This window comes from Leucoraja erinacea, chromosome 11 (assembly GCF_028641065.1).
Source record: "Leucoraja erinacea ecotype New England chromosome 11, Leri_hhj_1, whole genome shotgun sequence".
NCBI classification, from domain to species: Eukaryota; Metazoa; Chordata; class Chondrichthyes; order Rajiformes; family Rajidae; genus Leucoraja; species Leucoraja erinaceus.
The window spans coordinates 50,262,974-50,335,062 of record NC_073387.1 but is presented as its reverse complement, the minus strand read 5'-3'; the positions used below and the strand labels follow the sequence as shown (position 1 = coordinate 50,335,062).

Here is a 72,089-nt window from a genome sequence, read left to right as displayed (position 1 = left end):
ATTGCACTACTTATAACAGTCATAATCATTTTTGAGTGCCAAAATAATGTTGCCTAAGATGATTAGACATGATGGTGACTAGATATACTGGATTGTCCATTTTATGTGTAAATTATGACTCAATTTTTAATGTTTTGCAACCACTGGTAGTGACAATGTTGGTAGTTTATTGTGCTGTCATTTCTCCTGGATTTGTTGATTGGGGAAGTTCTCTATCTTAGAAAATCATTCCAGTCAAGTGTGACGTTAAGTACCCTCTCAAATTTCACTGTTCATTTCAAATCTACATGCGAATGTTGAACTAGTGTAGTGAAACTTCACTGTCATATGCAGTAGGGTGAAATACAGGTACAAGGAAACATCATGCGTTCAGCAGCACCACACTCACGTCGACTCAGACAAGCACACAACACATAGGGTATTCATAAATAACCATATAACCATATAACAATTACAGCACGGAAACAGGCCATCTCGGCCCTACAAGTCCGTGCCGAACAACTTTTTTCCCTTAGTCCCACCTGCCTGCACTCATACCATAACCCTCCATTCTCTTCTCATCCATATGCCTATCCAATTTATTTTTAAATGATACCAATGAACCTGCCGCCACCACTTCCACTGGAAGCTCATTCCACACCGCTACCACTCTCTGAGTAAAAAAGTTCCCCCTCATGTTACCCCTAAACTTCTGTCCCTTAATTCTGAAGTCATGTCCTCTTGTTTGAATCTTCCCTATTCTCAAAGGGAAAAGCTTGTCCACATCTACTCTGTCTATCCCTCTCATCATTTTAAAGACCTCTATCAAGTCCCCCCTTAACCTTCTGCGCTCCAGAGAATAAAAACCTAACTTATTCAACCTATCTCTGTAATCTCTGTAATCATACAAGACAGGGAAAAGAAAAAAGACTGCAGAACAATCATGATATCAGTGCAAAGCACAAAGTGCTGGAGTAACTCAGTGGGTCAGGTTCAGTTCAGTTTCATTATTTGTCACGTGTACTGAGGTATCCAGTCGGCAGAAAGACAATTCATGCATCACTAGTAGAAAATCTCTGGAGGAAATGGATAGGTCATATTTCGAGTCAGCACTTTTCTTCAGACTCCAGCATCTGCAGTTCCTCGTGTCTACATTTGGAGAACAAGGCCATGGTAGTGCATGAGGTGGTCCATGGTGTTCCATTGCTGAGGTACAATTAGGGTTGTGCAGACTGACAGATAGCGTTTTACTTCACCACTGGGATCAGAGCTCAAATCAAATTAATTCCCGACGTAGAAGGATGAATGTTTTCTTTCACTGGTGACTACAAATCAGAGACAGGTGGGATAGTGGTGCGGCGGCAGTAAAACTGTTGCCTCACAGCATCGGAGAACCAGGTTCGATCCTGACCTCTGGTGCTGTCTGTCTGTGTGGAGTTTGCACCTTCTCCCCGTGACCGCGTGGGTTTTCTCCAGGTGCTTCGGTTTCTTCCCACCATCCGAAGACGTGCAGGTTTGTGGATTGGAGAAACAAAGAACTGTAGATATTGGTTAATACACACAAAGTGCTGGATTAACTCAGCAGGTCAGGCAGCATCTCTGGAGAACATCGATAGATTATGTTTCTGGTCAAGATTCTTCTTCAATCTGGAATGTTCTAAATGTTCTCCAGCGATGCTGCCTGACCTGCTGAGATACTCCAGCACTTTGTGGCCTTTCAGGTTTGTAGGCTGATTGGCTTCTATAAATTGCGCCTAGTTTAGAGGATGCAAAAATAGGAAACATTGATACATAGAAACATAGACAATGGGTGCAGGAGTAGGCCATTCGGCCCTTCATAGAAACATAGAAACATAGAAATTAGGTGCAGGAGTAGGCCATTCGGCCCTTCGAGCCTGCACCGCCATTCAATATGATCATGGCTGATCATCCAACTCACTATCCCGTACCTGCCTTCTCTCCATACCCCCTGATCCCCTTAGCCACAAGGGCCACATCTAACTCCCTCTTAAATATAGCCAATGAACTGGCCTCAACTACCCTCTGTGGCAGAGAGTTCCAGAGATTCACCACTCTCTGTGTGAAAAAAGTTCTTCTCATCTCGGTTTTAAAGGATTTTCCCCTTATCCTAAAGCTGTGACACCTTGTCCTGGACTTCCCTAACATCGGGAACAATCTTCCTGCATCTAGCCTGTCCAACCCCTTAGGAATTTTGTAAGTTTCTATAAGATCCCCTCTCAATCTCCTAAATTCTAGAGAGTATAAACCAAGTCTATCCAGTCTTTCTTCATAAGACAGTCCTGACATCCCAGGAATCAGTCTGGTGAACCGTCTCTGCACTCCCTCTATGGCAATAATGTCCTTCCTCAGATTTGGAGCCAGCACTGCCATTCAATGTGATCATGGGTAATCATCCACAATCAATACCCCGTTCCTGCCTTCTCCCCGTATCCCTTGATTCCGCTAGCCCTACGAGCGCTATCCAACTCTCTTTTGAATGCATCCAGTGAATCGGCCTCCACTGAGGCAGAGAATTCCACAAATTCACAACTCTCTGGATGAAAAGATTTTTCCTCATCTCCATTCTAAAAGGCCTGCCCCTTATTCTTAAACTGTGGCCCCTGGTTCTGGACTCCCCCAACATCGGGAATATGTTTCCTGCCTCTAGCGTGTCCAATCCCTGAATAATTTTATATGTTTCTATAAGATCCCCTCTCATCCTTCTAAATTCCCGTGAATACAAGCCCAGTCGACCCATTCTTTCACCATATGACAGGATAACATGGAAGTAGTGAACATGTGATGAATGGTCAGCATGGACAGTGGGCCGAAGGGCCTGTTTCCACGCTGTATCTCTAAACTAAAATACGCTAAAATCGAACACACTACTGAATGGCTTGAGTGAGATTCTTGAGATTAAGAGGAAAGTAAGCAGTGAGTTAAGACTTGAATAAAGGGACTATTATTGACCTTGAAACTAAATCAGGAGTTATAGCCGGGAGCATTAGTGAATGGCAAAAACTGTGCACTAGTCCACATCCAGTCCAGCAAAGGATTTGCTCGTTTTGTGGAATGCAAGAAAAAGGAAATCAAAACTATAAATGTTTATTTTGTAACAGTCACCAAATGCTCTCCAGTTTTAAATCTCCCTTCTACTCCCTTATGAATTACTCATTTAAAATGGTTCCGAATCCAACAGTGTTTCATGAGGGCGGCACGGTGGCGCAGCAGTAGAGCTGCTGCCTCACAGCGCCAGAGTCCCAGGTTCGATCCTGACCACGGGTGCTGTCTGGACGGAGTTTGTACGTTCTCCCCGTGACGTGCGTGGGTTTTCTCCGGGATCTCCGGTTTCCTCCCACACTCCGAAGACGTATAGGTCTGTAGGTTAATTGATTTCTGTAAAATTGTAGATTGTCCCCAGTTGTGTGTGTAGGATAGTGTTAGTGTGCGGGGAGCGCTGGTCGGCGCGGACTCGGTGGGCCGAAAGGCCTGGTTCCGCGCTGTATCTCCAATTTTTAAAGAAATCGCGCCTCTCTGGTGCTCTAAACTGCGTTTGCTCCAGGAGTGAGTGGTCTAATATTAAACCAAGTCCTGGCAGTCACACGAATGTGTTAACAGTTGTAACACTAACATGTAAGAGGAGAACGGTGGGAAGAGACATTTTTCCCTGTTCCTCGCACGGATTCCCAGGCATGGGAATGCCTCGTTAATCCCAGAGGCTCATTCCCTGCCAAAGAAAATCTGAATGGGAAAAATCGGGATGGTAAGTCATCCATCCCTCCCTATGCTTTTAACATCAAAAACCTTAGTTACATCTGACATGGGGTGGCATGGTGGCGCAGCAGGAGAGCTGCTGCCTTACAACACCAGCGACCCCGGTTCAATCCTCGCCTCGGGTGCTGTCTGTAGGGAGCTTGCCCATTCTCCCTGTGACCACGTGGGTTTTCTCCAGGTGCCCTGGTTTCCTCCCACACTCCAAAGACATGCAGGTTTGTAGGCTATTCGGCTTCGGTAAAAATAGTAAATTGCCAGCAAAAATCAGCCATGATCACAATGAATGGCGGTGCAGGCTCGAAGGGCCGAGAATGGCCTCCTCCCGCACCTATTTTCTATGTTTCTATGTCCCTCCTCATGTGTGTTGGATAGTGCTCATGTACGGGGTGATCGCTGGTCGGCGCAGACTAGGTGGGCCGCAGGGACTTGTTTCAGCCCTATATCCCTACGTCTAAATCCAAATCTAATGTGAGACATGGGATCAGAATTAGGCCATTCGGCCCATAGAGTCTGCTTGCCCATTCGATCATGGCTGATCTATTTTTACCTCTCATCCCCATTCTCTTGCCTTCTCCCTGTAACCTTTGATTCCCTCAACATGACTGAAAGCCTGTAATCAGATTTCCTGCCTGTATGCTGTGCAAAGAAACCCCTATCTCTGGAAGGAAACAAACAAGAGGAGACAAGGAGGCAAAATCAAGTTGACCATTCTACCATTGTATTGCCACCCCATGGTGTTTTCAAAGCTTCATTTTTAAATGTTCCAGTTTCCTTACTCATTTTGTCATTATTTTAAGTTCTCAGCCACACTTCTCAGAAGTCCACTGTTGTTATTATTATTGTACCCCGTTCCTTCCCCCTTGACTGGGGCTCAAGGAAGGAAACAGCCCCTCCCCAAATTCCCGTCCGTTTAGTCTGTGTGAACAGGAAGGTCATGGAAATGAAACTGACTAACAAAAGTCCCGCCCGGCTGATGTTAGGAGTGCAACTGCTGGGAAAACTAAGGAAGAACTTGTTTCGTGCCCCTTATTGATGCCCTGTGTGTGCGCGCTGGGTCGTGGCATTTACGTTTCGAGATATCCTCGATGTGAATCCGCACTGTCTCTTACACTTGACTCTTTCTCGTTGTTCACAGGAAGAAAAAGAAATGCGTTCGGTACATGCAAGGTTAAGAAACGTGCATAAGGCCCAGCATCTTAAGATGGACGTATAATGGACAGTCCTTCCTCTCCTCCTCATGCACTTCAGCAGCCTTGAGAAGAAACTTTACCCAAGCTTGCTAATTCTCCCTTACTCCTCCAGCCTCTGTCAGCTCCAGCCTAACACAGACCTCAGCGGACTTCTCTCTACCTTCCTCCTTGGACCCACAACAATACCATAGACCTTCACTCAACGACCGTCAGCAGCAGAAGGTGTTGAGATAATGGCCAACTTCTTCTTTCGATCGCTTTGATTAATGAGTGATACCTTTATGCATAGATGTGGAAGATTCCACCACACCCTTGGCCAGTCCCAGCCAGAGTCGTGTGCATTCGAAGAGCTACTGCTTGTAACTTGCACGTCAACTTTGGTGTGTTCTCAGGAAACAAGACAGCATCCGACCCTCCGCTCTCAAGTCTTGTCTGGTTGTGTGGCATTGAACGGTTCATTGTCAATTAAAGTGTTCCCTGCAGATTTTGTTTCGATTGGCCCCAAGTGGTGGAATTTAAGAGATCAGAAATCCGGTCAGTTTTCCTGCGTTCATTCATCCAAGCTTTTCCCCACTTTTATTCGTACTTTGATTAGTACGGGTGTCAGGGGTTATGGGGAGAAGGCAGGTGAATTGGGGCTGAGAGGGCAAGATAGATCAGCCATGATTGAATGGCGGAGTCGACGATGGGCCGAATGGCCTAATTCTGTTCCTATCGCTCATGAACTTTTATTTAGGACTCGGCCTCTGTTTGTTTTTGCCAGTATGTCAGCACATCTTCCACATTCACACAATTATACAGAAGAGTAAGCCGTCTCTCCCTCAACCTTAAAAAATAGAGGCGGTTCTGAAGTGAAATTTATAGAGTTATCCAAATGTAGCTATATTACAAACACCTTTAGGGCAGCATGGTGGCGCAGCAGCTGAATGGCTGCCTCATCGTGGGTTCGATCCTGACTGTGGGTGCTGCCTGTATGGAGTTTGCATGTTCTCCCTGTGACCGCATGGGTTTCCTCAGTGTGCTCCGGTTTCCTCCCACATTCCAAAGATGTGCAGGTTTGTAGGTTAATTGGCTTCTGTAAATTTGTCCCTAGGGTGTAGGATAGAACTAGTGCACGGGGTGATCGCTGGTCGGCGCAGACTCGGTGGGCTGAAGGGCCTGCTTCCGCGCTGTATCTCTAAACACAAAAGGCTTTCGATTTGTTCTTTTCAGCCACAAATCGTAGTAGGAAGAGCTCCATGATATATTACTACTTTAGACAGACGCAAAAAGTTGAAGTAACTCAGTGGGTCAGGCAGCATTAGAAACATAGAAACATAGAAATTAGGTGCAGGAGTCATTCGGCCCTTCAGCCTGCACCGCCATTCATATGATCATGGCTGTCATCCAACTCAGTATCCCGTACCTGCCTTCTCTCCATACCCCCTGATCCCCTTAGCCACAAGGGCCACATCTAACTCCCTCTTAAATATAGCCAATGAACTGGCCTCAACTACCCTCTGTGCAGAGAGTTCCAGAGATTCACCACTCATTGCGTTGAAAAAGTTCTTCTCATCTCAGTTTTAAAGGATTTCCCACTTATCCTTAAGCTGTGACCCCTTGTCCTGGACTTCCCTAACATCGGGAACAATCTTCCTGCATCTAGCCTGTCCAACCCCTTAAGAATTGCTGGAGTCATCCATTCCTTCTCTCCAGAGATGCTGCCTGTCCCGCTGAGTTACTCCAGCTTTTTGTGTCTGTATTCTAGGAGCCTGCTTCTCTCACAAGCTTTTGAGTTAAGGCAAGAAAAAAGACATGCTTCAGACATTATAGTGCATTAGATTTCTCATTTCTCCTCTTCCATCCCCATTTCATTCCAAGATATCTTAGCAAGGCCTGGGTTAGAGGCAGCTAAAATCAAATCTGCAAACAAACATTTATACACCCTGATTTTAATCACAGTATTGAAATATACAATATGTTGTTCCTAGCAACTTCTTTAATGTTATTTTTTTCAAGAACGGGAGATGGCACCATCATTTCAAACCAGCCTATTAAACAATGTCCATAATTGGACATAACTCTTGGCATTGAGACTCCCTGCTCCACTTTCTGGGTGTAGAACACACATTTAGGCATCAAAAGTGCACCTTATTTTCCAGTGCATGTATTTTAAAGAGTAGCATAATTACTTAGAGCCCACACTTGCGTGTAAACTATTCAGACCTGCCCAGTATTTATCCCCCCTCACCCCCCACTCCTCTCCAAATCTGTTTGGCAATGCTAAGAAAGATTACAAATAAGCTCTCCTCCACTTCTTTTCAGACTGAAGTGTCCAGATGGGGAAATCGGGAGATTGTTAGTGTGGTAAATATTAATGGCCTTTTTTGTGACTATTTTCAGCTGGATGGGCATGGTGGGCGCAGCGGGTAGAGCCTTGCCTCAGGGCGCCAGAGACCCGGGTCCAACCCTGATCTCAGGTGTGCTGTCGGTGTGGAGTTTGCCCGCTCTCCCTGTGACCGCCCTGTGGGTTTCCTCCTGGTGCTCCGGTTTCCTCCCACATCCCAAAGGTGTAGGTTAATATTGACCCCGTGTTTGTTGGGAGTGAATGAGGATAAGATAGTACGAGTGTGAATGGGTGATCGATGGGCAGCATGGACTCAGCGGGGCCTCCCCTGCTTCCATGCTGTTTCTTTCAATTAATCGATCACGTACTTTGAAAAACACCCTGTTGTCACCGCTCACAAGGTTTCTACTACTTTCAGACAGACTGGGCCAAAAATAAATCAAACTGAATGTTATTGATGCCAACAAAGATTCTGAGATGTAAGTTGTAATGGAACAGATGATGTGGAGAGGTAGACCGTAATCTTCTTAAGATAGACACAAAATGCTGGTGTAACTCAGCGGGACAGGGAATGGGTATCGTTTCGGGCCGAGACCCTTCATAATCTTCTTAACTTTGTCTCTGGGTTTGAATTTAATAAATACTAAAGGATCTGGGATCCCTCTGGTAAAAAAACCCGCCAAACTTGACCTGTTCACAATTCAACATGAAACCAAAAATATCAAAGAATATAGCACAGGAACAGGCCCTTCAGCCCACAATGTCCTTACCTAACAGAATGCCGTTAAACCAATATCATCTGCATGCACGTTTTCCATGTTTCATCATTGCCTTCTTACCCATGGGCCTATATCAAAACCTCTTAGATGCCACTGGCATATAGCCCCATCATCACCCCTGGCAACGTGTCTCAGCCCACGCCCAGTCCAAAACAAAACTTGCCCTGCATTTCTCTTTTAAGCTTTACCCCCCCCCCACTGCCCCCTACTTTAAAGCTAAGCCCTCTAGTCTTTGACATTTCCACCCTGGGGGACAAGTTTCTGACTGTCTACCCTATCTATAGCCTCATAGTACCCCGCAAACATCATAAGTTCATAAGTAGACTCAAAATGCCGGAATAACTCAGCGGGACAGGCAGCATCTCTGGAGAGAAGGAATGGGCGACATTTCAGGGCGGGACAGAGATAGAACATTGTCGGAGACAGTAAGACTTGTGGGAGAACTGGGAAGGGGGTGGATGGAGAGGAAAAGCAAGGGCTATTTGAATCTTAGATAAGTCGATGTTCATACCGCTGGGGTGTAGGCTACCCAAGTGAAATATGAGGTGCTGTTCTGCCAATTTGCGCTGGGCCTCACTCTGACAATGGGGGAGGCCCAGGACAGAAAGGTCAGATTGGGAATGGGAGGGGGAGTGCTGGGCCACCGGGAGATCAGCTAGGTTAAGACGGACTGAGCGGAGGTGTTCAGCGAAACGATCGCCGAGCCTGCGCATGGTCTCACCAATGTAGAGAAATTGACACCTGGAACAGCGGATACAGTAGATGAGGTTGGAGGAGGTGCAAGTGAACCTCTGCCTCACCTGGAAAGACTGTTTGGGTCCTTGGATGGAATCGAGGGGGGAGCTAAAGGGACAGTAATGTTCATAAGTCATGAGTGCAGAATTAGGCCATTCGGCCCATCGAGTCTACTCCGCCAGTCAATCATGGTTGATCTATCTTCCCCACTCTCCTGCCTTCTCCCCATAGCCATTGACACCCTTACCAATCAATAACCTGCCAGTCTCCACTTTAAAGATACCCAATGATAATAAACAACACCAAAAAAAAAAGTTTCCATTATATTTAAAAAACAATATTAGTGCAAAGACAGATACAATGTCTCCAAGTCTATGTAGTTCCTAGTTTGAGGTTGTGGTGTTTATTAGCCTGGTGGTTGTTGGGAAGAAGCTGCTCGTGGGAACAGTTTGATGAGATAAATGAATCAAAGATATTTTTCAGTTCAGTTTAGTTTATTGTCACGTGTACCGAGGTACAGTGAATCGCTTTTGTTGCGTGCTAACCAGTCAGCGGAAAGACAACACATGATTACAATCGAGCCATTTACGGTGTATAGAGATACATGATAAGGGAATAACGTTTAGTGCAAGGTAAAGCCAGCCAAGTCCAATCAAGGATAGTCTGAGGGTCACCAAAGAGGTAGATAGATAGTAGCTCAGGACTGCATCCCTCGGATGATTCAGTTGCCCCCTGAATCTGGGGGTGTGGATTTTCACACTTCAGTTTTTTTTTGCATCTGAAAACATTTATTTTAAACAGGAATATTTTCTCTCCATGTGTAATTACATTGGTTATTGGGTCTTTTTGTTGCTACAGTAGGTCTACTGTTCATGTAGTTTAAAATGAGCATTTACACTGTCGGAGAGGTCAATATTTGACTTGGATGTTCCCTTTATGAATCCCTGAAATGGTCAAACAGCCACTTTGTTTTGTGGTTATTACTTAATTTTCTTGCCTATTTGTATAAAAAAAAGTGAGGGAAAAAAAAAATCAAAAAAATATATAAATATAAGACTTGATGCTTTTGCTTTTCTCTGTGCGTGTGCGTGTGCGTGTGTGCGTGTGCGTGTGTGTTTTTTTCAGGCTGATGTAATATTTTTACGAGTTATATTTTTAGGAAATTGAAAAGAAAAGTAGAAATAGACAAGGATTTTATAATAGCTATATAATTTAGTATTTTCCACTAAGTTTCATCTTCCACAAGAAATCAATAAAATGTCTTCTCCTTCCTACACACAAGATTTGTTTGCATTTGTGTAGAATATGAGCTTTCAAGGATGTAGTTGTCTCATGGCCTTTGTCCATTGCAGTGTGACGGTTTCATACAATCAACACCCATGTTGATAGAAAACCAAAAACTTTAAGTAATCGTAAGGGATCATATTATCGAAAACTGTATTATTTGTTGAAATAAAAAAAATTTTTAAAGGTATTTTGATTGAACAAAAATATGCAGCGTGGGTTGATCTCTTGTTTCATTTCTGCATTTTCACCTTGCACACAGTTCCCATCTTTGTCAGACGGCGTTCAGCAAATGATTGAGGAGAATAAAGAATTCTTTCAGGCTTACACAGTGTGATAGCACTCTGCCAATTCACACAGAACAGCTCCAAAGCTGAGTGTCTGAAGAGCGGTTTTGTTTATTTTACGTTTTGCACTCTTGTTCCTTTACTGTGAAAGCTCGCTGGAGTTTAGAGGGATGAGGGGGAGGGGGGAGATCATTGAAACTTACCGAATAGTGAAAGGCCTGGATAGATTGGATTTGGAGAGGATGTTTCCACTAATGGGAGAGTCTAGGACCAGAGGTCATTCATAGCCTCAGAATTAAAGGGCGTTCCTTTTGGAAGGAGATGAGCAGGAATTCAAGTGTTCGAGTTCGAGTGAGTTTATTGTCATGTGTCCCTGATGGGACAATGAAATTCCATTAGTCAGAGGGTGGTGAATCCGTGGAACTCATTACTACAGATGGCTGTGGAAGCCAAATCAATGGATATTTTTAAGGCAGAGATGGATAGATATTTGATTAGTATGTATGTCAGGGGTTATGGGGAGAAGGTTGGAGAATGGGGCTAAGAGGAGGAGATGGATCAGCCATGATAGAATGGTGAAGTAGACTCGATGGGCCGAATGGCCTATTTCTGTTCCTATCACTTCTGAATTTATAAATCTAATTTCTCTCCAACTTCCAACTGGAATTTTGCTCGTCTGCTGATTTAATTCTGCACACACAGACAGGCGGTGTGACGTCATGCTAAACACTAGCTGACCCCTGAAATGACTGAAGGAACCACTCTGTTCAAGAGCAATGAGAGAAAGCAAGCACCTGACAGCCTTGCAGGGCTGTTGCCTTTTTGGAAAGCCTTGTTTAGTCCATATCGTGGGCAAAACTGCCCCAGTTGCAGATTCAAATTGGTACCAAAATGGAAGGAACTGCAGATTTTGGTTTGCATCGAAGATAGACACAAAATGCTGGAGTAACTCAGCGATGAGATAGCATCTCTGGAGAAAAGGAATGGGTGACAATTCGGGTTGGGAGTTGTGACCTGAAACAGCACATATTCTTTTTTCTCGAGAGATGTTGCCTGACCCGGCGAGTTACTCCAGCATTCTGTGTCAATCTTGGTACAAAAATGGCTGGGAAATGCTGTGATTGCAAGCTCCATTTAAAACCATTTCTGACTTGTATCTCAAAAATGTCCAACCCTTTCTCTAGTGCTGCCTTCTTTCCATCTCATGAGAAGGTTTGAGATAAGAACTCATGATCTATTTTCCAATATTGAGCTAACCAAAGCATAGACTTCCCTATTGCATTGTCAACGTGGAGATCAGCGGCCTTTTAGTCATTAGAAGAGTCAGCGGATACTGAGACATGATAGGATAGTGGTCATAGAAACATAGAAAATAAGTGCAGGAGTAGGCCATTCAGCCCTTCAAGCCAGTATCGCCATTCAATATGATCATGGCTGATCATCCAAAATCAGTACCCTGTTCCTGCTTTCTCTTCATATCCCTTGATTCCTTTAGCCCGAAAAGCTATGTCTAACTCTCTCTGGAATACATCCAGTGAATTGACCTCCACTGCCTTCTGTGGCAGAGAATTTCACAGATTCACAACTTTCTGGGTGAAAAAGTTTTTCCTCATCTCAGTCCTAAATGGCCTACCCCTTATTCTTAAACTGTGATCCCTGGTTCTGGATTCCCCCAACATCGGGAGCATTTTTCCTGCATCCAGCTTGTTCAATCCTTTAAGAATTATATATGTTTCTATAAGATTCCCTCTCATCCTTCTAAATTCCAGTGAATACAAGCCCAGTCGACCCATTCTTTCATCATATGACAGTCCCGCCATCCCGGGATTTAACCTGGTGAACCTACGCTGCACTCCCTCAATGGCAAGAGTGTCCTTCCTCAAATTAGGAGATCAAAACTACGCACAATATTCCAGGTGTGGCCTCACCTGGGCCCTGTACAACTGCAGTAGGACCTCCTTGCACCTAAACTCAAATCCTCTCACAATGAAGGCCAACATGCCATTAGCTTTCTTCACTGCCTGGTGTACCTGCATGCTTACTTTCAGCAAAATCACAGATGCCATTATAGGTGCATCAGGTCAGAAGGGCCACATGGATTGCCCCTGCTACCATTCCTTCAATAAAGGTCATATCAATAAATTTATACACAGCTTTGTTCCGAAGATTTGGCAGGAAAATACATTGTCCACCTGCGATGAGCCTCGAGTCCAGCTGGGCCAACTACACAAAGGAACCTGAGACTATTTCCAAAACCTGTGACTATTGCCAGATTCTGCACGCTGAATAGGTGTGCTGGGTGAGTTTACTCAGTACCCCGTGAAATCCCTTGAGTCTCAGAAACTTTCACCGAATAACCTGAAACTCATCATCATCATCATCATCGTTGAAAACATCAATGCCTTACAATGTTATGTAAGATAGTGATCGCAACTTCTACTGAAACTCAGGTCAAACCCAAACAAGTCTAAAATGAATGTGGCTGATTAGGAAAAGGGGAGATGCAACGAGACCTGGGTGTCATGGTACACCAGTCATTGAAAGTAGGCATGCAGGTGCAGCAGGCAGTGAAGAAAGCGAATGGTATGTTAGCATTCATAGCAAAAGGATTTGAGTATAGGAGCAGGGAGGTTCTACTGCAGTTGTACAGGGTCTTGGTGAGACCACACCTGGAGCATTGCGTACAGTTTTGGTCTCCTAATCTGAGGAAAGGCATTCTTACCATAGAGGGAGTACAGAGAAGGTTCACCAGACTGATTCCTGGGATGTCAGGACTTTCATATGAAGAAAGACTGTATAGACTCGGCTTGTACTCGCTAGAATTTAGAAGATTGAGTGGGGATCTTATAGAAACTTACAAAATTCTTAAGGGGTTGGACAGGCTAGATGCAGGAAGATTGTTCCCGATGTTGGGGAAGTCCAGAACAAGGAGTCACAGTTTAAGGATAAGGGGGAAATCTTTTAGGACCGAGATGAGGAAAACATTTTTCACACAGAGAGTGGTGAATCTCTGGAATTCTCTGCCACAGAAGATAGTTGAGGCCAGTTCATTGGCTATATTTAAGAGGGAGTTAGATGTAGCCCCTGTGGCTAAAGGAATCAGGGGGTATGGAGAGAAGGCAGGTATGGGATACTGAGTTGGATGATCAGCCATGATCATATTGAATGGCGGTGCAGGCTCGAAGGGCCGAATGGCCTACTCCTGCACCTATTTTCTATGTTTCTATGAATGTTGTGCATTTTTCAGGATATTGTTCACTGCAGTAACCCAGCCAACGTGGGGCTAAAAGGCTTGTCCCACTTAGGAGATTTTTTGGGCAACTACAGGCGACTGCCACAAATCTTTCAACACGTTGAATAGATTTTGGCGACAGTGGCGACAATTTTTGCTGTCGTAGGTTTCGGTAGGTGCTGTCGTAGGTGAATTCCATTAAAACTAGTCCCTAGCAGTCGCCTAAAGAGTCGCCTAAGTGGGACAGGCCCTTGTGTCTGCTGGTGATCATACTTATGGCCTTCTGTCCAAAACATCCGTCTCTCAAACCGCACTCAAAAGAAATATCAATTATTAATAATTATTCATTGAGGACCTAAGACATGAGAGGTTTTGGTAGGGTCAATGCACAAGGTATTTAACACAGGGGAATGTAGGGGAATCAAGAACCAGAGGACATGTTTGAAATACAAAAGGACACAAAGTGCTGGAGTAACTCAGCAGGTCAGTCTGCGTCTCTGGAGAACATGGATAGGCAACGTTTCGGGTTAAGACGTTGCCTCTGAAAGGTTTAAGGTGAGAGGAGAGATTTATCGGAACCTGAGGGTTCAATATATTTCTATGGCCCAAACGCAGGCAGGTGGGACTAGCGTAGATGGGACATGTCGGTCGTAGTGAGCACGTTGGGCCGAAGGGCCTGTTTGCATGCTGTACGAGTCTATGACTCTTTGACTGATGTATTCTCCAGATGAGTGTGGGGTCTGTGCAGTACAGTGGTTGTGAGGTAAAAGGTTAAAACATGACCTTTTTGAACGGCAGCATTACAGCCAAATGACCCACTTCTTATATTTTAATGTGATGTTTTGTTGGCTATCAGCACTTTTCAATCGATAAACTGGCCATCCAACCTTCTCAATCTCTGTCACTGGCAAATGTTGACAACAAAGTCAAATCAGAATTAGAATCAAGGAACTCTTGCACATTTGAGTTTAGCTTATCGTCATGTGTACTGATGGGACAGTGAAAAGCTTTTGTTGCGTCAATAGTCAATAGTCAATTTAATTGTCATTTAATTGTCATTTGGACCCCTTGAGGTCCAAACGAATTGCCGTTTCTACCGTGCTAACCAGTCAGCGGAAAGACAATACATGATTACAATCGAGCCGTCCACAATGTACAGATACATGATAAAGGGAATAGCGTTTAGTGCAAGATTAAGTCCAGTAAGGTCCAAAGATCATAGAGCGGAGCAAGATATTCCACTCGACGAAAAAGCCGTAGTAGGTTATGGGTAATCTTCAGCGCCATTTCCGTAACCGGCTTCCGACTCCGCTCAAGTATCTTTGCTTTGGTCATGGCGTCTTCATATTGCTATTATTTTACCAAATACCACACAAATCGTCTTTTTTTCGGTCCCCCCTCTCGGCCTCTAGTGTAAAACCCCACATCGTTCCCTCTCTCTCACGCTCGCTACTTTATCTCTCCCTGTTTCATTTCAGTCTCTCCGTCTGCCCACCTCTCCCCGACCCACTCGCCCCCTCTCTCTCCCCTCTCACAGCCTCACGTTCTGACCAGCTTGTCCCCGCAGTTCTCTCTCTCCTCCCCCGATCTCTCCCTCTACCCTCCCTCTTGCTGTCTCTCGTTCTGACCACGTCCTTTCTCTCGCTTTTCCCTCCTTCTCCTCCCCACTCTTTCCTTCCGTGACCTCTCTCCACTCCCCTCCGTCTCGCAGTGTCCACCTTCGCCTCTTCCCTCCCTCTCCCTTCACTCCTCTCCCTCCCCTTCTCACTCCTCTCTCCTTCCCCGTCTCTGTCCCCCTCTCTCTTTTCCACCCTTTCCCCCCTTCCTCTCTCCCTCATCTCTCTCTCTCCCTCCCTCCCTCCTTCTCTCCCTGCCTGCTCCCTCTCCCTTCCCTCCCACTCTCTCTCCACTCTCTGTGACAAAGATCATAGATGTTCTGTGAGTTACCTCACGCTCCCCAGTGAGATGATTCCTCGTGTTTGTTTACCCCTCTCTGCGCACATCCTGTCCCGGAGCTACGAATGCAAAGCGTGGGTGGAGAGGCAGAGAGGGGTCGCCTTTATAGTGAGGACAGTTTCTCTCCGCTGGGAACAGCGTCTTGGGCAGGGAGCGCCAGGATCGGTGTCACTGCCGCGGGTGTCGTTTCCATTGGAAACGTTGTTACCGGCAGAGAGAGGTGGAAGGTGTTAGCGCTGGGGCTGGTATCCCCACTGTGGGAATCTGGTAGCAGAGTTCCGTGTACTGAAACTCCATCCTGACTCAATAACTTGTCTTCTGGTTAGCAGTCTGTGTAGTGACAGTGACAGTGTTAAAGCCCTGTCCCACTGTACGAGTTCATTCCAAGAGCTCTCCCAAGTTTGCCCCGATTCGAACTCGGAGATTTACGTTAATGGCCACTCGTTGGTACTCGGGGCTCTCGTGGACATTTTTCAACATGTTGAAAAATCTTCACATGTCTTCCCGTGCTTACCTGCCATTAGCGAGTCTTCCCGAGTACCTGCCGTTAGCGTTACGAGCCGCTAAGAGACATCCCCGAGCACCGACGTACCCACTACGTCCATTCTCTGTGCTTACCACGAGTTCGATTTTTTAAAAACTCGGGACAGCTCTCGGAATGAACTCGTACCGTGGGACAGGGAAACTCCAGATTGATTTAATAGTCTGCCTTCTGGTAGCAGAGTCTGTGAGTGTTGCACCGGGGGACTGGGTATGCAGTCTGTGTTGCAGGACTCCAAGCAAAGATACTATAAACATAGTATTATAAGTGTATTACAATAAACATAATATTACATAGTGTCCAAGCAAAGATACTATAAACATATTATAAACATAGTAAACACAAACTGTTCCCCTGCAACGCTGATTACACTGCGAGAGACATAACTGAAGTTGGGTCGGGGTTACTGAAATGGCGGAAGTTACGCTCCGTTGCGTACTACACGTCAGTCCATTGGTTTTGCAGGAGTGGTCCATCTTGCTCTGCTCTATGATCTTTGGTAAAGTCTGATCAAAGATAGTCCGAGCGTCACCAATGAGGCGGATAGTAGCTCAAGACTGCTCTCTAGTTGTCGGTAGGATGATTCAGTTGCCTGATAACAGCTGGGAATAAACTATCCCTGTATCTGGAAGTGTGTGTTTTCACACTTATATGCCCTTAACTTGATGGGAGAGTGGCCAGGGTGTGACTCGTCCTTGATTATGCGGCGGGCCTTGCTGAGGCAGAGTGAGGTGTGTAGATGAAGTCAATGGAAGAGATTCTAACCAATCATTTCCTTCAAGTAATATTTTGCTTCACAAAACATACGAGATCTGAGCTAATATTTTGATCACCATCAGATGGCGGCATTTGAACAAAAATTATTTAAACGTCGATTTGTAATGTTTTTCAAAGCAACAGCACCCTCTAGCCTTTGCATAGTTTGCTATTCAACCAGAAACAAATGTTCTTCTAATCAAGTTTAAACATGTACTAGAGCATCAGGTTAACCAAACTCATCAATCTTTGGTGTCAGGTTCAAATGTGGTAAATATTATGTGAACTCACAAGGAACTGCAGATGCTGGTTTACTAAATAAGACACAAAGTGCTGGAGTTACTCAGCGGGCCAGGCAGCATCCCTGGAGAACGTGGGTAGGTGGCGTTTTGTGTCGCGACCCTTCTTCGGACTGATTGTAGTGAGGGGGGGAGTGAGAAAGCTGGGAGAGAGGAGGGACAGGACAAATCCCACCACCACCCCCACACCCTCTAGATATGGATACCATGTCCTCCAGAGATGTTGCCTGGTCTACAGAGTCACTCCAGCAATTTGAGTCTTGTTTTGTAAACCACCAGGCGGCAAGGTGGCATGTCGGTACCGTTCCTGCCTCACAGTGCCAGATACCTGGGTTCGGTACTGACCACGGGTTCGGTCTGTTCAGAGTTTGTACTTTCTCCTCATGACCGCACGGGTTTTCCCCGAGATCTCCGGTTTCCTCCCACACTCTAAAGATGTACATGTTTGTAGATTAGTTGGCTTCGGTAAAAATGGTAAAATTGGCCCTGATGTGCAGGATAGTGCTAGTGTACGGGGTGATCACTGGTCGGTGTGGACTCAGTGGGCTGAAGGGCCTGTTTACACATGTATCTCTAAACTAAGCTAAAAAGCACCTGCAATTCCTATCATCTTATGATACGATACGATAGAATGATAGTGTACATGGGGCATCTAGATGGGTCAGCGAGAACAAGTTCAAGTCATCCAGAGATTTTATTGTCATGTGTCCCAGATAGGACAGTGAAATTATTTTCCGCTCCTGGACGCTCAAGTTGCCGAACCAAGCCACGATGCAACCAGTCAGCATGCTCTCTACTGTGCACCTGGAGAAGTTCGAGAGAGTCCTCTTTAACATACCGACTCTCCGTAATCTTCTCAGGAAGTAGAGGCGCTGATGTGCTTTCTATATAATTGCATCAGTGTGCTGGGACCAGGAAAGATCTTCAGAAATATGCACGCCCAGGAATTTGAAGTTCTGTTGACATAAACGGGACTGTGGGACCCCATCCTACCCCTTCCAAAGTCCACAATCAGTTCCTTGGTTTTGCTGGTGTTGAGGGCCAGGATATTGTGCTGGCACCATTTGGTCAGTCGGGTGATCTCGCTTCTATACTCTGACTCGTCCCCATCAGTGATACGTCCCACAACAGTGGTGTTGTCGGCGAACTTGATGATGGAGTTCGCACTATGACCGTCATGAGTATAGAGTGAGTACAGCAGGGGGCTGAGCACACTACACAGTTATGAGTATAGAGTGAGTACAGCAGGGGGCTGAGCACACAGCCTTGAGGTGCTGCCGTGCTGATTGTTATCGAGGCTGACACATTTCCACCAATAGGCTTGATGTGGTCTGTGTATGAGGAAGTCGAGGATCCAATTGCAGATCCCACACAATTCGTTATGAAGTCTGTAACAACTGTGGCGTATTCATTCATGTCCTTTGTGGAGTCCCTGAACATTGCCCAGTCTACAGTCCTCTGCCCCCCGCCCCCCCAAACCAGCTCTGTAGAGTCCTCACCTCTGTACAATCCTGACCAAGTTGAACCGAAGGACATGTTTCCACGCAAAGTGAATAACATAACAATTCTTCATTGGGCAGAGGAGGGATAAAGTATAAGTGAAACTATCCTCTTAAATAATAGCAGCAAGATCTTCAATGCATCAACACCACAATTTTGAAACATTCAACGGGATAACAATGAAATAAACAAAACCGACAGAAAGTAATTTGTGGGCCTATTTTATTTGATAACAAGATGGAATCAGACAATAATTACAGAAAAACAGGAACATCTCAGAGATTGGCACAAAATGCTGGAGTAACTCAGCAAGACAGGCATCATCTCTGGGTGACGTTTTGGGTCGAGACCCTTCTTCGTAGCTGAAACATCAACCATTCCTTCTCTCCAGAGATGCTGCCTGTCCCGCTGAGTTACTGCAGCATTTTGCGTCTATCTTTGGTGTAATCCAGCATCTGCTGTTCCTTCCTACACATCTTAGAGATTTCAAGTTGTAGTCATGCACAGCAAGGCTAATAAATCCAAATAATTGAAGGATCCCATTAAAGTTGTAGCATTTATCTAGCCTGAAGTGTTGGTCTTGGTTAAACTAAACCGGTGAAGGCTGAAAGTTCCAATCAAGATGCCACTAGGGTTCTTGCAATAACATCCAAGGCTAACATACCCATACATACCATACTCTTATTACAGACATCCAAGCCACTTGCAGGATAATACAGAGAAGGTGGGAAAGCCAGTCAAAAAGAAAATAAAACAGCTTAGTGAATTGGACAGAGTGGATATGGGGAGGATGTTTCCATTAGTGGGAGAGTCTAGGTCCAGAGGTCACAGCCTCAGAATTAAAGGACGTTCCTTTAGGATGGAGATGAGGAAGATTTTTTCAGTCAACGGTGCTGAACCTGTGGAATACATTGCCACAGAACGCTGTGGAGGCCAAGTCAATGGATATTTTTAAGACAGCGATAGATAGATTCTATATTAAAATGGGTGTTAGGGGTTATGGGAAGAGAGCAGGAGAATGGGGTTAAGAGGGAAAGATAGATCAGCCATGTTTGAATGGCAGAGTAGACTAATTCTGCTCCTATCAGGTATGAACATGGAGAATATAATTGTAAAGGCTCAGGAGCAATAATGCTTGCATCACATTGGCAAGAGGTTTTACAGTGATCACTGGGGTGGAAGATTGCAACCTTCATGTGGTCCACCCCGTGTCGACTAATGCAATCAAGCCGACGAGCACAAACAAAAAGATCAAATAGAACAAGCTGACCTACAACTTTAGGCAGTGCACGCCATACGCAAGAAGAAGAAGAAGTGATCACTGATTATAAAGACCGCACTACAGTCCAGTCACGCATGCAAACTGCTCATTGGGAACCTGGAAACACAAGTACGTTGCTAAATGTTGCAGTATTGTGGATGACTAACCCTGCATCATAAATCGAGGCATGAGAGAGGGAAGGAAGATCAATTTAAAAAAACATACCACAGCAAGCTCTTCACACTGTAACCATTTCATTTATATTACAGCTTATCTCAGTTCGAGAATTAAATGCTGCTTTAATTTAAATACGTTCAGCCTTTTTTACCATCTATTTATGAAGAATACCCCCTCACTGCATAGCCTGCTGATTGTATTTGCCTTTGTATTTGACGAGATGATATGATAATCAAACGTCCACAGTATTAAAGAATTCCTGTCTAGTCCGCACTCTTTAAATTTTATTAACACATGCATCCTAATCCTCTTGAAGTCACTCTACTGTAATGGATTCGGCGGCGCAAGACCGGATATCACTTCCAATCCTATGGCAAGATAAAGGCTAGAACACAGAGCTCTGAACAAGAGAGGAACCATCGTGCAATCAAAAATGCTAAGTGTGTTTTTCTCCCCCCCTTTCCTGCATTTCCCAAATAATTATCATGTACAAAACAGTGCAATAGGATTTGGAAGAATTATCTCAGTGTATTCGAGAACAGTTATGAAGCAATTTTTTTTTTCACTTTTCTTCACACCACTGATTCTCCTTGCGTACCTGGAAATAAAAGGAGTAAATCAGTCATGTACTCAGTGAAAGGTCAATTAAACGTGTGGTTAAATGGCCTTACTGGATACCAGGGCATAATTCCATCCATCCTTTCTCCCCGTGGCCCGCGTGGGTTTTCTCCGGGTGCTCTGATCTCCTCCCATACTCCAAAGATGTACAGGCTTGTATGTTACGTGTAGGAAAGAACTGCAGGTGCTGGTTTACATCAAAGATAGGCACAAAATGGTCGAGTAACTCAGCGGGACTGGCAGCATCTCTGGAGAGAAGGAATGCGTGACATTTCGGGTCGAGAGCTTCTGAAGAAGGGATCCATTCCTTCCATCCAGAGATGCTGCCTGTCCCGCTGCGTTACTCCAAATTTTGTGTGTGCGCGCGCGAGTGCCTCGGTCTTAGCGGGCCGAAGTGCTGGTTTTCCGCGCTGTATCTCTAAAACTAAAACTATGATTTTCACGAAGTGGAGAAATGAATAACATCCACAGCATAATGAGATTATATTAACTAAGCAGACTTCATGCACCGAGAAGTGCTATCTGAAGGGTTCCGATCCGAAACGTCACCCATCCTTTTTCTCCAGAGATGCTACCTGATCTGCTGAGTTAATGTGTCTATCTTTGGTGTAAACCAGCATCTGCAGTTCCTTCCTGTACGTCTATGTGCTATCATTAGTTTAGTTTATTGTCACGTGGACAGAGGTACAGTGGAAAGCTTTTTGTTGTGTGCTCTCCAGTCAGCAGAAAGACTATACATTATTACAATCGAGCCGTCCACAGGGTGTGCTCTTCCCCAATCGCTAGTCAAGGACTTAAGTGGGAAAGACCATAAATTGAGAACAATGACTTCTCCAATTTCCGGTAGCCCTTGCTGTCTCCTCCTCTTCTCAGCCCTCTGGCTCCTCCTCTCCCTTTCTTCTTACTGACCTCCCCCCCCCCCCCACCACCCTACATCAGTCTGAAGAAGGGTTTTGGCTCGAAACGTTGCCTATTTCCTTTGCTCCATAGATGTTGCCGCACCCGCTGAGCTTCTCCAGTACTTTTGTCTACCGTCGATTTTCCAGCATCTGCAGTTCCTTCTTGAACACCATAAATTCATAAGTGATTGGAGCAGAACTAGGCCATTTGGCACATCGTCTACTCCGCCATTCAATCACGGCCGATCTATCTCTCCCTCCTAACCCCATTCTCCTGCCTTCTCCCAATAACCCCTTACACCTGAACTGATCAAGAATCTATCTATCTCTGCCTTAACTAATTCAATCTCATCCTTAACACTAAACAAAATAATAATTTAATTGCATTGATAACCACTGATCTATATTTTGTGGTATATTACAGGCATACACAGTTTAAACTTAAAAGGGGCTGCATTAATAAAGTATTTTATGAAAAGTGTACCAATGCTTCAGTTGAGCCCTTTGATTAAGTTTAGACGGAAACACTCTACCGAACACATCTGAATCAGAAAAGCTAATCGTTAAGTGTTTTCAACAATTATGAAGACAATAGCGGTATTACCTGTGCTTCCTCTTCCTCAGTAAAGTCATTTTTGATGTTGAAAGTCTTGCGAATCTCTTCTGGAGTTTTACCTTTGATCATGTTCGCTACAGTTTTGCACGTCACATCAAGCAGGCCTTTGATGTCTAAATAGTTCGCAGCCTAAATAAAAGATGTAAATATTCATGTTTGAAATGCGAAGAGCCAAACTAATCTTAGAAGAACATCACATCAAAAAAGGATTTCCACTGGAGATTTCTATACAAGTACAAAACTACTTCAAATCTTTCTACGTCTCTTACAGACATTAACTTTGTGCCACTGATCACGATCACACATACGCGCACACACACACACACGCACACACACACACACACACACACACACACACACACACACACACACACACACACACACACACACACACACACACACACACACACACACACACACACACACACACACACACACAGTGGCACAGCGGTAGAGTTGCTGCCTTACAGCAAAAATACAGCACCGGAGACCCGGGTTCGATCCCGAATATGCATGCTGTCTGTACGGAGTTCGTACATTCTCCCCGTGACCTGTGTGGGTTTTCTCCGAGATCTTTGGTTTCTTCCCACATTCCAAAGACGTACAGGTTTGTAGGTTAATTGGCTTGATAAAATGTAAATGTACAAATTGCCCATTGTAAAATTGTCCAACTTCCAGTATAATCCCTGGCGAACTCTTCGGAAGGTACACGGTACACACACGTGTACTTGATTTAGGCTTGATTGTTTAGGTTAGTTTAGTTCAGAGATACAGCAAGGAAACAGGCCCTTCAGCCCACCGAGTGCACACCAACCAGAGATCCCCGCACATTAACACTATCCTACCCACACTTAGGACAATTTACACTTACACCAAGCCAATTTACCTACAAACCCGTACGTCTTTGGAGTGTGGGAGGAAACCAAAGATCTCAGAGCAACCCCACGCGGTCACGGGGAGAACGTACAATCTCCGTACAGACAGCACCCGTAGTCGGGATCGAACCCAGGTCTCAGGCACTGCAAGTATTGTAAGGCAGTAACTCTACCGCTGCGCCACCGTGCCGCCCTGTACTTAGTTCAGTCCAGTTTAGTTTAGTTTATTGCCACATGTACCAATGTACAATGAAAAGCTTTTGTTTTGTGCTATCCAGTCAGCAGAAAGACAGCAGAAAGACAAAGACGTAGGGGGCGCTGTCCTGTACATGGCTGCCCAGCCAGCAGCTGTCTGTCTCTTCATCTTTTATTTTTTTTATTTTAGTTAGTTTAAGTGTTTTGGAGGTCTAGACTTTTTTATGGGGGGGGGGGGGGGGGGGGGGGGGGGGGGGGGGGGGGGGGGGGGGGGGGGGGGGGGGGGGGGGGGGAAACTATCTTTCAGGGTCCCTACCTGGTCGGGAGAGGCAGCTTTTCTCCAGGCTGCAGCTTCGACCCGTCCTCGCGGCCTACCAGCGGGCCTGCGAGCGGCGTTTCCTGTCGGGGACCGCACAGAACCTCGGCTTCGACGGCGGCACAGCGCTGGAGCGCTATCGCAGAGCGGGCGATGCCTTGCCCAGGTCGCCGCGCTGGAGCTCCGGTGAGCTGAAGATCACTGAGGAAAACATCGCGGAGCTGCGGGACCAGCTGCGGGCGGCGGCGCTGAACTTTACACCGGGAGCCTGGGATCTCTAGATGAGATCGCCAGTTGTGGAGCTCCAACCGGCGCGGCCTTGTTGGCTCGGAAGCCGCGGCCTCCAGTGCGGAAGCGGCCGTTCCAGGGTTCCCAGGCCGCTGAGAGGACTCTCCCGAAGCCGGAGCAACATCACCCAGCGAGAACGGCCTGGAACTTCGGGCCTCCGTGGAGGTAACTGTGGAGGCCTCAATAGGCCCGACTATGGGTGAACTGGGGTTGGGGATTGGACTTTGTGTCTTCCCTCATAATGGGAACCATTGTGGGGGGATGTTCTTTATGTTTAAAACTCTTATTAATGTTATGGCTGTATTCTTTTTTTTATGTGCTGCAAAATGGCAAGAAGCATTTCACTTCACTACACCTAGGTGTATGTGAATGTGACTAATAAAATACCTTTGATACTTTGATACTTGATTGCAATTGAGCCATTTACAGTGTATGGATGATAAGGGAATAACGTTTTTGATTGCATTTACATATTATCTAATTTGATTGGAAAGCATTCAAAACAAAGCATCTCGTTTTACCTCAATACACACAACAATAATAAACTTGAATAACTCTCTTATAGCCATCTTAAAAACTGCTAATTAAATAAATCAAATGTAACGTTGTGCATTATTGCTCAACGTTATACTTCCTATCATTCCAGTCTTGAGCTTCTGTGAAAGATAGACACAAAGTCCTGGAGTAACTCAGAGAGGGTCAGGCAGCATCTCTGGAGAAAAAGGACGGGTGCGTTTCGTGATAGGACCTTTCTACAGATTGCAATCTGAGTTGAGTTACTCCAGCACTTTGTATCTTTGGTATAAACCAGTATTTGCATTTCTGTGTTTCTCTCAGCGATGACCAATATAAGTACAGCCATCAAGTCTTCTGTTATCCCAGAGCACCAACTGCCATGAAACAAGACAAAATAACGGTCCCTACATCATCCACTTACTAAATTGCGATAAACTTTGCTACCAATATTCCCTTTAGCCAAGGACGATAAGGGAATGGAATATGTTACCACCCAACACACGTACTGCTCCCGATGTTAAGTCATTTGAGGAGGGACATTCTTGCTATTGAGGGAGTACAGCGTAGGTTTACAAGGTTAATTCCCGGGATGGCGGGACTGTCATATGCTGAGAGAATGGAGCGGCTGGGCTTGTACACTCTGGAGTTTAGAAGGGTGAGAGGGGATCTTATTGAAACATATAAGATTGTTAAGGGTTTGGACACGCTAGAGGCAGGAAACATGTTCCCGATGTTGGGGGAGTCCAAAACCAGGGGCCACAGTTTAAGAATAAGGGGTAAGCCATTTAGAATGGAGACGAGGAAACACTTTTTCTCACAGAGAGTTGTGAGTCTGTGGAATTCTCTGCCTCAGAGGACGGTGGAGGCAGGTTCTCTGGATGCTTTCAAGAGAGAGCTAGATAGGGCTCTTAAAGATAGCGGAGTCAGAGGATATGGGGAGAAGGCAGGAACGGGGTACTGATTGGGGATGATCAGCCATGATCATATTGAATGGCTCGAAGGGCCGAATGGCCTACTCCTACTCCTGCACCTATTGTCTATTGTCTATTTAAAAAGGGGATTGAGCAACTAGATTGCCTCAACATGGTTAAAAAGGCCCATTTCAAAATGTAATTGCGACTCTACTCACTCCGACCTGCGCGGGATAACCACTTATGAGGTGTTTGCGCAGTGATCAACCAGAACCAGAACAGCCCTGAGGGCGTGAAGGATAACACCAAGGCTGCCCAAACTGTTCAAACTGGTTTTAACTCGGACATAATTGGAGGGGTGCAGCTGAAAGCAGCAAGGGAATTTGGCATCTAATCAGCATTTCATCAAGACTCTATCGTTCAAGACTGGATCAAACTAAACACAGGTGACCTATTGAAATTTTTTTTTTTCTTTTTTTTTTTTTAATTTATTTTTATTAGAAGTGCAGTAAATTACAATAATACACATCAGATATATCTTATTACATTTGTTGTACAGAGAGTAATGGCCCTACAGAGAGTGGTGAGGACAGCGGAGAAGATCACCAGATCACCCCAACCAGCAATCCAGAACCTATACCCTTCTCGCTGTCGCAAGAGAGCAAGCAATATTATCAAAGACACCACCCACCCAGCACACAAACTGTTCACCCTCCTACCTTCCGGTAAGCGCTAGAGCATGCGGAAGCAAAAAAGAAAGATTTAAAAACAGCTTAAGACCCTAGCCAAAGACTAAACACAAAAAAAATGGAAAAACAATCGCTCTATTGTAACACAGTAAAATTTCCACAAAATAGGATACATTGTTTGCACCCTTTTTAAAAACTCGTTTTTGCTTTATTGGCATACTGTTTATTTAATATTTTAAATAATATTTTATACCCTATTTTTTACCAGATCTGATACCATTTAATATTTTACATTACTATATGGGCAAACGTATTTGCTGTGTAATAGTTGCATAATGAATTGACAACAAGTTTCTTTTTTGACTACCACTTCGTTTTTCGAGCTTTAAAAAAGATAGAAATAAAATAAGTAAGGAAAGTGAGTAAGAATCGTGAAGGTGCAGGAAAGTGTTGGGGAAAGAAAGCCCCTTAGGGAAGAAGTTAGAGAAGGAAGTAAAGAAAGGAAATAAGACCCTAGAAAGAAAAGAAAAAAAAAATAAATAAATTGAGCATTTTTCCAAAATTTGAGGATAAGCTTTTTTCCCATTATTAGCCCGTAATTAAGTAAGTTCTTTTGAAACACGTTTAATTCGGGGTTACCTTTCGATATTCCAAAAATGATCCATTCTGCTTTTGGTACAAGTTTTATTTTAAATAATTTTGTGAAGATTTCAAATATTTAGTTCCAGAATTTTTGGATTTTTATACAAAAAACAAAAGAGTGCACTATGGTAGCTTCTTGTGACTGACATTTATCACAAATGGGTGAGACATTGGGGAAAAGTTTATTTATTTTACTTTTTGAATAATATAGTCTATGTAATGTTTTATATTGAATTAGAGTATGTCGTACGTTGATCGAGCATTTATGCACATATAGTAGGTATGTTGCAAAGCCTACCTGAAGTGTCGCTGAAAATCTGTCGCTGCGGGTGTGCACGATTTTGGCGCCGTTTAGGGGGGGGCGGGTTTAAAACGCGATTTTCCCTAGGCTGTTCCAATCGAGGATGTTCAGCCTAGTTAATTATTAATGGGAAATCGCTGGAATATTCCGTCGCTTTAGCTATTATTAGTTTTAAAGGCTTTATATAATTGTTGTAGTAGTTTAAAATTTAACCTCTAAACCTGCGACCACCAGCAACCGGCAGGGTCTCATACAGCAGACAACAGAAGGTAGGCTGTTTATTTTTACATTAAAAAGGGCTTCTTAAGATCCCATTATACAAAGTTATATTGCGAGTAGCTAATTTGGGCCCATTATATCCCGCAGTATTTTTCTGGGCATTTGGGGGCACAAATCTAGCGCAATGTGAACATTCTAAACCAGTGAGTTCACAGGATCCCACTAGAAAGCTGATTTAAATTGACTTTAATTTACAGCAATTGAACACTAAATTCCTTCCATTTGGCCTATAAATTAATGTAAATGAGATTTAAAAATCATGTTTTATTGTGAATTATTTGTGAATATTATTTGGACACTTAGGCTATTTAAAATGATAATCATTTATTAAGAAATAGATAGATGTTTAGATCTAGTAATTGAAGTTTGAAATTAGCTCCAATTAGAAACATAGAAACATAGAAATTAGGTGCAGGAGTAGGCCATTCGGCCCTTCGAGCCTGCACTGCCATTCAATATGATCATGGCTGATCATGCAACTCAGTATCCCGTACCTGCCTTCTCTCCATACCCTCTGATCCCCTTAGCCACAAGGGCCACATCTAACTCCCTCTTAAATATAGCCAATGAACTGGCCTCAACTACCCTCTGTGGCAGAGAGTTCCAGAGATTCACACTCTCTGTGTGAAAAAAGTTCTCCTCATCTCGGTTTTAAAGGATTTCCCCCTTATCCTTAAGCTGTGACCCCTTGTCCTGGACTTCCCCAACATCGGGAACAATCTTCCTGCATCTAGCCTGTCCAACCCCTTAAGAATTTTGTAAGTTTCTATAAGATCCCCTCTCAATCTCCTAAATCCTAGAGAGTATAAACCAAGTCTATCCAGTCTTTCTTCATAAGACAGTCCTGACATCCCAGGAATCAGTCTGGTGAACCTTATCTGCACTCCCTCTATGGCAATAATGTCCTTCCTCAGATTTGGAGACCAAAACTGCACGCAATACTCCAGGTGTGGTCTCACCAAGACCCTGTACAACTGCAGTAGAACCTCCCTGCTCCTATACTCAAATCCTCTTGCTATGAAAGCCAACATACCATTCGCTTTCTTTACAGCCTGCTGCACCTGCATGCCTACCTTCAATGACTGGTGTACCATGACACCCAGGTCTCGCTGCATCTCCCCCTTTCCCAATCGGCCACCATTTAGATAATAGTCTGCTTTCCCGTTTTTGCCACCAAAATGGATAACCTCACATTTATCCACATTATACTGCATCTGCCAAACATTTGCCCACTCACCCAGCCTATATAATTGGGTAACTAACTAATTATATGCTTTAGTTTCAGGTCATCCAAGTAAGATTGATTTCTATTTGTTTCATAATGCTTCAATCTATGATAACTGAAAATTTAATTCAGTTCTCTTAATTTTTAAGAAAGTTATGGGCTTTTGACTGTCCACGATCACAGCTTTTTTGTTATGTCCATAGAAAATCAATAGGGAACAAGATGCTAATTTCCGAGTATGCAAATGGCCATAACTTTTTAAATACTTGAGATATGAAAGTGAATTAAGTGTCAAATTTAACTTCTTTTTATGCTTTATCTGATGGGATAAATTGCAGACTTGATATTTAAAATCTCAAAATTTTGTAACATTGCTACATATAGTAAGTGTTTATCCCAGCTCTCTTTTGAAATGTTTATAGCTAGTTCTTGTTCCCAGTCTCTTCTAATACCATCGGTTGTAGGTATTTCTATATTTAAAATAATGTTGTATAAGTATGATATTAGATTTGCTGATTCAGCCTTTGTCTTCATGGCTTCATCCAATAAGTCTGGGTACCTATCGAAATGTTGACAGCAGAAAGGCCATGTAATCCAGCTGAAGTGAATCTTGTCATGTTTAAAGTTTCATTGATAGGATAACAGCCAGGCAAATATATTAAATGCTGGCGATCCAAACTAAACACAAAAAACACTCTGCAAGTCAAGTCAAGTTAACTTTATTTGTCACATACACATACAAGATGTACAGTGAAATAAAAGTGGCAATGCTTGCGGGAATGTGCAAAACATCAGAACAGAACTGAACCAGTGTTTACATTCAAAAAAGACACAACAGTATTTACACCCTGGTGAGAACAGGCAGCATTTGTGCAAAGAGAAACAGACTTCACATTTTCAAGAGTCAAGAGGGTCGAGAGTGTTTTATTGTCACATGTTCCAGATAAAACAATTAAATTCTTACTTGCAGCAGCACCACAGAACATGTAAACATAGAACACTGAAAGATTATCAGAATTTAAAAAAGTGGGGGCGGGGGGCGAAAGGATGACTTTAAAGTTGCAGAAAGGATAGGAAGAGTAAACAGACACGGTGAGATTTGCCGTGGTGATACACTATTTATGAAGTCACGTGATTAATAGATTAATAAGGGAGTTAAAGAGAAAGGAGAAAACAAAGTGACATACATGTTCAGTTTGAAGAAGGGTCTCGACCCGGAACGTCGCCCATTCCTTCTCCCCAGAGATGCTGCCTCACCCGCTGAGTTACTCCAGCATTTTGTGTCTACATACATGTTCATAAGTTGTACGAGCAGAATTAGGCCATTCGGCACATCAAGTCTACTCCACCATTCAATCATGGCTGATCAATCTTTCCCTCTCAGCCCCATTCTCCTTCCTTCTCTACATTACCCTGACTCTAGAATCTATCAATCTCTACGTTTACATCCATTGATTTGGTCTCCACAGCCGTCTGTGGCAATGAACTCCTCAGATTCACCACCCTCTGACTAAAGAAGTGGTTTGTATGTTAGTTGGCTTCTGTGAATTGCCCATAGTGTGTAAGATGCAAAAGTGGGCTAACATAGAACTAGTGTATGGGTGATCGATGGTCAGCGTGGACTTGGTGGGCCAAAGGACCTGTTTCCACGTTGTATCTATCTTTAAAAAATCTCTCGGATGGTTGTTTTGTGAGACCCTCCCTCACTGCTCCCCTCCATGACTCCTTAAGCTATCCATGTTCTCTAGATTCAAAGTTGAAATTCACTTGTCACATGCACCATAAGGTCAGTGAAATATGCACGTTCCCCAGAGACGCTGCTGACCCTGTGAGTTAGTCCAGCATTTTGTCCTTAACTCATTCCTGCATCTGCAGCCCTCTCTCCCCTGTCTTGTTCGTCTGTTGTATTGAACCTTTTGCTGTGTCCATCAAGAAGGACGCAAGCATAAGAGTGACATTGCCAGGCAGTGGGGGCATTCAAGTCAAAACCTCCCTGTACATGGATGATGTTGCCGTCTTCCGCTCGGATCCAGGGTCGGTCCGCAGATTGATCAGCATCTGCGACCAGTTTGAGTCGGCCACGGGAGCCAGGGTGAACCGCAGGAAGAGCGAGGCCATGCTCTTTGGCAACTGGCCCGACCGATCTTCCATCCCCTTCACCATCAAGTCTGATTTCATGAAGGTGCTGGGGATCAGGTGGGGGGGGGGGGGGGGGGGGGGGGGGGGGCTGAGGTGTGTGACAAGAATTGGCTGGAGCGGATAGCCAAGGTTGGGGAAGAAGCTGGAGCTGTGGAGGCAACGCTCCCTCTCCATAACGGGGAAAAATTTGGTCATCAGGTGTGAGGTGCTCTCGGGGCTGCTGTACTTGGCGCAAGTGTGGCCTGTCCCTCCCTCCTACGCCACGGGGAACACCCAGGCCGTCTTCCAGTTCATCTGGGGGTCGAGGATAGACCGGGTGAGATGGGCCACAATGCACATGTCGGCAGACAACGGGGGTAAAAGTGTGCCAAACGTCGCCCTCACCCTGATGGCCACCTTTGTGTGTGGCTGCATCAGCCGGAGTGTAGAGCCAAGGCACGTGGGCACCAAGTGTCACTACCTGCTGAGGTTCTACCTGTCCCCGGTGTTGCGAAGGATGGGCCTGGCGCAGATGCCACGTAATGTGCCAGTAAGCTGGGCTTTGCCGCACTGTCTGTCGTTCGTGGAAAGGTTCTTCTGAACCAACACCTTTGACCACAATTCCATCAGGCAGTGGTCGGCACGGAACGTCCTGCAGGCACTGCAGGAAAATGACTCCATGGATCCTGTGGTGTGGTTCCCAGAGCAGTCTGGCAAAATGCCTCATCGCCAGAACTCGCCAACAAGCACCAGGACCTGGCTTGGCTTGGCTGGCGGTGAGGGGAGCCCTCCCAGTCAGGTCCTTCCTGCACCGTCGGTACCTCACTACCAGCGCGCGCTGCCCTCGGGACGGCTGCTGTGGAGAGGAGACGGTTGCCCACCTCTTTGCAGAGTGTGGATTCGCAAAGAGCATCTGGAGAGGTTTGCAAGGATCCCTGTCACGTTTTTTTCCGAACAGCTCCGTCACAGAGGACTCTGTGGATCTACGGACTGTTCCCAGGGACGCATTCAGAGACTGACATCGTGTGCTGCTGGAGGGTCATCAACTCGGTGAAAGACGCTCTTTGGTCTGCCCGAGCATTGTTCACCACCCAGCGGAGCGAGATGTCCATCGGGGAATGTTGCCGACTGGCCCGCTGCAAACTGCAGGAGTACGTGCTGAGGGACGCACTGAAGCTCGGTGCAGCCAACGCCAAGGATCGGTGGGGGAGGACCACAGTCTAGGGTCCTTCCGCTGCTGGACATGGGGGGCAGAGTGTGGTGCGGTCTATAAATTCCTCGGAGTACATATCTCGGAGGATTTGTCCTGGTCCCACAACACCTCCAAGCTGATCAAAAAGGCACAGCAGCGCCTTTACTTCCTGAGGAGGCTCAAGAAAGCCCACCTGTCCCCCCGGATCCTGACCAACTTTTACCGCTGTACCATAGAGAGTATCCTCACCACCTGCTTCACGGTATGGTACAGCAGCTGCACTGCTGCGGACAGGAAGGCACTACAACGGGTGGTGAAAACCGCACAGCACATCATCGGTGCCCCGCTCCCTGCCATGGATGCCCTCCACCGAAAACGGTGTCTGAGACGGGCTGGGAAGATCATCAAATACCCCTCACACCACAGCCATGGACTGTTTGCCCTCCTCCCATCAGGGAGGCGGTACAGGAGTCTCAGGTCACGTACTAGTAGGATGAGGAACAGCTTCTACAACAATACAATCACATTGCTGAACTCGGAGTCCCGCCGATAGATTTCTCCGGTCCCTCCGTCCCCATTGTTTAATTATTCTGGTTTTTTTTTATTATTCTGTATCTTCTCTCTTTCTATTCTTTTTATTTCTTTATGCACAACTACTACGGACTGACGCAAAACTGCATTTCGTTGTACTCATACTTGTATTTGTGCGATGACATTAACGTTGAATTGAATTGAAAAAAAATGGATACACCCCTCAAAATAAGGGAAGGGATTCCATTCCAGTGGGCCACATGAGTGGCAAGGGTGTGGGGTAAAATTGTGATTTGGGGAAACTGTATTGAATGTATGTATAGCCTCCGAGAATGTCGGATGGAGTTTTGTATGGATCTTGTATTGTATATAATTATTTCTCGAATAAAGTATATTTTGAAGTTTTTTGTTTTTTAATCTGCAGTTCTTTGTGTTTCCGGGAAAATAAATAACATTGCAATTTGGAAATTCCATATTGGAAAATTTATAGTCAGTAGAATTGCTCCCTTACAGTGCCACAGTGCCAGAGCCCTGGGTTCAATCCAGACTACGGGTGCTGTCTGTACGGAGTTTGTACGTTCTCCCCGTGACTGCGTGGGTTTTCGTGGCTGCTCCCATTTCCTCCCACACTCCAAGACGTGCAGGTTAGGAGGTTAATTGGCTTCTGTAAATTGTAAATTGTCCCTCGTAAGTTAAGAGTGCGGGGACTCGGTGGGCCGAAGGGGCTGTTTCAGCATGGTATCTCCAAACTAAACTAAATCGCTGTTAATTCGCCTAATATTTAGTAGCGTCACTTAAACTGTTTGGGAATTGAAAATGCAGTAGCTGTTAGTTCTTCTGTTTAAGGAATAATGTTTTGGCATGAGGACGTTCTATTCCCTGTGCCTATTCCATATCACGAGAGACTAGAAATATATCAACAATTATTTCAGAACCTTTACATAGATCTCATATACGTCTCACAGGAATTCGCAAGCAATAAATTATCTTGAGAGCGAGATCTAGGCAAGAAGGAGAACATGGCAAACATTTTTCAGAGCAAGTAATCATAAAATGGAATGAGGTGAATGGCCATTGATCTATTCATAGTGGAGTTTCAGTATGGGAAAAATGCTGGGATCGAGGAATGACTAGTGGGGCAGATGGGGCCTCCATTAAGCATCTCATCCAAAGGTCAGTACTGACATCGCACTAGTCCTTCAGTCCTAACACTATACTGTCAGTCTATATATTATGTATCAATTTTCAGAGTTGATCATAAACCCATAATGTTCTGTTCTCACAGTCAACGTCATACATTGCTGGTCACCATTTGTTGTGGTGGAAGTGCATTAAAATAAAAGTTTAATTCTGAAGCACAGTTCTGAACGCACCTGTCTACTGGGTTAGTTGGTTGGCTGCACGAGCAAGATTAGAATGAATGTAGAAAGAAAGAAAGTGTTAGTTTTGTTTATTGTCACGTGTACCGAGTTACCATGAAAAATGTTAAAGCACAGAGTCGTTTATCCAGTGAACGGGGGGGAATCAAGAACCAGAGGACGTTAGGTTAAGATGAGAGGGGAAAAATGTAATAGGCACCTGAAGGGCAACTTTTTCCACAAGATGGGTATATGGTACAAACTACCAGTGGAGGTACGACAACAACATTTCAAAGACAAGGTTTAGAGGGATGTGGGGCAGGTGGGACTTAATAATAATAAATTTTATTTTTGGGCGCCTTTCAGACATCTCAAGGATACCTTACAGAGATTAACAGGAATAAAAAACATATAATCAGAATAAAATAAATAATAAAGACATCACAGAAACACAAATTAAAAACAGAATTCAGTCCAAAAGCAAAAAATCAAAAACACAATGTGAAGAGAGAGCAGCGGCAGTTAAAGCGCGCCAGCGTCCACTCTCTCTTCACGGCAGCCATCTTGGACAAGACTAACAAGATTACGTACAGACAAAAAAATCATTCCCCCACAATGGATACCACTGTGGGGGAAGGCACAATGTCCAGTCCCCAACCCCAAGTTCACCCAAAGTCAGGCCTATTGAGGCCACTGCAGTTGCCTCTACGGAGGCCCGATGTTCCTGGCCGTTCTCACCGGGTGGTCTTGCCCCGGCGTCGGGAGAGTCCTCTCAGCGGCTGGCCCACCTGGAACGGCCGCTTCCTAGCTGGGGACCGCGGCTTCCGAAGCCGACAAGACCGCGCCGGTTTGGAGCTCCTGATGTTGAAATCGGCGCCACCCGCACGGCTCCGCAGCCCGGAGGTGTTGAACTCGGCGGTCTCAGCTCACCGGAGCTCCAGCGCGTCGATCCAGCGCGGCGACCCAGGCAAGGCATCGTCCGCTCCGCTCCACAATAGCGCTCCAGCGCTGTGCCGCCACCGAGGCCGAGGTGCTGGGCGGTACCCGTCAGGAAACGGCGCTCCAGGCCCGCTGGTAGGCCGCGAGGACGGGTAGCCCGGAGAAAAAGCTGCCTCACCGACCAGGTAGGGACCTAGAAATAAAATTGCCACCTACCCCCCACATTAAAAAGTCAATTTCTCCAAACGGACGAGACTCAGGACTAACTAAAAACTATAAAAAAAGCGAATTAAACGGACGGCTGCTGGTTAGCAGCCATTCCCCAAAATGGCTCCTCCTCCTCAACTTGCGTAGAAGGGGCATCTTGCTCTGCTTGGGCAGGTTGGGCCCAAAAGGCCTGTATCTGTGCTGTACGACTCTATGAGGTGAAAAAAAAATATTGCTTACCAGAATTAGTTCAAAGAGTGTTCCTTGGTCTACTTTGAGGAACTCTTGATCCCATACAGGGATGTCATCGGTTCTCTTTTCCTTGTTTTCATCATCTTCAGGAGGAGGTGGATCATCTTTGTGGTGAGTGCACCACTGAATCACCTGGCGACAGTGCAGACATAGGTACAGATTGGAGAATTACTTGGAACTAACAAACAGAAATAAAAGGCTTAAATAGCCAGGTTATATCCCTTCATTCCTGCAAAGTATTGTTAATAGTTGCGACTTATATTGTGACGTATTCATTTTCTGCTTTGTAAAGCATTATGGTGAATTCTGTAGAAACAAGGAACTGCAGATGATGGTTTACATAAAATGGCACAAAGTGCTGGAGTAACTCAGCGAGTCAGGCACATCGGTGGTGAAGATGGATAGGTGACGTTTCGCATCACAAATCTACAATCAGACTGAAGAAGAGTTCTCCAGAGATGCTGCCTGACCCACTGATTTACTCCAGCACTTTGTATCGATGGTGAATTTTATACTCATTTTCTAAAGAGTGTTCAGCCCTAGGTAATTAAATATTTTTTCTACATTATTGTCACGGTACTTTTTGTTAAGTGGGGATCCATGGTTAGAATTTAGGAGATGCCATAGGAGGGTGGAGAATGGTGTCTCAGTCAAGCCATACGCTTTATCCAGGATGCTGTAGAGTTTATTTCGTGCATTTGAAGCTTACCTTTTTAAGGATTGCAGCATTAACATTTGGAAGTGGCACTGGGTCTTCATCACTTTCATCATCCATCCCCAAATCTATTTACATTGAAAATTACAAAATATATAATTATTCATCAAACTTTCCCCAAAACCTGTCACTGTAACTAAATGCACAAAACAAAAATAAATCTAAACCTAAGTTAATAAACAGAAAAGGCATGTAGTGTCTTCAATATTAAGTACTCCCTGTCTTTGGTTTTACTTTCAGAGATATAGCGTGGAAACAGGCCCTTCGGCCCACTGTGTGCAAGAAAGAACTGCGGGTGCTGGTTTAAATCGAAGGTAGACACAAAGCATCCCTGGAGAGAAGGGAATGGGCGATGTTACACACCCACGTATCTCTGGCTTCTTAAAAGTTGTCTCCAGTTTCCCCCCTCCCCCCTCCCCCCCCCCCCCCCCCCCCCCCCCCATAAAATCAAAAACTCTCTTTAAAAAAAGGACTGCTAGGTGATCCTTCCTGTACACTGTGCTTTCACCGTCTTAATTACAGCGCCAACCTTCCTGTTCATCACGGTGTGTGTCTGTATCACATTGGCTTTGCACCGAATGAATTTCAATCAGACAGCGCTCCCCCCGCTTGCCCTGTCCCCCCCGCCTGCATAACTGGCTGGTGAAGGAAGCGATGTGTGTCTGCGTGTACCACTCTGACAGTCGCCGTTCCAGTCGCCAGTTTTTCGCCTGAAAAAAATCTCCTAAGTGGGACAGGCCCATAACGCTGTGACCAACCAGCAGAGGCAAAATACCAGGACAACTTGGAACTCTTCACGTCATTACATCCAACTATTCTATGGCAGTGGGAAGAGCTTGGAGAAAGGTGCTTGTCTTCACAACTCAAAAATGGCTGAAAAGCAGAGGAAAAAAAAAGATTTTTCCTGAAAGATTTTAACACTTCATTCTACTTTCTGTTGAATTTTCAGTTTCTTCAATAATGTTCGACTTTTATTGAGCAATTATAATGGGGGGCTCGATTTATTAAAAAAAGACACAAAATGGTGGAGCAACTTAGCAGGTCAGGCAGCATCACTGGAGAATATGAATAGGTGACGTTTTAGGTCGGGACCCTTCTTCAGACTCACCTTCTGAAGAAGAGTCCCATCACCTATCCATGTTCTCCGAGGATGCTGCCTGACTCTGCTGAGTCACTCCTGGATTTTGTGTCTTTTTGTGTCTGAACGGCATCTGCAGTTCCTTGTTTCTACAGCTCCACCTATTAAAGGTCAATATTACAATGAATAAATGGTTACCATAAACTAGCAACAAAACGAAAAGTACATTCAACAACCCTTCAGAATCCTTTTCAGAAAATTATAAAGAAACGTATTAACTATAATTTGAAATAAATTATATTTAAGTAAGAAGATGACTTCCAAAGTGACACACTGACCTTCCAACATAGTTTTGATTGTTACAGACTGCTTTGCTATCTCCACATCAACTTCAAATATTTCTCCATCAGAGCTCTGGAGCTTAATGGAAGGCATCTGAAAATGTAACAGAACTATTTCAGAAATTCTGTACTTCAGCATTAGCTCATTTCAACAACTGTCCCCCACTCAAAATATGGATGCATATTTCCACTGGGCTTTTGTTATTAGTGGAGAGGAAATTTGAGACAAAATAGAAATATGAGCTTCACATATGAGCTTTAGTTTAATTTACTTTAGACTTAGCGTGGAAACAGGCCCGAGTCCGCTACGACCAGTGACCCCTGCATACTAACACTATCCTACACATGGGTCGGACAGGTTTGGAGGGATATAGACCAAGTACAGGCTGGTGGGACTAGTGTAGTTGGGACATGTTGGTCGGTGTAGGCAAGTTGGACCAAAGGGCCTGTTTCCACACTGTATCACTCTATGACTCTCCGACACACAAGGAACAGTTTACAATTTTTACTAAAGCCAATTAACCTACAAACCTGTAGGTCTTTGGAGCGTGGGAAGAAAACGGAGCACCCGGAGAAAACCCACCCCAGTCACGGGGAGAACGTACAAACTCCGTACATACAGCACCCCCAGTCAGGATCGAACCCGGGTCTCTGCGATGTGCTGCTGCTACCACCATGCCACAACTGTGCAGGTTTCCATGGATGGTCACTTGGTATTAATGCGAACAAGTCCAAATCTTGTGGTTTGAGGTTCAAGTCTCATTCCAAACACTCAGGTCACCAATAAAAGTTGCTTGAGGAATCGTTACCCTGCCTGAGCCATGATCTTTCAGAAATAATATTTAAAGCAGCACTACTGTCTGCTTGCTTGTGTTGCTCAAGTCAAGTTTATTCGTCACATACACATACGAGATGTGCAGTGTAATGAAAAGTGGCAATGCTCGCGGACTTTGTGCAAAAAGACAAACAAACAAACAACCAAACAAACTACAACAGACTTTGCTGTGCAAAGGCAGGGGAATTTATCTTCTAAACAAACTTTATCCACTTGGTAATCTTCTGCTATGATGCACTTTGGTGACAGGTTGTGAATGATGAGGCCTGGTCTACAGAGCCAACTAACAGTAATTAGGGCCTCAGTGCTCACGATGGTGGTCTAGGAGGGATGACTGATGCTGGTTTGCTTGTATCATCTGTGGATGTGGATAGAGATATTTGATGGAATTTCTCCGGTGCTTTCCGATGTTAGCTACTAATAACTCACAATTTAGATGCTCACCAGAGGTTAGGGTTCACTGCTGCCCGATAGGCTTTAGAAATTTAGAGATACAGCACGGAAACAGGTCCTTTGGCCCACCTAGCCACGCCGACCAGCAATCAACCCTAGCAGTGTAGGACGAGCACTATCCTACACACTAGGGACAACTTACAATTTACAAAAGCCAATTAAAACCTACAAACCTGTACGTCTTTGGAGTGTTGGAGTAAATCAGTGCACCCAGAGAAAACCCACACGGTCACAGGGTGAACTGGCAAGAACAGATAAAAGTGCGCCCAAATTAAGATTTGATCTCTTTGCGCAAAACTCAAGTCAATAGCACACATACAAGCAGCCGGTAAGAAAAGGACAGCAAGCTAAATGTAGAAATAGGAAATGTACCCGAACAGGACAACACCAATCACAAGATAATGGCCTAGGGAGTTTGTGGCGAAATAAACAGCAACACAAATAGTATTTACTGTCAGTGATGTAGGATTCTCCAACAGAACAGAGAAATAGACAAACAGCACAGGTAAAAAGGCCCTTCAAGCCAGCCAAGATGCCCTGTCTCAGCTATACTGTATGATTGTAATCCATTACTTTAAATATTACAGATTTTAAAGAACTTAAGATTTATATATTGAGTCGTTTCCCCCACTTTCTCCTTTCCACCCCCCTCTCCCTTACCCCTCTCAGCCAAAGATCTTATAGACTTTGCTCTCAGCCCTCTACCCCACACCCTCCTGCCACCTTATCTCCCTCCCAATTCCCTCTCCCCTCCTGCGGTGTCTCCACAACACACCCAGGGCGGGCCTACATCCGTGCTGCGCCAGGCCCGTCTCTCTGCTGCCCGGGCCCGTGGTAGCAACAGCCCCCGGGCCCCCGCCCACACTGCGGCCGAGCGGCCACTCCTCCACCCCGGACTCACGCTGAGGCTCCGGCCGCCGGTGAAGCTCCCGCTCCCGCCGCCGCCGCTGCCACCACCGCCTGTCTCTGCAGCTGCCCAACCCCCCCAGCTCGCCTGCAGACAAACAACCTCCCACTTGCTTTAGTTTTACTTTCCATCTCTCTATTGCTTGTTATATATATATGTGTGTGTGTGATATATATATATATATATATATATACACACACACATATCTCAAGTTCAAGCAGCACAAGATAAATACATTTATATATAATATATATACACATACACACACACACAATTGGGTGCACCTTTAAGTGTTGGAGTTGTCCAAGTTATTGGAGCAAAATGATACATATTATTAACACCTCCCCCACCCCAACACACACACACACACACATTTGGAATATATTTGTTTGTGTGTTTGTGTGTGTGTATGTGGGTTTGTGTGTTTGTAGGAAAGAACCAAAGAAGAACTGCAGATCCTGGTTTAAACTGAAAATAGAAAGAAAAAGCTGGAGTGACTCCAGTCTGAAGGGTCTCAACATGAAACGTCACCCATTTCTTCTCTCCAGAGATGCTGCCTGTCCCGCTGAGTTACTCCAGCTTTTTGTTTCTATCTATATAGTGTGTGTCTGGTTGATGTGGTGCACAAGGGGAATGAATATTTTCCTTATAGCTTTCATTTCCAAATCAAAATGCATAGGAATAACCTCCAATCCAATAAATCATGCTGCCTCATTCCAATAATTGTTCGGGAATATGGGCCTATTCAGTCTATTCCTCACATGAATCAAGCTGATTAACGTCGAGTCTGAAGAAGGGTCCCAACCTAAAAAAGTCACCTATCCATGCACTTCAGGGATGGTACCTGCCCCACTGAGTTACTCCAGCACTTTAACTGGTGAACCGTTGCTGTATGCCTCGAACATAATCCATCCTTCTTGAGATAGAAAGACCATACCTTATTTCAAGATCTTTCATCTAAGCTATTACTGCTACATGCCTTGATTTAAATTCTTAATAGCTTGCTATACCGGCTCATTAATTTTCAGTGATTCATATATAGAATCCCCCAGGTCCCTCTGAAAATCAACTTTTCAATTTCTCAATACTTGAAAAATACTTGGTACTTTCTATTATACAAAAGTGCATGACCTCACATTTTTCACGTTAACTTGCATCTGCATGTCCTCACCCATTCAGCTAACCCTTTATTCATCTTTGTCATAACACTGACCACCATCCTGTTTGTATCATTGGCAAATGTTTACTTACTACCTTTAGTCTGCTCTTCCTAATCATTGCTATAATGTACATCTGGAACACGAGTATCCATTAATCCCCGATTCCCAACCAGAAACTATGTGTTTACTCCCATGTAAAACACAAAGTGCTGGAGTTACTCAGAGGGTCAGACAACATCTGTGAAGGAGATGGATAGCCAATGTTTCATGGCAGCATCCTTCTTCAGACTGACTGGTGCTGAAGTGGGGAGGAAAGAGTTCTGGAAAAGAGGTGAGCAAGTGATAGGTGGATGCAGGCGAGGTCGTCTCTCCATTTTCTGTCCATTAACCAATCTGCACTCTACATCAGAATTTTGTTTAACAATTTCCTGTTTAACATCTTATTGAAAGCCTTCAAAATCCAAATACACGGCAACAGTAGTTCACATTTATCTAGTCTGTTCGTTATGTGCTAAAAAAAAGTAAAACACCAATTAAATTTGAAAATAATAGGAGAGTTGGGCTGGATCAATATGTACTTATGAAAGGGAAATAATATTGTATTGCTTTTAATCAACAGCATGTTAACATTTTGCCGGGAGAGGAATTAGAAGAAAAATCAGTAAATTAAATTAAAGAGGTTAGAAGTAATGAAGGACAAGGGCAGAACTTCAGAATAGGCAACTGCTACTTTGAATTATAGATTTAGTTGACTGTGCACATAAATGATATGGATACAGAGCTCGAGGGAAAAGTATAAAAAATTACTTTTGACACTCACATAGGTGACATTGCAAATAATTGAAAATCAGAGGAAGAGGACCTTTAAGAAATAATGGAATAAGCATAAATGTACAAACTAAGCAAAAATTAGATCAAATTTAAATGACACTAAAGATGTCATAGTGGCCTAGCCCATACTAAAGGGGAAATAAATTATGAATGAAGCTTTGCATTTAGAGGTCCAAGGCACTTTAGATTCATGAGGCACTAAATGCAGCAGCATGAGTGGTTAAGATCACAATAAAAGCTAATGGAGTACTATATTTTACTGCAAGTAAAGAATATAAAAGTCAAATAATAATGGCGAGGCTATAATGTCTTAGAAATACAGGTACCTGACATATTGCAAGCAAATTTTGTCTGCACATTTTAGAAAGTTAAAACTATTCTGGATGATTAAAATATTAGAAATGTTGTAATTAATTTTTTTTTAAATCCTTGCAACCCAGGAAGTCATTAAGTCCATCAAATCCTTGTCAGGAAATCATTTTGTTTCCCATAATATGCATATTATTTTCCTTCAAGCACTTACCAATGGATTTAAACCTATAACAGAATCTACTTTCACCTCACTAATAGGTCATGAATTACACCTCACCTGGTTCCAACTGTCACAGATTTTAGAACACTTTCCACAGATTGATGAAAAGTAACCCCACCAGGCAGAAGGGATAGAAAGTGAAAATAGGAAATAGTAAACTATTTAATTTGGCATCAACCATAGGTAAAACGCTGTAATCTATTATTTAAGGAAGTGGTGACAGAGCATTCAATAAAGGATACTTAAGCAGAATCAATTTGATTGGTTGATACAGCATGCACACAGGCCCTTCGGCCCATTGAGTCCACACTGACCATCGATCACCTGTTCATATTAGTTCTATGCCGCTGAGGTAAAAGTTCAGCTATAATCGTATTTACTGTGTAGCAGATTGAGGGACCAAAACTAAGGTGCTTTTACAATAAGGAAATTGAAAAATATTATTTTGAGGAAATAGGAAATAAAAACTATGACTTGAATACCAAATAAGAGTTTAAGGTTCCCACAATTTCAAAGCCTCAGATTTTATAATTTCCTCCTCTCTAATCTCAACCTACCAAACTAAGATATTACTCTCCATTTGTAGTCTTGTATATTCCCAAATCACTTGTTAATTGACTGATAGCGATAGTTTCATTGGCCAATGTTTTCAGCTCTAGAATTTTCACCCCAAATACCTCTACCATCACACACCCTTCATTTTAAAATGATTTTAAAATCCACATCCAGTCTTTTACCATAATATATCCCAAAGTGCAGTTACCAAATGTCTTTGATGATTCTCCTTTAAACAGATTATGCTAGTGTTGTTACGAGTGAAGGCTTTGCTTAGAGCTTGCATCACAATTAACAAGTGGCCATTGAAATAAAACAGGATAGGCCAATGGAAATTAGATTCACCATTCTATAATACAAATTAATCAGACAAGATGGGCTGAATGTTGGTGGTATTTCTGTACTGACAAAGAGTGCGAGAAAATAATTGAATCTTAACTCTTGCAGTTGTATGCACAAACTTCAATCAACATTATAATATTCAGATATCACATCAGGAGAATATAACAGCAGGAGAATCAGGAGAATATCCTCCTCGTCATGTATTCTGCAATAAATAAGTTCAAGCCAGTCTATAGAAAAATGTTCTTTCAAGAAAATGTTTATCTCAGCTAAAAATAATATTTGACCGTGAAAGGAATTAAGATCTTTTATAAATAAAGTCATAGCTAAAGATGCAGGGTATATTTAGATGCAGCTACAAATATAGATGCATATGTAATAACGATGACTAAAAATATAAACAGAGATTATAAAATACAAAAATAAAGATGCTTCAATTCAGCCTTAGATTTGGGTTCAAGTGGCAACAAGAGAGGAGTAGCAGGGCACGTCTAAGCGTTATTCACCAATTCAACAAATATCTTCACTTTATTAAAGGATTAGTTATTGGATATGTGGACAACATCAGTATTGAACCGGGCACTGAGGCAGCAGCTATACCAGCTGCACCATTCCTATTGTATGTGCTTTCATTTTTGGACACCATATTCCAGCATTTTTACTGAAGCTTAAACCTAGTTTAACCTGCCCAGGCCCACAGCTTCCACTCTTATCGTTGTGGGATATGCTAAATTGAGAGTATACTGATGAACAGCCCAAGATTAAGATAATCAATGCATACCTCGGGTGGATCATTACAAGTGATTGAAGTTACATGCAGTATATACACAATGAAATTGGCTAAATGTCTTCTCAACAGTTTGACAAATCCTCCAATGTGCTTTGCTCTGCTAAAGATAAGTTTATAGATAATGCTACCCAAAGTGTCCACATTTAAGGGTTAGGATTTTCAATTCGACAGGCTATTATAAACTGATACACCAGAAAAGATGTTGCTAGTTGTTTCAAGCTTGTGATACTAAATATTAGTTTGGTGAAATGCTTCATCAAAATCATTTGAAAGTAAGCTGTAGGTATGTGCTGTCAAATGTGATTTTTGTCTGCATTGAAATTTTTTTTTTCCCCCATCATGAATGCATTTTCCAAAATCATTGTTATCTGAATGTCTTATTATGTGAAAAATTGAATGACAAACTTCTTCACTATAGGTAGATTTAGGAGGGCATTCGTTATATCAAGCTGATTTTATGTCAAATAGTTTTCAGAACAAAACATCGTCATTTTTCAAAGATTCTAAGGCGAGACCTACAGGACACCTTTGTCATCAATTCCTCAAAATATCAATACTTAACTAATTCAAATCATGATACGCGTGTACTTGGAAGTACATATACCCCATATGTACTTGGAAGTAGACAATGGCCAACATAATGGTCACAATCATTATTTTGCATTTAGTTGAATACAATTCAAATTAACTTTAAAAAAATGATACATCCTTAATGATTGTTTACAATTGTTTTGTTGCAATTAGTCTGGTTTGGTGAATATTCTGCAAGAACCTAACAGAATTGGTGCAAGTTCACCCGCCCTACCTGTAGAGTCTAAAGTTGATTTAATTCTAACTTAAAGCAAAACACTCATCATACTCCAAAGTGTAATGGATCCTTTAGGGTTATCTCCCATCCAATGTAGCCAACTTCCTTGCAGCTGAACATTTCACATGCAGCAAGTACATGTGCAACTGTTTGTAAACTAATTCAGGATTTTATTCAGATGACATCCATGTGACATCATAAATCCTGGCGTTGAATTTTATAGTTCAACATTTTCATCCTTTAAATACTTTAGGGAATTGGTATTTTAGGAGATAATCTGATCAATTTGCTCTGTTCAATTATTCTTGGAAAATAAACCAGATCTCTCATTTGACCTGTACACATTCTTTGACAATACCAGTAGTATCTCTCTCGTGTCAGGTCGCTGAACCTCATACTAAGATGCAGTAACTAGCCAACCACTAATTAGTACGAGTGCCATGGGTTATGGGGAGGGCAGGAGAATGGGGTTGGGAGGGATAGATCAGCCAAGATGAAACGGCTGAGTAGACTTGATGGGCCGAATGGCCTAATTCAGCTCCTATCATTTATGAACCAAATTAGAATGAACACACAAGAACGTTAGTCTATTTTTATTGATTCAACAAATTTCAGATATATCGTCCCACAAAAAATGAAAACTGTAAATTATCACTATCAAATGCTGTAAAAGGGATGGCCACTATATTGAAAAGCAACTTAGACTTGCTATTCTGGTAAAGCTGATAAAAAAAATTCATGATAATACACAACTCCAAGTGAAATGGTATTTTATACGAATGCATTTTTATAGCCGAGATTACATGGAGGTTATCGATTTTAATACACACTTTATAACTGGAATGTATCTCCCGTAGAGTTGCGCAAGCTTCTAGAACCCACATTCATAGGTACATCATTCGGTTAGAAGAACGTACCAATAAAGTGGACTGATCAAAATGAGGGTGGTTTCAGTTTACGTTCAACCAGTGACAGTAACTGAACCAGCCAGGTCCAGAGTTGCACAAGAAAGCTAAAGTTAACAAAGTTCATAATCCTAGGATACAATGCACAGAGTTCTATAAGATCATAACTTCCCTTGTCCACCCTGGGACCAATATTTTCTGTCCAGTGTTTGCCCTCAAAAAGTTCTGGTTCTGCACATCTCAAACTATTTTGTTTCCAATATAGTTTGGATTCCAAACACTGCTCCCCACAAAGAGCAAGTGTGGATATCCAATTCTTTGGATTGACAAAATGTTCAAGCTGTTCCCTCAACTGCAGTGCGATAATGTGGATAAACTTTACCATGGAGAAAGTGAGGTTAAAGTCAACACACTGGTCTGGTCCAATTTTGTATCTTCAGAACACTTCTGACTATAGAACATTTCAGAAGTTCTGTTGCCATTATATAAAGTATAGTAAATAAAAAAGGACATGAATTTTGAAGAGCACCAAGACAGCAAAGATTTCAATGTGGATTACTTCTCTTCAACTATCAGTGGCAATGTCAGCAATCCTGTTATCCGATCACACAATTCTCTCGAAAATATTATTTTCCCCCTTCCTTGCTATTTTTAAGATTAATTGATGAAACACAGAATCCTTGCTAGATCACTTCTTCATGCATTAATGTAGAAAGAACTAAGTTAGTTTATCAGAAGTGACTCCAGATATCTGTAATCAAGAAGGACTTGGTGTGGATCGGCTAATTTCAACTTTTCAACATTGAAAGCTTCTGCTTCTGTTAGTGTAACAGAACAAATTAGGAAACAGATTCTGAGCGACTTCACAAAGCAGTTACTTACATCTATGAAATAAGCCATGGCCAACCAACGCTCCACACAAACCCCCACCCATGAAGGTATTTATTAAACCTAATCATATAATGGATACTTTCTTCTCCTTACGTTGCCTAGCTCTCCCTTATATTTGTTAGCCAGAATTCACACACACAAGCACCCCATGTCCAGAGAATGACTAAGGTGCATGTTGAAGCAAATATTACCGCATCCATTTATAAAATTGCAAGACAGTACCAAACCAATATGACACCTCATCGGTCCCAACAATTGGATTTTCAAGCAAAACCAGCAGGGGCTCAGAAAAAGTAAACCCAGAGCACAGCTACGAAAACAAAGACAAATATTTTAATTGGGTCAAGATTAGGCTTTTTTTTTTTAATTGGATGGCATAGGACTTGGGTAAATTGAAATGTAAATATTGTCTTCTTGAAAGAAAAGACAAAGATTTTAATAAATTACTGCCAGGAAAAACTGACGGATTTGGTTTTAGAAATCCATGAGGAATTAGATAATACTGACTACGGTCTTGGTGCTTCAAAACTAATTACAAGACATGCAAGAGTAGTTACAGTGTCAATGAGCAATGAATTCATGTTACTTTTTGCTAGATATTGTTATGCCAGGTTAGCATTTTCCCCCAATTCTAATCACATTTCATCGGGATATTTAATAAATCAAATTAGCCATTAGGCTCCTCTCAAATGTAAAAACATATCCTGTAAGAGTATTTTCAGTCTTTATTATTTTAACCTGGAGCCTTTGATACACAAACTCAAATGTTAGTGTAACCATTTTACATAAAGGCATCATTAAGTCTTCCATCCTGATACAATTAAAATCTGAAATATTTCAATTCTTAGTTCATAATTTTATGGAAAACAACATCACAGACGCCTGCCATGATTCTTTAAAAGGAAAATTTTGTTCCATACAACTTATTTGAATTGGACATTGTGAAAAATACATGGGAAACAGTAGACAAATTAAATTAAACATTATTCCCTGAAACAAGATTTCAGTACACACAAATGGAGGCCGTTGTATTTTAAAATGCTCCTTTAAGCTCCATTGATTGTTTACTGCTATTGTTTATCTACAGATCATGCTTGATATGCTATAGCTAAATGAATTATCACGAGGTGCAGGTTTTAATGTTTACATCTTTATCTCTGAAAAAGCAAAAGTAACTACAAACTAGGCTCAAACCACGGTTCTCGACCCATAATTTTGACACATCAGCATGCATTGATGAACAGGTGCTCAAGTAGAACAATGTGATGTTTGCAGACTGAGGTTTGCATTTATTATGGCACGTCATTTGGTCCGTGAAGACAGAAAGTTTCCGAATGTTTGAGATTCGTGCTAGTAATTTGGAGTTACAGTTGCTCTTCCAATTCTGCCAGGCCACCTTTTAATTCATGGCAATACTGTACATAAGATGTTACAGGAAATAATCTGGGGTGCGACGAGTCACATGTGGTTCACCTCTGCGAGGAGCTGGATCAAACTGCAGGCTGTGGAAGGAGGAAAATAACAGTTTTATCATTTCAGTACATAGCCTGTGAGCATATCTTACATCTAACACAAGGATAATAAAGTACCAGTTAATTGGCCACAAAAGACAATAAGCTGGAGGCACATACTATTTTTAAAGTCAGCAAACAAGCCATCTTAGAAATGCAATTCTCGTATCACTTTCCACCCATACAGTTGCACACACATTTAAAGCAATCCACTCTTAAAACCATTCATATGATTAAACGTCACTAATACAAATTGAGAGAATCTAATCTATAAATGGAAGCTCGGGGCTATAAAGAAATGGAAAATTAAGAATAGCCGAGAAAGAAAATGTTTTTAACAAAATGGACAGTAGGATTCTGAGGGGCTTTACCTTTATTTAGAGTAAATAATAAAATGTTCCAACAGATTCACAACTTATGTCTCCACGTAACATATCTGGACTTTTGCTTCTGTGCATGCCATTTAACAAAAATTACAGCAGCAAAATTCAAGGTAACACTGAAGCAGTGCTGGGTTAACTTGGGGTAGCTCATTGGAAAACATTCCTGCATTTGAATTAACAATTATATATCAAAAAAAAAAAATCACTGGTACACTTTGTGAATAGCTTGTCCCAATTTGAAAGTAGTAAAATGGCATGTTTGTTCAGCTCCCATCTTGGGCTTACAATACCTCACCTACAATATGCAATTATGTCACAACATACTAATTAGAAGAAACATTTACAACAAAAAGCATTTTTTCTAATTACACAGCAATATGCATCACTTACAAAGAATATTTAAGAGTGTCATCAAGTTCCATTATTGCAGCTTGATTACCACAACGATAACAGTAGTTTGGAGCACTGAAAATTGTTACTACGTTGCGATCATGGCACCAATTGTAACCCTATAAACAAAAAATGAAATTAGATTCGGATTTAAAAAAAACAATTAGTTATTACACTAGAATGCTTACTAAACAACAGCCCAAGAACTGCACCTACACCAGGAGATCCCAGGGAGTGGATTTCGGAAAGGTTCAAACAACTAAAACAATAGCTGTTATTGAGTTAGGCAAATTCCTCTAGAACAGCAAGGGCCCAAGGTAACTGTGACGGTAAAATGAATAATTATGCATCATGTCCTTTTACAGGCAACTTACTCTTGCTGGATCGGGATGGACTATACCAGGGGTGGGGAACCTGCGGCCTTCTAGGCCATTAAGTGCAGCCTTTTGAATGAATCCAAATTTTGTAGAACAAATCTTTATTATTATTATTAATGTTTTTGTTCATCTTTTATTATTTTTTATTTTAATCTTAAAATGAACGTATTTAAAATACCAAAGAGTAAAAGAAGATTCAACGAAATAATCCTCCCCGACTGACGGCCACAATTAAAACATTAGTAAGTCATGAGGGATATTTTAACAAAATAATGTACATTTTGAAGTATATCTAATTGAAGTTTCTTGGATGTGGCCTTATTAGATTACAGCTAACTTAATGCGGCCTTCCACCATGAAAATGTTCCCCATCCCTGGACTAAAGAAATGTTGGAATGGTCGTGATCTAAAGACAGTTCTTCATTCAGAAAGTAGAGCGCCTCAAAAACGTGCAGTCAGCAGAGAGCTCCCACATGATGGATAGGGAAGCTGTATTTGCTTTCCAGTTACTGATTTCCACTTATGTTCCCATTTCTTCTGAGATTTACTTTATACAGAAGCATAGACATCTCCTCCCCCCACCGCCAAAATAACCTGCAACTCTGACCTTAAATCTTAAAGAATGAATACCAACAAACTTACTAAGTATTATTTTATAAATAAATACATCCAGACTAGTTAATAGAGCTAACATTACTCCGGTCATTCAAAATTGCTTCTCTTTTAGATAGCATGCATTTTAACACTCCTGGCTATTTGGATATTTGCGTATGGTTATCAATAAAGTCAAATTGGATTTCAAATCATGAGCACGATCTGCTAAAACAAAATAAATTATTAGGGGTCTTCGGGGGAGTACACTCAATAGAATTTTACCTCCATGACCAGCTGATGTGCTCTGGAGACCAACGTAAGGCCATTTGCATGGTTAAAAGTCTCAGAAATATCCTGACCAAAGGTGTAACCAGCACCCCTGGGAGATATACCCCAACCTCCACGGTCATCTGGATCTGACCATAGTAGGTCACACATTGGTCCCTAAAAACATAAGAGGAAAACAAACCCATCATAACCAAATATTTCATTATCTGTTTAGGCAGTAAACACTGATGGCAATTCTGAAAGCATACCTCATGTGGAACCTCCTGAAGGCGATCAAGCGCTCGGATGTGATCCAGTGTATCTATGGATGGAGAAAGACCTCCATGGAGACAGAAGATCTAAAGAAGTTTAAAAAAAACACAGCAAAATTAAAGTATGTCACCTTGAAAGTTTATTTCAAGCTTTCTGAAATTAGTACAATAGGATTGTTATTATATAAGCATATACATTCAAATATGATGGCAACTAATATTTGTCCTTAGCAAACAGTGACACAGTTGGAACCCATGCATCATTGCACAATCTCTTTTGCAAACCGAAAACACTGACATTCTTAATCATTGTTCTTTCACATGCGGTTATTTAATCACTAAGCATTTATGTTTAACCTATAAATTACCATTCAACAAAGAGTTCGGGGTTACATAATTAAAAAAAAAAAACACTCACCTGGCCATCTACCAAGGCAGTGAGCGGAAGATAATCAAAGAGATCTGTGAAATATTTCCACACATTGGCATTTCCATATTTTCTTAAACATTCATCATAAAAGCCATACACTTGTGTGATTTGTCTGCTTTCATGATTCCCGCGAAGTATTGTGATACGTTCACGATAACGTACCTGAAACAGAATCATTTTTATATTAGCAAACAGACAATGCCCCCTTTTCTTCAATAAGAGATTTTAATTTGTGCAGTTTAATAAGCCAAATCAGTGCACTGATTATTATAATTTTAACCATTAACTGATTATTATAATTTTAACCATTAAATGGTTGATTCCTTAAAAAGCAATAACCACTAAAATCGCTAACTCCCAACTGAAACCAGAGCTATATTTTACACTAAAATAACCCTACACTTTATCATCTGCACCTCTATTTAGTGATATGTCTTTTTTTTTTTAAATGACAGTTTAACCTTGTTTAGAACATTCTAGCTGATGGATTAAGTGGACAATCTTATTTTCTGGGAACAGTTGGTATTGCAGAGAATCCCTTTTTATTCAGCTTTTCAGGGAGATCCTAGGCAAATAACTCTCCCCCTCCCATCTTTCCTGGTAGGCAATGAGATATAAGAACCGTGAAGAGTGCAGCTGAGCCACACATCCCCTTGTCAGGCCATCTTTTGACCCAATGCAGTAAAATGTTGCTGGACAGTATTGTACTGGAGTATTCATTTGTAGGGACTGAATTAGCTCATTGCTGGAATGTACAGGGTGCATATACTATCGTCTCCACTTCACTGAAATTAGAACACTGGAATTCTACTTCATAATTTAAATTAAAGGAAATAGCGTTCTCTAAATACTGCAAAATGAAAAAAAAAAATCACAATACGAATTGGATAATTACGTTTTTTTTGTTGTTTTTTTTTTTAAAGTGAACAATTTCCTGCACATTTTACAATAAAAGTAAATATCAGAATTTTCCAGAAAATGTTAAAATGTAATATTTTGTAAATAAAAATGAATACCTTAAGAGCTACTAGGAGTGTGACTGTTTCAACTGAATAATAACCTCGATCGACATAATCTCCCATAAAAAGATAATTTGTGTCTGGTGATTTGCCTCCAATTCTAAAAAGTTCCATGAGGTCATGAAATTGCCCATGGACATCGCCACAAACTGTTACAGGGCATCGCACCTCCTGCACATTTGATTCCTTTGTCAAGATTTCTTTCGACTAAACAAAAACAAAAATGAAGAAATTAGTTCAATAGTTATTGCTGCTGCGAGATGGGACAATGTAGATACCAATTTTAAAACAATCAGCACCGGGAAAGAACCAAAATGAGAAGGAAAAATATTAATTTAAATATCTGGAGCTACTTTTTATTTTGTTTTTATTCCCCAAGTTCTATTGTTAACGGCAAAAAAACAAAGGATCAAATGTGTATCACTAGAGGAAATGCAGAGATGCAAATATAATATTAATCAACAGATATTTGACCAAGTTCAATCGAATATGCATAAATCTACCTTAACATAATCCACAAAAATAAGTTAAATAGATATTAGCTGTAAAGAAAAATTCAGCTGATGGTCTACACTACTATTTATTGCCAATCGGTAAGGGAGTAACTGAGACATACTGCTACATCACTGACTGAAACAGTAACGCCTGCTGCCCCTAAAAATAAAGACCTTTTACAAGAGGCAGGAATATTAGCAGCAGTTACTGAAGCCATGGGAAAGGCCAGTCAAGCAACCATTAAGGAGACTCAACCGTTAATAGAGTTCCAATATGGAAAAGTAAAATACTACGGATGTTCAAATCTGAAACAGAAGCATTAGAAATAATCTGAGAGAAAAAACTGCCAATATCTTGGGTCAACCACTTTGCTGAGAGCTCTTTCTAAGTGAATTTAATGAAGTACACAAGATTATAAGGATAATTCTACAAGATTCAGATCAGCCAACTGTTATCCAACCTGAATATTTCCAGTATTTATTTTTGTCAAAACTAAACTACATAATTCTCCCGCACAAGTATTTGACTAACAATTGTCAGCACTTAGCTGGGATAACAGAATTCAAACTCTAAATATTAAACTTCAATGCTGGTTAAAATGAATAACAAAAATCACAATAGACATTTTTAATTTTCATAATGAAATTACTTAAAGGAGAGGCGATTTGATTTCAAAGTAAAATTAATTTGTCATCTTTTTAGACCCCGAACTTCATGCGCACTTTTTAAAATCAACGGTGATATCCTGTACTAGAAAATTAGTCCTGGGAAATCCTGCTCTTTCTTGGTTTATGCAAAATAATGAGATACCGTTTTCTCAATAGGCCAGGCAGCATCTGTGGAGGTCCTGTGCCATCCTGGACCCACTCCCATCTACATTCCTGCCTCCAGCTTCACAATCCGTAACTCAACAATCCTTGTCTTTTCATCTCCTGCCTTTGTCCAACCAACAGCATATCAACCCCCACCCTCCCCCTCACACGGTGTCCACCCATTACTTGCTAGGCTTAAACTGCCCCACCTCACTTCCAGTTTTCTGCACGCACTGCTCCCCATCAATCAATCTGAGGGGTCACGACCCAAAACATCACCTATCCATGTTCTCCAGAGATGCTATCTGACTCACTAAGCTACTCCAACGACTTTTCAGAAAATCTACACCCGCTACAATTTGACCTTAACAGCCACACTCTTCCCCTAAATGATTCACGTGAGTCTGCATTTCTGACTAGAGTTTAAACACGCTGTATCTCTCTATATTTTATAAGGAAACAGTCCCTTATTACATTTGGCTCTCAGGAATTTCACTTTTCAACTTCTAGCTTGTTTTCAGAAATCAAGTGAATAATATATTTCCAGAACACCCATGATAATGCCAGATAGCTGCAAGGTGAAAGATATCCGATGAAAGGTTGTGGATGTAGAATGTATCTTTTTTTTTTTAATACGCTGGCAAGTAACCTACAGGAAATAACAGGAGTTGTTACAGGCTAGCAAAGGAAAACTTGTTGGAACTGAGAAATTGTAGAACTACGGGTAGCTGCATTACATGTAACGTACATGTAAGCAGGAGATAAATTATTATGAAGTTAGTAAATTAAAGTTCAAGGATAAAAAGAAACATCAGCATTGATCAAAGATTTGCGTTTAATCAGTGGAGGAGGTTTAATCAATGGGGGAGGACAATAGACAATAGGTGCAGGAGTAGGCTATTCAGCCCTTCTAGCCAGCACCGCCATTCAATGTGATCATGGCTGATCTTCCCCAATCAGTACCCCGTTCCTGCCTTCTCCCCATATCCCCCGACTCCACTATCTTTAAGAGCCCTATCTAGTCTATTGAAAGTATCCAGAGAACCCGTCTCCACCGCCCGCTGAGTCAGAGAATTCCACAGTCTCACAACTCTCTGTGAGAAAAAGTGTTTCCTCATCTCAGTTCTAAACGGCTCACCCCTTATTCTTAAACTGTGGGCCCTGGTTCTAGACTCCACCAACATCATGTTTCCTGCCTCTAGCCTGTCCAAAACCTTAATAATGTTATATGTTCCAATTAGATCCCTTCTCATCCTTCTAAACTCCAGAATGAGGGAGTTAGATGTGGCCCTTGTGGCTAAACTATGGAGAGAAGGCAGTACGGGATATGAAAGCAGCATATGACAATCCCACCATTAATATTATAGCTTGCATGCCATCACAAAGCAAACATAAGATTGTGACAGACTTCCAAAGTGAAATTCAGGAGGGTCTTATTCTTAAGCAGTCTTTTGGGAACTTAGTTCCTAAATGGTTATATCAAAGACTTGGACGAGATTGAACAGCCAAGGATGGAGCTTTCACCGACCCGTCTCATGAAGCAAGCCCTTCCAAGTTAGCACCACACAATCAACAAAACTGCCCCCCATCTGCAAACTGTCCACAGTTTATGGGCTGCCCCAACAGCAATTGGAATCTGTGAAGAGATTATTGGATTCTGTAACTGGAACACTTGATTACTCCACAGATTAAAGAGTGAACTAACTGCAAATTAAGGCATTTCATTGGATTGCATGCAAAAAAAAAGATTTTTACTGCGCCTTGGTACGCGTGACAATCATTCATCAATACAAGACCTATGAATTTTATAGGCACCTGAAGGTAGAGGTACAGTGGCAGACCTGGCTGAAAGACAGACACTAGATGGAGAGATTATAACAGGCATAGCTACTCACCAAAACCCCAAATGAAAAAGTCATCAACAACCCTGACATTCAAGATCCTACCAAACTGAGAAATTAACGTCATCAGGCATCAGAAAGGCAGTCATCTCACAATGGAAGGAACATTAAGACCTCCCTAACCACGACATTACTTTGTGAGCACCATCTCACAAGCAAAAAATCGAGCATCACCAGGCTCCAGTCATTTTGATGCAGACAGGTTTTGACAATATTGTGCAATATGAAATGTATTTATTTTCTCAGAAGACATAAACGTAAATTAATCCAATAGCAGGCAGCACCAATTCAGATATAAAGAGTGCTTCTGGTGAATGACCCAAAATGTGTTAATTTTACCATTCACTTTTGCTGGTTAACTTCTTTAAAAAAAAAGGCTTAGTGTCTGCAGTTTGTTTTTCAAATTTATCTCACAATTTGGCATAGGAGACTGCAAAAACGTTGAAACTTATTTTCTTTGCAGTCAAATACAAGTAACAACTATGCTTTAATCTCTATTGACCTAAACAAGAAAATCTTCAACAGCCTCAACATATCGATTAGGACAAAAGACACGTTAGATTGCTGTTTTAGAAAACTTCAAATGGTCTAGAAAAATAGAAATCATAAGAGAAAGAGCGCATAACTAAATGTATTTATCCATTAGTTAGCTTTGTGATACAGATGCTGCTGCACCCGCTGAGTTTCTCCAGCATTTTTGTGTACCTTGTATTTATCCATTTCTGCCTTTAAGATTAATTTTTGGATCAGGCATGAAATGAAATACATCTGTTCCACAAGCAAAAGCTTAAAGGACAAGACATTTTATCACTGCCACTCAATTTTGATTGGTCCCTAGCAAATCATATGCTCATCCAAAGCAGTTCATTACAGCAGTTCTGATGTCATACGCATGCAGTTATCTAAATTTATTACAACCCCACAGTACTGAATCTGTATTATGGTATTTTGATATCAATGCATTCCAACATTTAACTTCATTTGTTCTGTCATTAATAGGAGATGAATGGAGGACACACAAACAGGTCTAAATCAAGCCTCTCATGATACCACAAAGCAATTTCCATTTGATGGATTACCTCTTATCCAATTTCACATAGATGAAAACAGCCACACCCACATAAGGGATTGCCTTATTTTACCCAGAAAATGCTGCATCCAAATATTCTACTGAACTATCAAGCCTTAACATTAGAGTAAAAAAATACAGCTTAAACCCATAACCCACTAATTTATCCAAAGTAATGATATAAAGCCTAAAATAACACCCCTATTTCATTCTGAAACAATTGGCAGACTTTGGGTGGATATGTGGTTTACTAAAAACCTGTACTAATAGTAAGCATTTAACATCTGCTTAATATTATCCATAAAAGACGCTCCCCAGCTCTACTTTCTCATTCACCCTTCTGTTCAAGTCAGTTAATAACCATTCAATTTAATTCTGGAGATATTAGTAATGACAAATCTGTGACAAAGAATGAAGAATCATTAAATACTCATTCTTTAAACATGCAAAATGTACTGTTACTCCAGCTCTCTAGCAATCACTGCCTTAAAGGTTTCAAAACCCGATCAGATAAATCATTTCCAAAATCAAATAACCCCCCCCCCCCCCCCCGAAAAGTTGTCAAATGACTTAGTTTCCTTTTAAACAATGAGTTCAATTGAAATCTTAAGTGTTCAGATACACTTTGTAGATTGTTAACAAATTTGTGTTCCAATTTCAAGAACACAAACTTTTATATATATATAGAGAGAGAGAGAGAGAGTAGGCTGATACAGTTCAATGGTATATGTTTGAATCTACACAATTTCTGAATGTTTGTCCGCTAAAAGGTCCAAAGACATTCATAATGACTTAGCCTAACCGTAAAAGCTCAGCTGACATTTAATCTTCCCCCCCCCCCCATCAATATGCTTATAAAACTCTGATCTTGGATGTGGATGTATTTGTGCGATTCTGTGATTCACATCTCCTCGAAAACACGACGCGTTAACGGTGACATTTTTTACATATTCTGATAGAGATTCACCTCATGCTCGAAAATCGCCTCATCTGAAAATTTGATTCATTATTTGAGTTTTTTAATTAAAATTGTTCACAAATCTGAGATTTTTTTTTAAAGCTAACGAACCCCCCTCCCCCCCCCTCTCTCTTCCCCTCGAGATAGGGCGTAGACGGGGTAAAAGGACCCAATGAATAATATCAGGGGTGGGAAGGGTGTGTGTGTGTGTGTGTGTGTGTGTGTGTGTGTGTGTGTGTGTGTGTGTGTGTGTGTGTGTGTGTGTGTGTGTGTGTGTGTGTGTGTGTGTGTGTGTGTGTGTGTGTGTGTGTGTGTTGTGTGTGTGTGTGTGTGTGTGTGTGTGTGTGTGTGTGACACTGCAGCCCCCCCCCACCCCCGGTCTAGTATGTTTTAAAGTCCTTTCTTTCTTGCCCAAACTATTTTCTAAATACTGACCACTTCTGCAATAAAGTTCCTCACAATAACTATCCATAACGGTTCACTAAATAGTCACGTGAATTATCAAATTGTATCTGTTAACAATAGTTTCAAGTGAGTCTACATATTCCATGAAAGTCTGCAATTATGAGAGGTTTTCTACATTGTATCATAAAAATGCAAATATAGCTGAATTTATGTTTGCCAAAGCATTAGTTTTTTTTTAATGCAATAGTTACAATGGTTGTACATTCATACTAATATAACAAAACCTTTCTGAAAAACCCTATTAATGAGCTCTAATTAATCTGTTGGCTATCAAACTCTATCCACTTTTCTCAAATTAAGATCACATATTCTGTGCAAATATTTCATTCCTCAATAATCACAATATTTCCATAAAGTGGGGTATTCTTTTGTGTAAAGATTCTCAGCCCATCTTAGTTTATCAAAAATCGTAGTTTATACTAGCACCCTATATACAAATAAAATTCCTACTTCACTACCCAAAGGATTTCTTAGGTGTTGCTTTGATTCATCTTTCATAGCGTTTTTCCCCTTTCAATTCAGTCATCAGCTGCATTACAATTTTCTCCATAACCCTGTTAAATAACAAGAGGATCTGTTGATCTACATCACAGATCAGGCTGAGAAAAGATAACAAAGACTAGTATTTATAGTGCATTTCATTATCTGTAATGTCCTAAAGTGATTTATTGCAAAAATACTTCGGAGATGCAATCACCATTGTGATGCAAGACACAGCAGATTATCTGGATGGCTCAATTACAAGTCACGCTGTTACTTTAGCCATGTCTACCACTTGGGCTGCAAAATCATTAAATAATGAATTATAAAGAAGTTACATAATGTAGAAAACCAAAATTGCATAGGTCTGCAGTGTCACATTGCAGCTGTGTTAGACTCTCGAGGCTAAATTTGAGGCACATCACCATTTCGATAAATTGAACAATAATGTCAGTTCATGCATTACCCTCATTCTAGCACACAGATTGACACTGTATCCATGGAAATAATCAGGAACTGAAAAGTATTACACAACTAAGCATTAGGTAACCTTAATTATATCATAACGTGTACAAAATGATGAGAGGAATAGATCAGGTAGACAAACAAAGTATCTTACCCAGAGTTCGGGAATCGAGACCAGAGGACATGTTAAGGTGAGAAAGATTTCATAAGAACCTGAGGAGCAACTTTTTCACACAAAGGGTATTGGGTGCATGGAACGAGTTGCCAGGGCATGTACTTTCACAATATATAAGAAACGTTTAGACATGGAAAGGATATGTTTAAAGGGATATGGGCCAATCGCAGACAAGTAGGACTAGTGTAGAGGGGACATGGTGGTCTGTGTGGGCAAGTTGAGTCGAAGGGTGTGTTACCACATTGTATGACCCCATGACTATAATGAATCCATCATTAAGAGTGTTCCCTACCTCAACGCTCATTGTCAGTCTTGGCCTTAAACCACAATAACACCAAAAATATCACTATTTTAGTGATAATGAATAATTAATGTTTTGTGGCCAGTTGCGCTCCAGAAGGGAAAAATAAACCCTGAAAGTAATTCTAGGCTAAATACCTCAAACATTAAATGTTTAAACATTCCTTGAAGATTATCAAACACCCCAAATAGCCCAGATTTAAATATTACATTAAATACATGTACATAGACAATCTATACATGCAAGCCTCATTGTAAGACGTGATCAAATTATAAAAAGTATAGGATGTTAGAAACGCTCAAGTTAGGCAGCATTGTAGAAAGAATTATCAATATGTCAGGTCAATGTCCTGTTTTTTCCTTTCACAGATGCTGCCTGATCTGCTGATTATTCCCAATATTGTTCCACTTTAAATTTTGAACATGCAAAGCTTTGTTTTTGCATTGACATACAGACCATTTAAGTTACATAAGCTTCAAAACCACTTGAACAAATCATGAGTTTAAAGTTTGTATTGCAAAGCTAAATTCAAAAGTTGAGAAATGGGGATTGTCAGAAAATATGATTTTTCATATCAAATGACCCATTTCCATGCATTTGACATCCTGTGAAAGAAAGGCGAGTGTCAATTAAAATACATGACGACTACATCTAAAATGTTGCAAGACAAAATAACTGGTCATTTAAGTAGAACTGGAGACAGAACAACGTATTGAAAGGGCGAACACGCATTTCATTCTTCAATGACGTCAACCTAGTTTTAAAAACACACCCTCTAGTAAAACACATAATTATATAATCTAAAAAGATTAGTAAGTGAATTGCAAATATCCAAAAAATGTGATATGAACAAAAGAAAATAATCAAAATCATTATAGCTATAGTATAGGAAGCTTTCAGCTCACCAGCATTATGAGAGCAAATCTAGTCCCATTCCCATTTATTTCCTTTCAGATAGTTATCTCACTCCCATTTGAAAATAACACATTGCTGTTCCACAACTGCCCTGTACAGCACATTCCATACATTAACCAGTGGGAAAATGTTTTCAATGATTGAAAGATATTACATGGAAACAGGCCTTTTGACCCACCAAGTCCAAGCCGACCACCTGTTCACGTTAATTTTACGTTATCCCACTTTCCCATCCACTCCCTACATAGAGGGGCAAATTAACTTACAAACCTTGGGGCGTGGAAGGAAACCAGAGCACCCCGAGGAAGCTCCAACAATCACAGGAAGAACATGCAAACCCCACACAGACAGCAGCAGAGGGCGAGATCAAACCCAGGCTTTGGCACCATGAGGCATCCACTCTACCAGCCCTCAAACTCTGCAATCCACTGTGCTGCCCTCAAACTCTGCAATCTGTCATTCTCCACCCCCTAATTTCTGGAAAAATCAATGGGAATAATTTCCCCACAACTACTCTGTCTATACCTTCCTCCATCAGATCTGTCTATACTATTCCTCCATCATACATGCTTGCGAACACACGGCTTCTCAACCCATTCCTCCTCTCCAGAGATGGTGCCTGTACCGTTGAGTACTCCAGCATTTCCTGTCTACCTTCGGTTTAAACCAAAATCTGCAGTTCCTTCCTACATAAATTCCTTCAATTTGGTTGATACCTTGTACACTTTTACACCTTAAATCTTCCCTTAAGGATAGGATAGACTACCTCACCAGTAGCTGAACCAGTATTTTATCTAGGTTTATTATAATTCCCTTGCACTTGTACTGTATACAGTTAAGCTGTTTTTTCCCTTGAAAACAAACAAAAAAATGTTTAATCTTCCTTGATAGTTTTGATATAGTCTATGTGCGCATCACTGCCCTCCTACCAAAATATAACATTTATATTACTGAACATTACGTTTCAACTTCCACTTATCTACACATTCCTTCAGCCAGTCGACATCCACTTAAATTCTTTGATAACCCTACTATGAAAAGTAGATTCTGACTGGTTAACCTCTGCCCGTTATAAAAGTTTTAGATACCTCTATCAGGTCACCTCTACAAGGAAGGCAATATCAATATTAAACACAAATATTAAACACAGACCCAAATTAGCACCATGATTAACTACATGGCATGCAATAAAAATATTGAATACGAATATTAAACACAAGCCCAGAAAAGCACCAACATTAACTATGGGGCATACACATGCCCCATGGGGGGTGGGTGGAGGGAGGAGAGAATGGGTGGAGGGGGGGAAGAGAGAAGGGTTGGAAGAGAAGGGGTGGAGTAGGGGGGAGGGAGAGCGAGGGGGGGGGGAAGGAGGGAGGAGGGAGGGAAGGAGGGGAGGAGGGAGGGAAGGAGGGGGGGGAGAGAGGGGGAGGGGGGGGAGAGGGGGAGAGAGAGGGAGGAGGGAGATAGAGGGAGGGAGAGGGGAGGAGGGGGAGAGAGAGAGGGGAGGAGGGGAGAGAGGGGGGAGGGGGGGGGAGGAGGGGGGGGGGGGGGGAGAGGGGGAGGGGGGAGGAGGGAGGGGGGGGGAGAGGGGGAGGGGGGAGGGAGGGGGAGAGAGAGGGGGAGGGGGAGGGGGAGAGAGAGGGGGGGAGAGGGAGAGAGAGGGAGGGGGAGAGGGAGAGAGGGGGAGAGAGGAGGGGAGAGAGAGAGGGGTGGGGGGGGGAGAGGGGGAGGGGGAGAGGGGGGAGGGGGGGAGGGAGGGAGGGGGGGGAGAGGGAGAGGGGGGGGAGAGAAGAGAGGGGGAGGGGGGGGAGGAGGAGAGAGGGGGGGGAGAGGGGGGGGAGAGGGGGGGGGGAGAGAGGGGGAGGGGGAGAGAGAGGGGGGGGGGGGGAGAGGGGGGGGGGGGGGGGGGAGGAGGGGGGGGAGGGGGAGGGGGGGGGGGAGAGGGGGGGGGGGAGAGGGGGGGGGGGGGGGGGGGGGGAGAGGAGAGGGGGGGGAGGGGGGGGGGGGGGGGGAGAGGGGGGGGGGGGGGGGAGGGAGGGGGGGGGGAGGGGGGGGGGGGGGGGGGGGGGGGGGGAGGGGGGGGGGGGGGGGGGGGGGGGAAAGGGGGGGGGGGGAGGGGGGGGGGGGAAAGGGGGGGGGAGGGGGAGGGGGGGGGGGGGGGGGGGGGGGGGGGGGGGGGGGGGGGGGGGGAGGGGGGGGGGGGGGGGAGAGAGGGGGGAGGGGGGGGGGGGGGGGGGGAGGGAGGGGGGGGGGGGGGGGGGGGGGGGGGGGGGAGGAGGGGGGGGGGGGGGAGAGGAGGGGAGAGGGGGGGGGGGGGGGGGGGGGGGGGGGGGGAGGGGGGGGGGGGGGGGGGGGGGGGAGGGGGGGGAGGGGGGGGGGGGGGGGGGGGGGGGGGGGGGGGGGGGGGGGGAGGGGGAGGGAGGGGGGGGGGGGGGGAGGGGGGGGGGGGGGGAGAGGGGGGGGGGGAGAGGGGAGGGGGGGGGGGGGGGGAGAGGGGGGGGGGGGAGAGGGGGGGAGAGGGGGGAGGAGAGGGGGGGGAGGGGTGGAGAGAGGGGGAAAGGGGAGAGGGGGGCGAGAGAGGGGGGGAGAGGGGGGGGGGGGGGGAGAGGGGGGGGAGGGGGGGGGAGGGGGGGGGGGGGGAGGGGAAGGAGAGAGGGGGGAGGGAGAGAGGGGGGGGGGAGAGAGGGGGGGGAAAAGGGGGGGGGGGGGGAGAGGGGGGGGGTAGGGGAGGGGGGAGGGGGAGAGGGAGGGGGAGGGGAGGGGGGGGGGTGGCGGAGAGAGAGAAGGAGGGGGGGGGGGAGGGGGGGAAGGAGAGAGGAGGGGGGAAGGGAGAGGAGGGGGGAGGGAGAGAGGGGGAGGGGGGGGGAGAGGGGGGGAAGAGAGGGGGGGAAGAGAGGGGAGAGGGGGGGGGGGGGGAGAGGGGGGGGAAGGGGGGGGGGGAGAAGGGGGGGGGGGAGGGGAGGGGGGGGGAGTGGGGGAGAGGGGGGGGAGAGAGAGACGGGGGGAGAGGGGGGGGGGGGGGGCTTCGGGGGGGGGGAGAGGAAATGGAGCGAGGAGGGGGTGAGAGCCAGGGGGGGAGGAGGGGGGGGGCCGGAGGGGGGGGGGGGACAACCGAGAGGAGAGAGAGAATGACTGCGAGCTGTATTTGCAGTTGCCGTGAGGCCTCCGGCCGGAAGGCGCCATTTTAGGTGCACACACACACTTTGAAAGGCCATTAATTTTGCACCGCGCAGACATCAGGTGAATAAAACCCTCGACGCTGCGAGTGAAATGCAGCCGATCCTTCGATATGCAGTGATGGATGAATGTGTGGGTGTGGGGGGGGGGGTTAAAATAAAAAAATTAATCGCTGTGGGCTCGGTGCATTAGGCCCGGCCGGCAGCTTCCCCCTCACCTTCTCGCACAGCGTCTTGACTTGGCTCTCGGTCAGCTGTTTGCAGTCGTTCAGCTGCTCGATCCACTGGTCCAGCTCCTTGGTGAACACTTTCTCGTCCATCGCTCAACGACGACGCTGGCCGCCGGCTCGCAGCGGGGACCGGCCGATCGATCACTCTCTCCCTCGCTCCCTCTCCCCCACACAGACAGAACGGACCCGCTTCCTCCTTCTCCCCCCCTTCCCCCCCCCCCGCACACAAAACCCTTCAGAGCGAAGATTCTATCTGTTTAAAAAAAAGTGCGGGGGAGGCTGCGAAAACGCGGGGAAGTGGCAGCGCCGCCGCTTCGACGCCCGATCCCTCTCCGGACAAGAAAATGGCCGCCCCGCCCCGCCCCGCCCCGCCCGCAGTGGCGCCAACGCGCAGGCGCGGCTGGCAGCCGGACCGGACCGGGCAGGGACAACCGTGCTCTGACTGCACTCCTGAACAAAGATCATTGAGCAGAGCTGGCTCTATAGTCTTTGCTCCTGGAGCCAGCAGTAGACACCAAAGATACTAGAGGAGCTTTTATCTTCTAGTATCTATTTATCCTCTAGTATCTTTGGTAGACACCTCAAAACGCATAGACACAAAGACACACATATAGAAACATAGAAAATAGGTGCAGGAGTATTTAAGAGGGAACTGCAGATGCTGGAGAATCGAAGGTTACACAAAAAAGCTCAAAACTCAGCGGGTGCAGCAGCATCTATGGAGCGAAGGAAATAGGCAACGTTGCAGGGCCGAAACCTTCTTCAGGCCCTTCGAGCCTGCACCGCCATTCAATATGATCATGGCTGATCATCCAACTCAGTATCCCATCCCTGCCTTCTCTCCATACCCCTGATCCCTTTAGCCACAAGGGCCACATCTAACTCACTCTTAAATATAGCCAATGAACTGGCCTCGACTAACTTCTGTGGCAGAGAATTGCAGATTCACCACTCTCTGTGTGAAAAATTATTATAGAGTTTGCTCCTGAACAAATATTGTATTGTATTCAATTTATTGTCATTATCTCATATTAGAGACAACAAAATGAATTTTCCTTACAGTCAAGTATCATAAAAAAAATAAACAAATAATAAACGAATAAAACATATTAAAATGAAAACAAAAGTACAAACACAGAAGTCCACGACACAACACAGTGGCACCAAAGTTGAGGAAGGTACCATAGTCCAGCCAGCCTCCCCTCCGCAGAGCTGGCTCTATGGCCTTTGCTCCTGGAGCCAGCAGTAGACACCAAAGATATTAGAGGAACTTTTATCTTCTAGTAATCTATTTATCCTCTAGTATCTTTGGTAGACACCTCAAAATGCATAGACAAAAAGACACACACACACACACACACACGCATCATACATACATACACACCACACACACACAAAGTGTTGGAGTAACTCAGCGGGACAGGCATCATCTCTGGAGAGAAAGAATGGGTTTTATTGGTCTGATAAACGACTCCTGGAGTTTTCAACAATACTTTATTCGAAAGTTCAAGTTGCAGCATACAGGTTTAACAGACACGTCTGGTCACAATGGTGGTCAGTGCTGAACTAACACGCGCAGGGGGAAAACCGCGCGAAAACAACAGCCCCTCCTGAGTCACGTGACCGCGGCTTCCAAACGCCGGGTTCGATATCTGCGTGCTCTAGCAGGCGCCGCTACAGGGTTACGTTTCGAGACCCTTCTTCAGACTCCTCTCTTCATCTCATCCTTCACTCTTCCACCCACCAGGTACATTGTTCCCAAATACAAGGTTTGTTTATACGTTGCAACAGTGACAAAACTTAAGCCACAAGATGCTTTGCAACATTACGTTTATTATTAGATACTTTGGGGAAATCCCTTTGAAGGGTGAATAAAAGATTTCAAAAGTCTTCCCCAGACCCGAGAATTTCCCTAAGATTGGTTTAATAAACATTCCCATATTTTAGTACTGAATAAACTTCAGCTATAAGATGTTTTGTATTTGTATTTATATTTGGATACTTTTGGAAGTCCTTTTATTGTGTATAAACTGCAGTGTATCATGGTGAGAGTTTACAAAAGTCTTGTCCTAGGCTGAACTTGTTGGTTTAATAAACATTCCCACATTGTAACAGTGAGTAAACTTCAGCTATAAGATGTATAAACAAGGAGTTGCAAAGTCAACTTCAAGTGAGTTTATTGTCATGTGTCCCTGATAGGACAATGAAATTCTTGCTTTGCTTCAGCATATATTGCTGGTTTACAATTTTTTTTTAAAAGGACACAAAGTGCTGGAGTAACTCAGCTGTTCAGGCAGCATCCAAAGAACCAGAGATGCTGCTTGATCTGCAGAATTATTCAACCACTTTCTTCACCTATAGGAAACTTTAATATTTGATTTATTGTTGGATACCTCGGGAAAACCCTTTTGGTGTACGAATGAAAGATTTCAAAAGTCTCTTCCCAGGCTGAATTTTCACAAGGTTGGTTTAAAAAAATATTCCCGTACTGTAACAGTAACTAGACCAGCTATAAGATGCTTTGTAACATTGGATTTATTTTTGGATACTTTGTGAAATCATTTTATTGTGTATAAATGGCAGTGCATCATGATAAGAATTTACAAAAGTCTCTTCAAAGGCTGAATTTGCAAAAGGTTGGCTTAAGAAACATTCCCCATTCTAACAGTGATTCATCTTCAGCTATAAGATAGACACAAAATGCTGGAGTAACTCCGCGGAACAGGCAGCATCTCTGGAGAGAAGGATTGGGTGAAGTTTCGGGTCGAGACCCTTCTTCAGACTGAAACTGCAGATGCTGGTTTAAATCAATGATAGGCACAAAATGCTGAGGAAGGGTCTCGATCCGAAACTTCACCCATTCCTTGTCTCTCGAGATGCTGCCTGTCCCGCTGAGCTACTCCAGCATTTTGCGTCTATCTTTGATTTAAACCAGCATCTGCAGTTTCTTCCTACACATTTCAGCTACAAGAGGCTTTGCCACATGTGTTTTGGGTTTAAGTTTGTCACATGTACTGAAATTTTTTTTTTTACATGCTGTTCAATCAAATCAGACAATACTATAGAATACCAGTTTGGCTTTAAAGCTAAACATGGCACTGACTTATGCATATATGCCCTAAAGGAGATTATAAACAAATATAGAGGCAAAAACTCTTCAATCCTTGTGTGCTTTATTTATGCTTCCAAAGCCTTTGACCGTGTTAATCACAGAAAGCTGTTTGGTAAAATGAGTCAAAGAGGGGTGCCTGAATACATTGTTACAATTCTGGCCTACTGGTATGCCCACCAGACTATGCAAATAAAATGGGGCAATAGGGTCTCAGCCCCATTTGGGGTTAGCAATGGTGTTAGACAAGGGGGAATTTTGTCCCCAGTCCTTTTTAATCTATATATTGATGATCTGTCTAAACAATTGAAAGCCTGTAACACTGGGTACGTGATTGGTAATATTTTAGTGAACCATATTATGTATGCAGATGATCTTGTGGTCTTTAGTCCATCTAGCGCTGGTCTCCAGCAGCTCCTTACTATATGTTCTGTGTATGGTGTGGAACATGACATTAAATATAATGCTAGTAGAAGTGCTGTTATGGCCTGTAGAACCAAAGAGGATAAATGCCTAAGATATCCTGATTTTAAATTGTCTGACAACAATCTTAGTGTCTGTAATAAGATAAAATATCTAGGGCATATTATTACAGAACAAATGACAGATGATGAGGATATTTATAGGCAACAACGCATGCTGTATGTACAGGCGAATATCCTCTTGTGTAAATTTGGTGCGTGTGCAGATGTGGTGAAGATGTCGTTATTTAGAGCATACTGCACACCCCTCTACACTGCGCACCTGTGGTCGAACTATTTAAAGACAAGTATGCAGAGACTAAAGGTGGCATATAACGATGCCATGAGAACACTGCTAAGGCAACCTAGATGGTGTAGTGCCAGTAATATGTTTGTGGCTGCAGGAGTCAGTACTTTAGAAGCTATCCTAAGACACCACATGTATAAATTAATTTGCAGGATAAATGACTAAAAATGTGCTTATTGTGGCCTTGACAAACATAAGGGTTAGCACTACACGCTACGAATCCCAGTTGTGGAGACACTGGTATCGTTGTCTCGTTGTAGGACATTGATCATCTTTTAATCTGGATTTTTAACTTACAACACACAAGTATTTTACCTGGTGAGACGCAGGAGGAGCCGGGCCCGGACCAAGTCAGGAATACGCCAACCACCAATCAGAGTCTTCATGGACGACCTGACTGTCACCACTGAGTCAGTGCCAGGAGGCAGGTGGATCCTGCAGGGGTTGGAGAAACTGATTGGATGGGCAAGGATGAGGTTTAAGCCAGGAAAATCAAGGTCACTGGTGCTGAAGAAAGGCAAAGTCATGGACAGGTTCCGCTTCAGCATCGAAGGGTCACCAATCCCAACTGTCTCCAAAAAGCCAGTGAAGAGTCTTGGCAAGGTGTTTAACAGCAGCCTGAAGGATACAGCATCTGTCCAGGCAACCTGTCAGGAGCTGGAGAGCTGGTTGAGAGCAGTGGACCGGTCGGGGCTTCCCGGCAAGTTCAAGGCATGGATTTACCAGCATGGTATCCTGCCAAGGATACTCTGGCCACTGCTTGTCTACGAAGTCCCAATAACCATCGTAGAGAGATTGGAGATGAAAGTCAGCAGCTTTCTCAGAAGGTGGCTGGGACTGCCCAGGAGCCTTAGCAGCATCGCCCTTTATGGAAATAACACCAAGCTCCAGCTGCCCCTGAAGTCCCTGGAGGAGGAGTTTAAGGTGACTCGGGCCAGAGAGGTGATGCTGTACAGGGACTCCAGCGACCCCAAGGTGGCTCAAGCAGGGGTGGAGGTGAAAACTGGGAGGAAGTGGAGAGCTGGCAAAGCCGTGCTGCAAGCAGAGTCCCGGATACGCCACAGAATCCTGGTGGGAGCAGTGACTCGGGGAAGAGCAGGCCTGGGAATCTTCCCATCTCCCCAGTTTGACAAGGCCAAGGGGAAGGAGAGGCGCAGGCTGGTCCAGGAGGAAGTGAGGGCAGTGGTGGAGGAGGAGAGGTCTACCAGAGCAATTGGATTGAGGCAGCAGGGAGCTTGGACAAGGTGGGAGCAGGCCATGGACCGAAAAGTCACATAGACTGAGCTCTGGCAGGCTGAACCACAGCGCATCAAGTTCCTGGTCCAGGCAGTGTATGATGTCCTGCCCAGCCCATCGAACCTCTTCATCTGGGGCAAAGCGGAATCTCCAGATTGCCCGCAATGCTCAGGCAAGGGGACGTTGGAACACATCCTGAGCTGTTGCCCAAAGTCTCTTGGGCAGGGCTGGTACACATGGCATCGCGACCAGGTTCTCAAACCCATTGCAGAAGCCATCAGCATGGGAATCAGCAGCTGCAGACGAGAACGCCCCACCGCCCAGATGATCACCTTTGTGAAGGCCGGAGTGCAGCTGCCAAGAACCACAGCAGCCAGGAATCCGTCAGGAATCCTGGCGACTGCGCAGGACTGGCAGCTTTCCGTAGACCTGGTGAAATAGCTGAAGTTTCCACAGCACATTGCCACGACCACTCTGAGGCCAGATATCCTCCTGGTCTCAGAGGCGACCAAAAACATCGTCTTGTTGGAACTGACAGTGCCGTGGGAGGACCGTCTGGAGGAGGCCCACGAGAGGAAGATGGCCAAGTATGAAGAGCTGGTCATAGACCGCCGTAAGCAGGGCTGGAAGGCAAGGTGTATGCCCATCGAGGTTGGCTGCAGAGGTTTTGCAGGGCAATCGCTCTGCAAAGCCTTGAATGCACTGGGCATCTACAGAGAGGCAAGGAGAAGGGCCATCAAGAACACCACAGAGGCAGCGGAGAAGGCATCAAGATGGCTCTGGATCAGGAGAGGAGGTCCATGGGGAGGTGCGAATGCCACCTGAACACAAGTCGTGGTCTGATCAACCACGGCTGGGTCGCCTGGGTGAGGGTGTCTGATGTTGAAAGACCGAAACACCCAATGACCCTAGGTTACATCACTGATGATGTGTTCAGGAGCATCTATCGATGTATCTGTATCAAGTATTGTGGGTTTTAAAAAATATATAAATTATGATGTTTTTATAAGTGATATGCCATGATTTTATATATATTTATGATATTTGATATGCAATGCATTTTTAATGTAATGTTGCCCTTTGTCTGGACCTTGAGTCCGTAATAAAGATTATTATTATTATTATTATTATTATTATTATTATTATACATATGTACAATCAAACCAAACACCAGCCCAACAGGTAGAGAAAAGGAGAATATTAATTGTGAGAATATAGTTGTCAGCATTGTGGCGCATCAGTACCATAGACAGAACCCAATGATCACTATAGGCTAGAGAGAATTGACCTGTACCCTAGCTTACGGAAGAACCATTCAGAAGCCTGAAAACAGTGGGAAAGAAGCTGTTCCTGAGTCTGGTGGTGATCCAAAGGGATGTAAAAGACACTATATAACTAGATTATTTTCAATTATTTATTCAGCAATCCAAGCTGAATTGCATTGAAATTGCAAAGAATGAAGAAATGTCACACCACCTCAGTCCTAAATGACCTTCCTTTTTATTCTGAGACTGTAACCACTGATTCTTGCTGCATTTGCTGCCTCCGGAAGGAAAGGGCGTGGTAAGGGAATGCGATGAATTTTCACCAGTCTGATTCCTGAATGATTCAACTGTATCAAGAGAAATTAAGCAAGCTAGGACTAGTTTTGAAAAAATGAAATTCCGACAAGGGTTGAGAGAGCAACTATGATGTTTCGCCCTATCTTGTGTGTCTAATTGTCTTTGTTGGAGAGAGATGAAAGAGGAAATTTCATACCATTTATGGTTAATGTCTTTTTGCTGGTTTTGCTGCAATTCAAAAGCTACCAGGTGTAGGTATGTATGTTAGAAAGGCACAGCAGTTATCATGGGTGACTTTAATCTACATATAGATTGGGCTAACCAAATTAGTAACAACACTGGAGGAGGATTTCCTGGATGGTTTTCGAAGCCAATATGAAGAGGAACCAACTGGAGGACAGGCCATTCTAGACTGGGTATTGTGCAATGAGGAAGGATTAGTGAGCAATCTTGTTGTGCAAAGCACCATTGGGCAACAGTGACCATAATATGGTACAATGGGGTTAATTAAGGGGGGGGGGGAGAAAAGAGCATGAAAGAAAGCTTGCAGGAAATATAAAAACGGACTGTAAAAGTTTCTATAGGTACGTAAAAAGGAAAAGATTAGTGAAGGCGAATGTAGGTCCTTACTGTCAGAGACGGGTGAATTTATATTGGGGAAACAAGGAAATGGCAGAACAATTCAACGAGTACTTTGGTTCTGTCTTCACTAAGGAAGACACACACAATCTCCCAGAAATACTAGGGGACCGAGGATCTAGCAGGAGGGAGGAACTGAAGAAAATCCACATTAGTCAGGAAATATTGTTAGGTAAACTGTTGAGATTGAAGGCAGATAAATCTCCAGGGCCTGATAAATCTCCAGGGCATCCCAGAGTACTCAAGGAGGTGGCCCTGGGTATCGTGGATGCATTGATGATCATTTTCCAATGTTCTATAGACTCTGGATCAGTTCCTGCGGACTGGAGGGTAGCTAATGAACAGTTACCAGTGTTGCTTTATGAGCATTTTGCAAAGTATCTATCTCACATCATTCAAAGGAAATGATTATGGTGGGTGGGAGTATTTGTAGGATATGAAGACACCCCTGCAATGGTGGGACGGGGCTGGGTAGTTGGTAGGACTTCACTAAGATGGATGCCAGATATCCTAGACTCCACAACAGTACATGGACACAAAATGCTGGAGTAACTCAGCGGGTCAGGCAACATCCCTGGGAAAAAGGAATAGGTGACGTTTCAGGTCGGAAGCCTTCTTCTGGAGTCGAGTAAAGGCCAGAACAAAATGGGGCTGGCAACGGATGACCTCAGGAAGGGTGGAGCCCACAATGGCCCAATGTTGGCTGGGAAAGATGTGCTGACGAGAGGAATGCAAGGATGCGACCAGTGGAATTGATAGGATGAATAGAGTGGTGAGGGGCGGAGAGTTTGAGGGGGGGGGGGGGGGGGAGGGTGAAGAGGTAATGCAGGAGTTACTTGAAATTAGAGAAATCGCCATTTATACCACATGGTTGTAAGCTGCCCACGTGAAAGATGAGATACCGTTCCTCCAGTTTGCATGTGGCGTCATCCTGACAGTGGAGGAGACCCAGGACAGAAAGGTCAGTATGGGAATGGGAAGGGGAGATAAAATGTTTAGCAACTGGGAGATTGCGTTGTCCCCAGGCGTTCTACAACAGTAGCCCGGGTATGGTAAGGACACTCATTACATAATGCCAAACTCAGCCTCAACTCCTTGGTGAAGCCTTGTGAGACTCACATCTTGCAGATGTCCATCATTAAATCATGCAGGATAAAAATCTGGAAATGCACCACAGGCTGAACATGGACTATATTGTATTCACACAGCACATAAAATGTAACACCATGCAGATCACTATCTGGGCCATTCTACAAACAAGGAACTGCAGATGCTGGTTTATAACAACAAAAAAGCACAAATGCTGGAGTAACCACCCAAGCCAGTGTCTTGGCTGAAAACGTCACCTACCCATGTTCTCCAGCGGTGCTGCCAGACCAGCTGAGTTACTCCAACGCTTTGTGTCTTTCTTTGAGAATTGGCCAATTGCATTAGCTCACTGTTGTGAGCTGGAAGAGTGATCTAGTCACCAGAGGTTGCGTTTCCTTCTCATCATCCTCGCTGTAGAGTTAATGGGAAGCTTAGTCATAGAGTCATACAGTGTGGAAACAGGCCCTTCAGCTCAACTTGCCCACACCGCCCACATCTACACTAGTCCCACCTGCCTATGTTTGGCCCATATCCCTCTAAACCTGTCCTATCCATGTTCCTGCCTCAACTACCTCAACTTTGGGCGGTCACGGTGGCGCAGCGGTAGAGTTGCTGCCTTACAGCGAATGCCGCGCCGGGAGACCCGGGTTCGAACCCGACTACGGGTGCTGTCTGTGCGGAGTCTGTATGTTCTCCCCGTGACCTGCGTGGGTTTTTTCCAAGATCTTCGGTTTCCTCCCGCACTCCAAAGACGTGCAGGTTTGTAGGTTAATTGGCTTGATAAATGTAAAAAATGTCCCTAGTGGGTGTAG

At 43.6% G+C, this 72,089-nt stretch overlaps 3 protein-coding genes across 15 annotated transcripts in view; 1 reads left to right on the top strand and 2 right to left on the bottom strand.

The window, feature by feature from the left end:
• tcf7 (transcription factor 7) overlaps positions 1–5,423 on the top strand; it is a 202,824-nt gene extending 197,401 nt beyond the window's left edge. For all 11 annotated transcript variants that reach the window (XR_008724268.1, XM_055643247.1, XM_055643248.1 and 8 more), the window contains one exon: positions 4,889–5,423. Coding sequence is in view for 4 of the 11 variants with exons in the window: in XM_055643252.1 (XP_055499227.1) it covers positions 4,889–4,966 (78 nt within the window). In the remaining 7 variants the exon portion in view is untranslated. The remainder of the gene's footprint in view (positions 1–4,888) is intronic.
• Positions 5,424–18,843: 13,420 nt separating this feature from the next.
• On the bottom strand, positions 18,844–39,508 carry skp1 (S-phase kinase-associated protein 1). Of its 3 annotated transcripts, none has more exons than XM_055643242.1 (6): positions 39,367–39,508; positions 37,175–37,271; positions 35,753–35,826; positions 35,032–35,175; positions 22,198–22,338; positions 18,844–20,674 (listed from the first exon to the last, which is right to left on the bottom strand). In XM_055643242.1, the coding sequence occupies exons 2-6, from the start codon at positions 37,269–37,271 to the stop codon at positions 20,639–20,641; spliced, it is 492 nt and encodes a 163-aa protein (XP_055499217.1). In that variant the 5' UTR covers positions 39,367–39,508; the 3' UTR covers positions 18,844–20,638. The 3 variants fall into 3 exon arrangements, with proteins under 3 accessions (XP_055499217.1, XP_055499218.1, XP_055499219.1); XM_055643243.1 differs by lacking the exon at positions 39,367–39,508 and adding an exon at positions 39,241–39,344; XM_055643244.1 differs by lacking the exon at positions 39,367–39,508 and adding an exon at positions 38,639–38,691.
• Positions 39,509–46,893: 7,385 nt separating this feature from the next.
• LOC129701798 (serine/threonine-protein phosphatase 2A catalytic subunit alpha isoform) lies at positions 46,894–63,081 on the bottom strand. Its single transcript, XM_055643238.1, has 7 exons — positions 62,863–63,081; positions 51,427–51,636; positions 50,399–50,572; positions 49,978–50,067; positions 49,724–49,885; positions 48,471–48,589; positions 46,894–47,688 (listed from the first exon to the last, which is right to left on the bottom strand). The coding sequence occupies exons 1-7, from the start codon at positions 62,962–62,964 to the stop codon at positions 47,616–47,618; spliced, it is 930 nt and encodes a 309-aa protein (XP_055499213.1). The 5' UTR covers positions 62,965–63,081; the 3' UTR covers positions 46,894–47,615.
• Between the last annotated feature and the right edge of the window lie 9,008 nt (positions 63,082–72,089).

Coding starts and splice junctions, on each gene's coding strand:
- skp1 (XM_055643242.1), bottom strand. CDS start 37,271: ATGCCTTCCATTAAGCTCCAGAGCTCTGATGGAGAAATATTTGAAGTT. Junction 35,827..37,174: donor AATCAAAACTATGTTGGAAG/GTCAGTGTGTCA, acceptor CAATGTAAATAG/ATTTGGGGATGGATGATGAA. Junction 20,675..22,197: donor CTGAGGAAGAGGAAGCACAG/GTAATACCGCTA, acceptor TTTTATTTCCAG/GTACGCAAGGAGAATCAGTG.
- LOC129701798 (XM_055643238.1), bottom strand. CDS start 62,964: ATGGACGAGAAAGTGTTCACCAAGGAGCTGGACCAGTGGATCGAGCAG. Junction 51,637..62,862: donor TCAAGACGCTGTGCGAGAAG/GTGAGGGGGAAG, acceptor GTTTTTGTTTAG/TCGAAAGAAATCTTGACAAA. Junction 50,573..51,426: donor CACTCCTAGTAGCTCTTAAG/GTATTCATTTTT, acceptor ATTCTGTTTCAG/GTACGTTATCGTGAACGTAT.